This window comes from Gymnoscopelus braueri (genome assembly GCF_963280865.1).
Source record: "Gymnoscopelus braueri genome assembly, chromosome: 14".
In the NCBI taxonomy this organism is placed as follows: domain Eukaryota; kingdom Metazoa; phylum Chordata; class Actinopteri; order Myctophiformes; family Myctophidae; genus Gymnoscopelus; species Gymnoscopelus braueri.
Window position 1 is genome coordinate 9,860,030 of NC_137619.1, and position 72,089 is coordinate 9,932,118.

The window sequence follows — 72,089 nt, forward strand, 5'->3', positions numbered from 1 at the left end:
TAAAATCCAGTGCTAGTGTTGTATGTGTATATCTATAAAGTAACTCAAGTTTTCAAATAATTGTAGTGGAGTAAAAGTGCAATATTTGCCTGTGAGATGTAGTTGAGTAGAAGTAAAAGTACTGATAATTGGAAATACTCCAGTTAAGTAAAAGTACCTCAACTGGTTAATTATTTAAAAAAAAATTGAGCATATTAAGTAATCATCATCATAATAGATTTAATAAAATATTTATTTGAAAATAGCAGATCTACAAGCTCACAATGGATGCTTGTAGATTGTAAGTAAATGTATTGATAAAATCCAGTGCTGGTGTTGTTCTGTGAGAGAAACAAGCTACGAGGTCTATGAAAACAAGGCCAAAAGAAACGACCAGTTGCACCACATGAGGCCAAATACAGCAGCTATTTTCAAAAAGAATCTTGAAAGCAAGGCCAAATAAGCAGTGGTGGAGAAAGTACTCAAATTCTCTACTTAAGTAAAAGTACCAATACTGCAATATGAAAATACTCTGGTACAAGTAAAAGTCCAGAATTAAAAATGTACTTGAGTAAAAGTACAAAAGTATTGGCATCAAAATGTACTTGAAGTACCAAAAGTGAAAGTACTAAATATTTGAAAATAACAGATCTACAAGCTCACAACGCGTCGCATGTGAGCTTAAGTACAGTACTTGAGTAAATGTACTTAGTTACTTTCCAGCACTGCAAATAAACGGCTACATGTCGTCGTGACGTCTTTGTTGAAATGCAACATGGCGTTTGCACTTTGTTCATTTACAGCCTGTACATCTACATAAACGTTCAGATGTAAAATATAAAGTGCTTACCCCATGGCCACGGATGTTACACGTTATTTCGGGTGGGTCTAAGTACCCGTATCTTCCGTATTGTTAAATAAAAAGCATTTTATTCCGATCGGCGGCCATTTTCGCATAGAGTTATAATGTATCAGAGTGCATACACCCCCCAACCGCTACAGGCGCGTAGTTGAGAAAAACGGAGACAATGGCCACCAATCGGAGCAAAATGCTTTTTATTGAACGATACGGAAGATACGGGTACTTATGAGGGCCCGTATATAATTATAACACCCGTAGCCATGAGATAAGCACTTTATATTTGAAATCTGAACGTTTATGAAGATGTACGAGTTGTAAATGGAGAAATGCAAACACCAGGTGTAAGTTCAACCATGACGCTAACAATGCTAAGTTCGTCGACTAGCCTCGTCACGCCACCGTTGTTTTTGTCCACATCTACAGTGAAATTCTTCCATACAAACGAACATCGAGCGGCCTGTTGTTTAGCTGGGGCCGCCCTCACCAATAGCTGCTGTGTTTGCAACATGTGAGCAACATCATTTCTTTGGTTTTAATGTCAATCATTAGCGTCCTGTCTCGCTCGCGCAACATAGCCGTTCATAGTATGGGGAAGTCTCAGGCTCCCAGTGGGGGTCCTCGGACCACCAGTGATTGCTTTGCGGGGGTCCCCAGGCCCCCTTGTATATCCGCTATAGCTTGAAGTGCTAATATGGCCGGTAGTTTCTCTCTCTCTCTCTCTCTCTCTGCGCGCGTGTGTGTGTGTGTGTGGGGGGGGGGGGGGGTTAGCAGCTCTGTAGCCTGAGGCTAAGTAAGATGCACTGGTGTGAGGAGCGTGGATTTCCTTCGGGAGGGGAAGTGCTGGGAGGGGCGAGGGGAGGCGGGTGCTGCAAAGGAGGAGAGGCATTGGCTTAAACGGGAAAGTGTCCCCATTGGCTTAAAGTAGTGAAGGACAGCCAGGACAGCCAATGACAAATAGGTGTCGAATAGGTGTGAAAAGTGGTCCAGCCTGTCTGTAGACCCGCCAGCTTTCAGCAAGCGGGTAAAAACAAATCCAAAAATGTAAGATGTACAAGCTCGCAGCGGCATGAAGTGACACGCTGCGAGCTTGTAAATCTACTATTTTTGAAAAGTCAAGCTAAAATCTAAAATGACAGATGCTTTACTGGGTTTTAATGGGAAGAGCACTTCACCCATTTTCAGGCTGTGGACAGTTCAGAAACCTTAACCAATGACATCATTGATGGGGATTCCAAGCTAATAGAAATGGCCTTTCTCAAATTACTTCATGTAGATGTTATCATGTCAGACCAATCTTATAAAATATAAGATTGATATTGACACACTTTGTTCTTTTTGTGGAAATGTTGACGAAACAATATCTCATTTATTTTGGGATTGTACTTACTGACATGTCTTTTGGATTGATCTTGAAAATGCCATAAATTCCAAAATGTACTCTTTTATTAGATTGAATATTCAGCATGTGTTATTTGGACTTTCAAAAAATATATAAATAAGCGTAGACAAAATGTATATTATCAACCTTCTCTTGATTCTTGCAAAATGTCATATTCATTAATTGTACCAAATGTTCTAACCAACATCCAAATATTGTTGTTTTTAAAGCCTTATTATTATTGTCATACTTAGAAACCTTAAAACATTGTACAACACTAAAGCTATAGAAAACCAGAAGAATCTGTGATGAATATTGCCTAAAGTCTATAACCTCCGGCTTATTTTTTTCCCTTTATTTTTCCAGTATTGTAACTGCATTTTGTCCTATTTGTAATGTTGATATTTTGTCAATAAAAAGAAATAAAGGGAAAGGGGCCTTTCTCTTCCTGTTAGCATGCTGAAAGAGAAGCCATTATTCTTGCATTAAAGATGGGGTGCCATGATATTTTTCAACCTTAAAACCTGATCATAAGGTATTATTATTATGTAAGGATTTTTTTTCAACAAAAAAAAAGTGTACAGAAATGGTTAAAATTATGTTTTTATGTGGACACGCCTCCAGTTCATTAAGTATACCTGGTTCTCACCTTAGCACCTCCTCCACCACCTTAGCACCACCCACCTGTCCTAGTCCCTCCTCCTCCTCATGCCCACACCTGTTGTGTTATGATAATGAGGGGGAGGGTATGGCTTTGTGATGTCACTAAAGCGCTGTTTCTCTATTGGCACGTTTGACCCTCAAGGTTTCAGCCTCCAGGAAGAAACTCCAAATAGTCAGAGAAGACATAAAACACCATAAAAACACCACCGGGGGGCTTTATGAAGTTCTATCAACCTCATAGACACATGAAAAACAGAAAAAATGCAAAAACATGGCACCAGCTCTTTAATAAAAAGAAATTGTTTGAAAGAATCAAACCTGCCTAGCGATGATGTCACTGGTAGGCAGGTTTCTGCACTGTCCACTAACAGCCATCCTCTGAGACACGTGAATAGACAGAAATGGTTCCATCTTATAATGAGCATTAATTAGGACCAATTATATGAACGACATGATTTTGAGAGGGTCCCCAGATGACAGTTAATTTAAAACATTTAAATTTAAGGACTTTTAAGACCAAATTCCTAAAAAAATGAAAGAAAAGAAAAGAAAATACATTTAGAAAACAGATACCATTACTGCATCAAAAGTCATCTACAATAAAAACTGGTCAAACGTTGGCCAAATTGTCAAATAAGAAAGTAAAAAATGCAGATTTTTTTTCCCACAATATTTATCTGTGGAAACCAGTCAAACTACATGTAATGCCTCAACTCCTACATTCCAGTTCAAAATGTTCAAATATGATTCTTTTGGAGTTTCATGGCCTAGAAAGTTTGAGAACCACTGAGCTAGAAAGCTGAGCCTAGTACAAAGCATGTAGAACTTCTACATTGACTAGTAGAAGAGAAAGAAAAGGAGACATAGGTAACCTATAAGACAATAAGAACAAACTCACCTTTCTTTATCCACCAGTTATTACTAGCCTATATGCTTGTAATTGATGCAGTAGTGACAACGTCCTGTACTTTTCACCCGGATGTTTTGACGTGTGCTCAATAACAACTGATCTCCAAACATGTCTGTAAAGTTCAGAAATGCTTTATTCTCTGTTGTCCGTCACTTTCAGCGCAACAAATATTATAAGCAAAAATACAGCCAAGCTTAAACAGATCACGGCACAGCATACAGACCACCAGCCACAGCACCAGCCCACACAGCATACAGTACAGACCACCAGCCACACAGCATACAGACCACCAGCCATACAGCAGACCACCAGCCCACACAGCATACAGACCACCAGCCCACACAGCATACAGACCACCAGCCACAGCACCAGCCCACACAGCATACAGACCACCAGCCACACAGCATACAGACCACCAGCCATACAGCAGACCACCAGCCCACACAGCATACAGACCACCAGCCCACACAGCATACAGACCACCAGCCACAGCACCAGCCCACACAGCATACAGACCACCAGCCACACAGCATACAGACCACCAGCCATACAGCAGACCACCAGCCCACACAGCATACAGACCACCAGCCCACACAGCATACAGACCACCAGCCCACACAGCATACAGACCACCAGCCACACAGCATACACAGACCACCAGCCCACACAGCATACAGACCACCAGCCCACACAGCATACAGACCACCAGCCACCCAGATACAGACCACCAGCCCACACAGCTACAGACCACCAGCCCACACAGCATACAGACCACCAGCCCACACAGCATACAGACCACCAGCCATACAGCAGACCACCAGCCCACACAGCATACAGACCACCAGCCACACAGCATACAGACCACCAGCCATACAGCATACAGACCACCAGCCCACACAGCATACAGACCACCAGCCCACACAGCATACAGACCACCAGCCACACAACATATACAGACCACCAGCCCACACAGCATACAGACCACCAGCCCACACAGCATACAGACCACCAGCCACCCAGATACAGACCACCAGCCCACACAGCATACAGACCACCAGCCACACATTATACTGACCACCAGCCCACACAGCATACAGACCACCAGCCCACACAGCATACAGACCACCAGCCACACAGCATACAGACCACCAGCCCACACAGCATACAGACCACCAGCCACACAGCATACAGACCACCAACCATACAGCAGACCACCAGCCCACACAGCATACAGACCACCAGCCCACACAGCATACAGACCACCAGCCACACAGCATATACAGACCACCAGCCCACACAGCATACAGACCACCAGCCCACACAGCATACAGACCACCAGCCCACACAGCATACAGACCACCAGCCCACACAGCATACAGACCACCAGCTCACACAGCATACAGACCACCAGCCCACACAGCATACAGACCACCAGCCCACACAGCATACAGACCACCAGCCCACACAGCATACAGACCACCAGCTCACACAGCATACAGACCACCAGCCCACACAGCATAGATAGACCACCAGCTCACACAGCATGCAGTCAAAAGTCTGCCAATCAGCAACACCTGCGCTTGATTAGAGACCTTGTTAAATAACCTGGCCAACCTTGGCCTTGACCATGACCTGAAGTGACGTCATTGAAGGAGCAAAACAACAAAATAAACCATAAGTCTCTTTCAGATGCGTTGCTATAGCTTGTAGATCTGTTTTTTGGGGGGGAAATCAATGCTGTCATATTACAGGCTATGGGTCAATTTTCTAAGGCGTCTCTCTCTCTCTCTCTCTCTCTCTCTCTCTCTCTCTCTCTCTCTCTCTCTCTCTCTCTCTCTCTCTCTCTCTCTCTCTCTCTCAAGAATGGTTATAAATAATAAAAATATTGATAATGGTTATTATATATATTGTTTTGTTTTTGTATTATTATTATGTATTTTATGTTTGCTGATTTGCTGAGATTTGGCATTTGGTTTCATCCCAGAAATAATGCAAATAAAAAAATAAAAATAACACTTCATTCATTATGTTTGGTGGTTGTTGCAATAATGATAATAATAAGCATTATGATTGTGAATAAGATTGATTTTATTCATTCAATTCATCATTTGATGTTCTCATTTTGTTTGTAATTTTATTTAACTTTAATTTCATAATTACCAGTACAACACCTATCTGTGGATAAAAGCATGTCTGTTTTTCTATTGTTTCAAACACTATAATGTCATGTATTACTGTAATAGAACTATTATAGTATTACTTCAATACCTATAGGCACTGAGAGGAACATTTATTGAAGTGTTTAATATAACCTACTGGATTTGTCCAAATTATATTAATCATTTATTTCCCTTTGATGGATCCATGCACTAATTGCAGATTTCCAATTTCTAACTAGTGATAGATTAAATTACTTTAATGGATTTTGGTTTAATTATTTTTTAGAAGATGAATGATCTAATTACTTTTTAAAAAGCATTCAAAACGATTAAACTTAAATATGTTCTCATCTATTATTCCTCTCTCTCCCTCCCTCGCACGTGCACACACACGCACGCACGCACGCACGCACGCATGCAGCACTCACACAAGCACACAAGCACACGCACGCACACGCGCACGCACGCACACACACACACACACACACACACACACACACACACACACACACACACACATAAGGAGCGTCATTCCCCAGATTCACTTTTAACTTCATCAATAAGAGTCTCTCAAATCAATTAAAATACAAAAACAAATAGATTGATTATCTTTCATAATAAAATGTTCAGAGACAGACAGTCACAGACAGACAGACAGAGACAGATATTCCTGGATCACGGTCTCCCACAGCGCACGCCCACTGAAAGTGTTTCGTGCATGGCGGGGGGGCTGTGCACACACACACACACACACACACACACACACACACACACACACACACACACACACACACACGCGCGCTAGCACTCGTGCCAATAAGTAAGGCAGTGGTTCTCAAAGTGCGGTCCGGTGACCCCCCCCCCCCCCCCCCCCCCAGACCCAGGGGTTCGGGGTTCTATCGTTAACATATCATCACAATCATTTTAACTTTAGTTTTATCCATTATGTTGGCTGTTCGAAAATAGCAGATCTACAAGCTCAAGTCAATTTCAAGTCACTTCATGAGAAGTGACATGATGAGACCTGACGAATAATGATAGTAATAATAATAATCTTGAAAGTATTGGAACATTTTGAATCATTTTGAATTCTTTTTTACATAGCCTACTGGGGGTCCCTCGCACAACACATTTTCAGATGGGGGTCCGCAGCCAAATACATTCAATCAATTTGGGGTTCCTTGCCATGAAGAAAAAGTTTGAGAACCACTTGTGCTATTTGAAAAGAATCTTGAAAAATAAAGAAGTGAAAAATGTGTAATATTTTTTTAACCAATTGAACACAAATCTTGAATGGGGGTCCCTGGCTGGCACAAAATATTTTCAGATGGGGGTCTGTGGCCAAATACATATTAATTTGGGGGACCTTGACATGAAAAGGTTTGAGAAACACTGAATTACAGGGACTCACCCAAGCTCCGGACCGCCCACTCCGGGCGCGATATAATCAATAAAACGCAACAAGTCATGTGCACGTTTGCAATAACTAACACATTCAAACGGTTCGTTTGAGACGGTGAATAAAACCAAATAGTTTGATCATAAAATAATACAACACATATTTAAATACTAAACAGATCCTTTATGACGATGTTTTAAAAACAATTCGGATCATTATAGCATTAAATGAGAGAGTCCTCATTTGTTTTCACGGTTCAAATTGTATTTTAATAGGCAGCCAGCTGCCTATATATTAGGCTACCAATTGATATTATCGAACTTTATTCACTCGCATCACGCAGCGTGCCGTTTTGTTTGGGGGGAAATACATCTAAAAAATGATATTGGACATATTTTTTAAATAATTAATAGTATTTTTATTTACTTTTTACTTTAAAATGTCTTAATTTTGGTCATCAACAAGATGTAGGCCTATATAGCCCACATTAGTCGATGTGTTAAATCTAATTTAGCCTGCACTACACTATATGCAAAGAATAAACTGATAAATAAAATAACCCACAAAAACAAGGTATTAATGTATGGGGGGGGGGGGGGGGGGAATTAAAAAAAACATGAATAAATAAAACAAAACATAAAGAGTTGAAATACAGAGATAGGCTTCTGTTTCAATGATATCAAACTGGGGGTCCTTGGAATTTAAAACGTATTTTTTCCCATATAAAGGAGGTGTCATTCACTGCCGACTTTCCTTTTTCTCTTTTCCATGTTTGTTGATGACATGTAGCCTACAATTGTGTTATTTTTATGCCATGTTGATTAATTGAATACATATAGGATCACAATTGAAACAAGTCCCTAGGACTTTTTTGTGTTATCCTTTTAGTCTTAACACGTCTTACTGTACCTCGTGCTGTTTACATTCCTGACTAATAAAGTATTCAATCAATCAATCAATCAATCAAAAAAGGTTGAGGATCAACCACATTAGCCTATTTGCTAAATGTAGGCCTATATACTCCGTATTACAAAGCATGTCGGATGCCAAAATATACATGATCTAAAAGTTTTTTTTTTCTCCACACGCTCAGACGAATTAAGGCTAAATTAATCTTCGGAAGCCGCTGGTACAAAGACGGCCAGTGGAAATCAAATCCCAATGGGATTGAATTGAATTGAATTGGGGGGAAATTGGTGGCAATTAATCCCTGGGGGATTATTGAAAAAGGAAAACGCCCCATTTCGGTGACATCTGAACTGATCCCTGATTGGTCGCTGAGGGGTGATCCTGATCCCTGATTGGTCGCTGGGGGGGTGATCCCCGCAAATAAATGCGTGACCCGCCACTTGCCATCTCAGTCTGTTCAGCATCACCATCATCATCACATTTTTCATTTAATTTTCCCAGTATTTTTTCTGAATTTTCTCACTTTGATCTGGACGCAAATATAACTGGAATTGTACTTTTCCCGTGTGTTTTAACAGCGGAAAGCAGTTGTTTCGTGTAGCTTTATTACTGTAAGACAGAAGGATAAATAGAGTTTTTCCTACATCCGAACTGGACGTGAATAATTGGATAGGACTAATTTCCACCGTTTATTTAATCGCGCAGAAACAAAGTGACAGTGCAGTTCTTTTGGTGTCTGTAGGCTATAGTTTATTTGCTTTCAAAGAAAGCAGCATAAATATAAATATATCTGGTTATAATTTGGACCAAAGCATGAGTGTGTCTGGAGGAGAGAGACCAGAGGAAGACAAACCCAAGGTCAAGATGTTATCTCCAGGGTTCAGCATCGATAAGTCCAGGCTCCACCAAGGTTAGTATATTACACTTTTGAATTTGTCATTATAATTTTTTCGGTTTGACTTTTTGTTTCAATTTTAGTTATTGTATTTTTTTTCTTTTCTTTGGGGCGGGTAGGAGTGAGATTCAACAAGTTCAGAAAAAATACCGATCTACAAGCCCACAATGCCTCGCATCAGAACAGTTGTTGTGAGCTTGTAGATCAGCTATTTTCACTGGAAGATCTTTGACAATTTTTGACACCAGGGCTTAGTTTTGCTTAATTTTGCAAGCACACAATCATTTGATTGTGTTTTTTTCTTTTTCAACGGTAATAGTTTTAGCTTTAGTTATTTCGTTAGTTTTAGTCAACTAAAATGTTTAATTCTATAGTTTTAGTTATTTCGTTAGCTTTAGTAGCTAAATTAAACATGTTTTACCTATTCTAAATTGAGTTATTTCATTGGTAATTACATGTTTTTTTTCTATTCTAGTTTTAGTTATTTCGTCAGTTAACTTCAGTGTTAAAAAATAAATAAATATACGTGTATTTACTTGGATAATAACCCTGGTCTCTCCACGCAGGGACCACCGGGGGCTACAGAGCTAAAGGGGGCTTCGCCATCACCGACCTGTTGGGCCTGGAACCCTCCGGCCTGCAGGCCCGTCCGCCCGGCCACGGGGCCTTGGGGCCGGGCGGGGATCTCCATCAGACCGCGGCGGCCCTGGGAGGCTTCCCGTTCCCCGGAGGCTCCTTGCCGCTCGGCCTGGGCTTCCTGTGCAGCCTGGCGGCCCAGCAGCCGCCCGGGGGCCCGTGCTTCCTGCCGGGGGCCCACCATCTCCCCCTGCTCCAGACCCGGACCCCCACCGAGGGCCACAGTCACTACATGCACCCGAACCTGCATGAGCCACACAGGGACCCTTATTCTGGTACGCATCGGCTTGCCCCTTTGTTTACAAGTAAAAGTCCAGAAATTTACTTGAGTAAAGGTACAAAAGTATCAAAATGTACTTAAATTACCAAAAGTATAGGCCTACTCTTTATGCAGAATGTCCCATTTCACAAGTTTTCAAATGTATAAAAATCTTTTGAAAATAGTAGATCTACAAGCTCACAATGCCTTGCATGACATCACGAAGCATTGTGAGCTTGTAGATCGGCTATTTTCAAATGGCCAAAATGTAAATAGGGTTGAAGTGGTTAATGTATGTATTGTAATAATAATCAAAATCTAGCTGACAGTAAATGAAATGAATTATTAATTCATATTCATCGGCTAACTGTCATGTTTTTCTTCTCCAGATGAAGAGTGTCTGTCTGACAGAAACGACTCCAAAAACTCCTCAAACTCCCAGAAGAGAAAAAAAAGGAGACACAGGTAAGAACATAAAAACACTCACCTTTCTTTCTCCACCAATTCATGGACTAGATTTTAGTTCATTCTAAGGTCTCTCTCTCTCTCTCTCTCTCTCTCTCTCTCTCTCTCTCTCTCTCTCTCTCTCTCTGTGATTGTGATTGACAGGACTGTTTATATCTATATGTATATGTTTATTCATATTTAAATAATGTGATAGACAGGTCTGTTTTTACATCTATATGCTTATTAATATTGACTTGATATGATTGACAGGACTGTGTTTACATCTCATCAACTGGAGGAGCTGGAGAAGGCCTTCCATGAAGCCCACTATCCTGATGTTTATGCCAGAGAGATGCTGGCCATGAAGACTGAACTCCCAGAAGACAGAATACAGGTAGGATTAATGATGGGCTTTTAATAATAATAATAATATATATATATATATATATATATATATATATATATATATATATATATATATATATATATATATATATATATATATATATATATATATATATATATAAAATGTAGCGATGCATAATACATATTATATATAATATAATATAATATAATATAATATAATATAATATATATATATATTTATAAGTAATGTAACTTTAAATCAGTGTACGGCTTTAGTTAGCTACCTTGCAGATTTACATTATTAATACAAAACGTACATTCACTGAAATATGGTGATGTATAGTATACCCTAAAGGACCACTTCACCCATTTTCAACCTATCTTCATAATTGTCTATAGGTAACATCTCTCCATGTGTATCATGTTAAGTGTGGCCATGTGTGGTTGTTTCAAAACATTAAAGTAACATCTCTCTGTTGTATATGTTTCGGTGTGGTTTCAGAACAATAAAGTAACATCTCTCTGTGTGTATTATGTCAGGTGTGGTTCCAGAACCGGCGTGCCAAGTGGAGGAAGAGGGAGAAGTGCTGGGGCAGGAGCAGTGTGATGGCGGAGTACGGCCTGTACGGAGCCATGGTCAGACACTCCATCCCTCTGCCAGAGTCCATCATCAACTCCGCCAAGAGCGGCATGATGGGCTCCTGCGCCCCCTGGCTGCTAGGTGAGCCGCCTGCAGGTCGTTCACTTTATTTCATCAATATATTTACATGTAGGCCAGTGATTCAGCCAGTTTGATATGCATTAGGCCACGGAACCCTATTTGATATAGTTTTTTAAAAAAATAATCCCCAATCTACACTGTAAAATCCTCAGTGTGAGAGTGTGAAAATGAAACCACAGGTCTATTTGGTTCCATTTGTACGCTCTCAGAGTTATACAGACCTGTAAGGGTCCATTTGGTTCCATTTGTACGCTCTCAGAGTTACAGACCCTTAAGGGTCCATTTGGTTCCATTTGTACAATCTCAGTTACAGACCCGTAAGGGTCCATGTGGACCCCTGGTGGTCCTCAGACCGGACGTTGAGAAACAGTGACAAGGGCGATTATCAATGAATTCAAACAGTAAATAGTAGCCTACACAGGGAATTTCCCAAATGTATTCACAAGTTTCCTAGGGCGTTGTGGGCATCACTTTCTGTCAATTTTATCCCTGATACCTGTTCAAATCAACAGGAAGTGATGCCCACAACGCCCTAGGAAACTTGTGGATAGAATAAAGTTGATTCTGTTTTATGATCCAGGAATATTTGCTTTAGCTTTTTTATGTGTAGGGCCTAGCTGAGTTGTGTACAGAGTGCCTTGTATATTAGTATATAGGATATATTTAGTTATTATTAGGCTAATCTTTTATGTTTCTCCTTTTTAATAACTTATGCTGCTACAATGTCTGAGGAGCCGAGCCAAAAATCTGTTTTACTCATAATGTTCCTGAACACAAGATTTAACAATAAAGACCACCCTGAACCTTGACGGTTTTCTAATCGTTAACCCCTACCTAGACCTGTCATATTTCCTTTGAACCAGTTCAGGATTTTAAAATTAACAGATTTTCCTGTATGTTTCTTCTTTTCTCAGGAATGCACAAAAAGTCGTTGGAGATGTCTAAGAAATCCCCGGGGACCCCGGACTCCGCTCACTCCGACTCCTACCAGGAAGAGAACAATAATAATACCAACACTAATAACAATATTAAAGGGGAACAGAGAGACGTGAGAGACTGGTGCGGACAGGACACAGAGGACACGGCCATGGACCTGTCCAGCACGTCCAAACAGGACAGCGGCAATAAGAGCACCTCGGTGAAGTCCCTGTCACCGCCCAGGGGACCGGAGAGTGACTCGGACAATGACAGTTAACCCCATTAAGACCCGAGGCCGATTCTACAAATGTCTATTTATATGTATTTGGGGACCCCCAGAAGCAAAGATTTGAGTTAAAACATGTTTGCTTTCTGATTGAAAGATCAAAAACAGCAGATCTATAAGCTCATAGCGCATTACAAAGAGCTTGCATATCTGCTATTTTTGAATAGCCAAAGAATACAATTATGGTTAAAGTGGTTCAAATGATTGTACAAGCTCTACAACTCTACAAGCTCACACGATGCCTCTCACATTTTGAGCCGTAGTGAGCTTGTAGATCAGCTATTATCGGTGAAGAGATTGTGGAGATTTGTAAAACAAGTAGGGGAGCTATGTATGGACCCCTGGGGGCCACCAGTAAATGAACTATAGGGTTTGAGTGGTTAAACCTATCAAGACATTTGTATTTTGAACATTATAAAAATAGCAGGGAGGCTGTGTTTTTGTATCTAATGGATGTACAGTGTATATAGTTGTCGTCTTATTTTTTCTGTTAATTATTGTATTTGAAAGTATCTTTTATATACATTTTGTTTGAAATAAAAGAGATTATTTAATGTGCTACTGCTTTGTCTGATTTAATGCGTTAGTAGGCTATACAGTAGGCAAGTGGTTCTCAACCTTTTCACCCGCAACCTCCCAAAAGAATCATATTTGAACTGGGGACCCCCCACCCTGACAAGCACTTGGAATGTAGGAGTTGCGGCATTACATTTAGTTTGACTCGGTTCCACAGATAAAATATTGTGAAAATAGCAGATCTACAAGCTCACAACGGCTCTTAACGCAAGGCGTTGTCTCTTTCTTATATAATTTCACAATTTGGCCAATGTTTGACCAGTTCTTATAGTCAATTGTTGATTACTTTTGATGCAGTAATGGTCTTTTTCTTTTCTTTCTTTTTTGAGGTATTAAAATTGTCACTTCATTGTTATCTGGGGACCACCCCAAAAATCATGTGGGGACCCTCCTGGGCGTCCCGACCCACAGGTTGAGAACTGCTGCAGTAGGCTACGTATTCAGGGTTTGACTGGGACAGAAAGTCGGCCCTGGACGTTTAGGCCCAGACCGGCCCACCACAACAAACGTGTAGATACTCTACCAAGCCGCCCCATCGAGGCACATACAAACACAATTTCAGCAAACACAGGTTAAAATCCGGGGTAGAAGAAGAAAGTTACATAGTGCTGCTTTAAACTTTAGTATTTATTTATGGGAATTATTAGATTTTATTTATTAAATACTTTTGAAACTTTTGTTTTTTAATTGATGAAAAGTTGGGTTTTATTTGGTTTAAACCTTTTTAAATCTTTTGAAATAATATATATATATATATTTGAAGGAAACGGAAAAAAGGAGATATTTAATCAAGACCCATGCATAAAAATTGGTCCGCGACCCACAGATGGGTCCCGAGCCACTGTTTGGTTAGAACATAAATTAACTGGAAGTAAATTTGGTGTGATCTCTGTTCTCTCACCGTCAAGAGCAGGCTATGGAAGACTTCAGTTGAGGTCTGGTGGTGGTGGTGGGGGGGACTCAGGTATGAGATGTCTGCGAGAACAAACAAACAAAGTCCTCTCCACAGAACTTCTCACAAGCGTTGGTGCCTCAATCGGTAGATCAACCGAACAAGCAAAGATAGGAGACTGAATATGTAGGTTAAAAAACATGCAGATCGACAAGCCCGAAGCGCGTCGCTTTGCGCCACGCTTCGACCTTGTATATCTGCTACTTTCGACACTTTTGTGTGACGCTGTAGTGTGATCAAGTAGAGCGTTATTACAAAAAAAAAAAAAGACAAAAAGTTAGAATATGGAGGTAAGGTTTCTGCCCGACAGATATACATTATATTTTAATTATATACATTATACACATAATCATCCGCTTGTGAAACGTTTTGTTTTTTTGCTTTTGACATTTGAGCTTCATGTCTTTCTTCGGTGTTAAGAGGTCTGATAATGCAGGTGATTGGACTGTTCTGTGGAAATTATTTAACATGGGGGGGGGGTGCAGCGTGTGGTGAGTTTGTATTTATATATTTTCTGAATTGTAATGGAGAATAATGTTGAAATATCAGCTCATGTTAAGTTACTACTAGTTATTGTTCGAGACAGTGTGCGCAATTAAAAACTTTATTTTCAAACAATTCTCAATCTGGAGGAATGTAAATGATACAAATGCCATTCAAATGTGTACATCTGCAAAAATATATTTAATGCAACCCGTTTTGGTGAGCATTTTAATTTTGATTGCAAAACACGCACCACTGGACCAAGCATGAGTCAACATATCTGTCATACTGTCCTGAGGTTCATTGAATGGACTGCCATACACAGGCAAGCAGCAAATACTTTTGGCAACTAATCCCAAACTACCTTTTAACGATTACTTTTATTTGTGTTGTAAAGACGAGCTGAAATGGTATTTTGCGAGTATGTATTTTGTATTTCCTAGTCAAACAGGAGCTGTGCGCATCTTAGCCAATGATAGCGGTGAACCGGATGGAGCTTAATGGCAACATCCAGACACCTTTTACCCAGCTATGTATAAGCACTCCTGGGCATGGCCAGCACTATGACCCGCCTGGATCCACAAAGTAAATGAATGTGAAACAAGTTAGTGACGAATTAAGTTTATGTTACTGCATTGCCTATTTCTTGCCTCAAAATTTTCAGAAACATATTTTACCCTTTAGCTTTAAAAAATAGAATATGTAACAGACATTTTCTTTACATTCAACATACAGCCTGCTGATGTAAGCAACAACAAAAAAACCCCACAAAAGAATATATCCCGTCTTCTTTTTGGGGCATATATTACAATGTCCTATGTCTGCAGATATGCTCTTGAAGGGTGAAAAGTATCTTTCATTTCAGCTCGTCTTTAAATGTCAAACAAGATCATCGATTTCGCACCGGCCAATACCTCATGGATCAAAATGCCATCACTATTTGTAGCTAACATTTTAACATGCTAATAGCAATAAATTATAAAGAATGTTTTTGGGGAGAATTATTCTCTGCTTTTTTTACTCCTCGGCTTTTTATGCCATTTGGGGTCGTGTGCAGGAGGAGACCTGCTGCTGTTAGTGTTTTCCGAGGACACCACGTCTGTCGTCCGTCTCCGGTGACCCAGACTCTGCTCATGGGCCTTCAGGAAAGTCAGCAGGCGGAAGTGTTTCCCACAATCCTTACAGCTGTACGGCATCTCTCCGGTGTGGATGCTCTTGTGTCTCATAAAACTGGTAGACGTGTTGAAGGTCTTCTCACAGGTGGTGCATTTGTATGGCTTCTCACCCGTGTGGGTGTACTTATGGTCTCTTAAAGTCTCTTTCAACCTGTAACTCTTCCCACAGATGTCACAGTGAAATGGCTTCTCTCCCGTGTGCGTCTTCTTGTGCAATTTAAACTGCGAGCCGTTCAGGAACTTCTTCCCACAGGCGTCGCAAGTGAATAACGTATGTTTGGCCGGCAGCTCGTCGGGCGGGAGTTCGTGCGAGTGCTTGCTGATCATGTGGTTCTTCAGGCCCCTGTAGCTTTTACCACAGATGGAGCAGAGCTGCTTTTCGTCCGTGTGGATGGCTTGATGGGCCCTCAGGTTCTCCGCCTGCGTGAACCCTTTCCCGCAGGTCGTGCACTGAAAAGGCCTCACCTCCTTGTGCACCTGTTTGTGTCGCGTCAGGTGGCACGCGTGGTAAAAGCTCTTCCCGCACACGTCGCAGGTGAAGGTCTTGTCGAAGTGGGTGAGCCTGTGCGTCTTGAGGAGACTGACACAGGAGTAGCCCTTGCCGCAGACGTCGCAGTGGCAGGTCTTCTCGCCGGTGTGCCGCGACTTCACGTGCACGTTGAGGTGAGCCCTGTGGCTGAAGCTCTTGTCGCAGTGTTCACAGTTGTACGGCAGAACGCCGTGAACTTTCAACTCGTGCTCCCGGAGGTTAGGGACGCTGGTGAATAGCTCGCCGCAGGTCTGACACACGGGGTGCGCCTTCCCCAGATGCTCGGAGAGACGCTCCTCGCTGGGGAAGATCATGGTGCATTTCGGGCACTGATGCTGGAACTCCATGCCCTCTTTGAGGGACGCGTCCTTCTTTCTCTTGCCTCCGCCGGCCATTTTCTTGACCTTCCTTTTCTTGCGCCGTCCAGCGGCGTCCCCGCCCTCGTCCGTAGAGGACGAGGGCGGGGACGAGGGCCGGGCGTATCCGTGGTCTGTGCACTCGGGCGGGGTTGGAGGGGGCGTGGAGTCCTCCTCATGGTCGGGACAACTTTCTGAGTCTTCGTCATCGTCTACAGAGTCACAGGGTTTGTTTTTCCCTACAAGGACGAGAGGAAAAGCAGCAGTGACTACAACATCTACAATAGGGTAATGGTCAAATAAATAGAGTTCTAAGAATACAAGTAGCTTAAATACTACAACGTTGCTGTCAGGCAGATACCTCTTATCTCCGTATTTTTTCATAAATTGACGCCCTAGTTGATCATACTACAGCGTCACACAAAAGTATCAAAAATAGCGGATCTACAAGCTCGAAATGCGGCACGCTCCGCTATTTTTGATACTTTTTTATTTGAATCCTGAAAAGTGATAGTTTTGGACATATGAGGTTTCCACGCGACAAGATACGATAAGTAATCTAGTATAGCAGGCTGGCAGCAAACCTAGCATCTATGTTGCACTGTTCTCACTGTAAAAAAGTGTTTTGAACATAATAAGAAATCATTTCAAAAAGGAATATTGTCCTAATCTTTAAAAACATCTGTGACAGATTGTCTTAATCGATTTGAGACATGGAGTCTTTGAACAGCACTTTTAAAAAATCTTCTGATGTGAGAGGGTAGTCTTTTAATAGTCTTTTCGAAATCTAGTCAAGGTCTTGCAGTGTATTGGAGGCATAAGGGGTCCATTTGGTTCCATTTCTACAATCTGAGAGTTACAGACCCACAAGCATGGATTAAAGCAAAATATTGTGATTTGTGAAACAGTGTGAAAGGTCTCAAGCTCTCGCATTGAGTGCTTCTTGATTGGCTATTTTCTCTGCGCAACATGCTTCCATAGAAGACATGCTGACTTCTATGGAATCCAAATGATTGAAATCAGTCATGGCGACTGAAAACTTTAAGCCGTGCATAAGTGTCCCCTGGTGGGTCCCGGGCCTCACGTGGACAACCCGTGGGCTACATAATGTTTTCCATGTCAGTATTTCTCTTACCAGTGTCACAATTCTCAGCCAACACCAGTGGATTCTTCTTATCAGAAACTGGATTCTACAAGACACAAACGGGGAAAACAAACTTAATTATCTGTACATACTGTAGGTGTTTATCCCATTAAGACCGGGAAAGCCTATACCGTACATTGTTATACCTTTAAAACCGGGAAAGCATCTGTATCCTTTTAGATGTTGCTATGTATATAGCGACAGGAATTTTCGAACATTTTTGAAATAAAAAAAAATAGAAGATTTTTTTAAGTTAGGATTTAGAAGGTGTTTTAGACCTCACGTCTAAATGGTTTCAGGGAAGAAAAAGTTGTACTGACCCCACAAATCAAGATAAATGTCTGGGCCTCTGGTTGACGTGGTCCACCGTTCTCTTTTCCTGAAACACACAGTGTCACACACACAGAAATTCAGTCATGTTTTCTTTGTACCATGTGTTTTAAGTATACACTGTTACTATGTTAACCCACTGTATGTGAGGTGTGTCGTCTCTTTACCATGTGTGTCAGTTTGTTATGGTTGTTAGTTCATGAACGTTAGTATGATTCACATAAAACATAAGATTCTGACCTTGTGGTGCCTGTATTGCGTCTTCTTCGGTCTGAGAGGACTTGTTTAATTTGATTGAAGGTAGATCTTGTTGTTTTGTTGTCGTCACCAGGTCAACAATCCTCAGTATCTTGTCGATGGCCTCCACACACAACTCATCCACCAGTGCATCCAGCTCTTCCTGAAACAATAAGCAGAAGCGTACATTCCAGGGACGCAAGACAACAAACTGTGTTTGTGGATGGAGAAGTCTCAAAATCAGTGGTGAAAAACTAAGTACATATACTCAAGTAGTGTAATTAAGTATCATTTTGAGCTACTTTTACTTTACATGAGTATTTCCATTTTTCAATACTTTATACTTTGACATCTTTGTGGGAAATATTACATGATTGTTTTTTCACAATAATTTGACAAGTTCAGTTATGTTTCTATATCAGTGGAGCTCTAGCTTTTTCACGTCAATAATTAAATGTATTTGGCCACCGACCCCCATCTGAAAAGGCTTTGTTCCAGGGACCCCCAGAAGCAGCAAACATTTGAAAATGTAATTAAAAATGTTATAAAAATATACATATTCAAATGCTCAAGATCTTTCAAAAATAGCAGATCTACAAGCTCATAGTACGGCACAGAGTGACGTGCTATGAGCTTGTAGATTTGGGGGGTTCTTGAAATTAAACCAAAGTTTGAGAACAACAACTGATTAATTCAACTCCAATAAAAGAATAAAATAAATAATAATATAATTACAAAAAATATTATACATTATAAGGTCTGAGGTAAAGATTAAATTGAATATAATATATATATATATATATATATAAAAAATAGAAAAATAAATAAATATATAAATATAATAATAAAATAAAATAAAAACTTCAGCTAAACCTGTTAGCATAATAACGTTACCTCATTTCCTTGGAAAGAATAGAATAAAATAAAAATATAAAATATAATTTAAATAAATAAATATAACAATAATAATAAATAAAATAATAAATAAAATAAAACAAACTTAAGCTAAACCTTTTAGCCAACAGGAGTTAGCATAACGGAGTAGAAGTGCAAGTACAGACAATTGTAAATACTCCAGTAAAGTAAAGCATACCTGAAAATGTTACTTCAGTAAATATACTTAGTTACTTTCCACCACTGTTCAACTGCAAAAACAATAATAATGTAGTAATTTAAATACCTCAAAATTGAACTTAAGTACAGTACTTGAGTAAATATACTTAAGTTACTTTACACCACTGTTCGACTCCAATAAAGAGAAACTTCAGCTAAAGCTGTTAGCATTAGCATAATAATAACATTACCTCATTTCCCTGCGCCTGCTTGTTTAAAGTGCACTTCTCGGCCGCGGTGATGATCTCTGTCACCACAGACTTGGCCAGGTTGTTCACCACAGATGTCAGTTCATTCTTCAATGAAACAACGTCCAGCATGTTGAAGCTTTTATGAGATATTTAGGTTTCATAAGAAGAAGCCCTGGGATGGAGCTAAAACGCTGGCTAGGCTAGCTGTTAGCAGCAGCTGCGTCATCCACAACCAGTGTTGCCAGATATTGCGAGAGAAATCCTATGGTTGTTTGTATAACTGTTTCTGACAGGAAATGCACAATCTTTATAAAGTTTAAACTTTTAAGATAGTCTTTCCTAACACAGCTCTGTTTACACTTTTATTTTATTTCTATTTCTATTCGTTTTATTTCGTTTTTGTTTTGACTGTTTTGTTCCACTCTTGCTTTGGCAATGTAAACGTATGTTTTCTCAAGTTCCTTTGAATTGAATTGAAATAAGCAAACAGGTCTAGAAGCGACTATAACAGGCCACATGAGCGTCGGGTATTTTAAAATAGCCGATCTGCTATTTAAAAAAAAAAACTTGAAAGAAAGTGAAACATTGAAACATTTTTTAACACTAATCTGGTACAGGGTTCACAAAATACTGGGGGGGGGGGCAGATACAAGCCCAAAAGAACTACAAGCAACTTTACAGAAAAACAAGCCCAAAGTCGCTTATAATAAAAGGACATGGCAACACTGGTCATTCAAATAATACGCTTACAGTTCCTTCTTTCCGCCGGAAATCAATGGATTGATTCTGTTCCACCTTCAAAATAAATGTTGATGGGGGGGGTGGTGGGGTGGTGGGGGGGGGTTCTGAGCAGCTGGTGGACAAAGTAGAAAGTACTCCAGTACTGAGTCCCGTTTCAAATATTACTCTACTACAACACTTGTGAAAGTTACTCTGTCAAACACAGAACTTTTTTGGCCTGGAGATCGAGGCTAACACAGTACAGACTACATATACTCTTTTCTTGCCTCTTTCTTATATCATTTGACAATTTGGCCAATGTTTACACGTGGCGTGAGATCTGAGCGCGCCGTACGTCAAAGTCAAAGTCACGATAGTGTTTACAAATAAATCGTCTAGGACTTTATTTTGAAGAAAGTCACCGGAAGTCAAGCTTTTCCTCATGCTAGTAGACATGACACCGGTTCTAAGTTGTTGTTGTTGCTGCTAGCTTAGCCTAGCCTAGCTACAGTGTCGATCACCATAAAGTTGTCAATATGCGTATTTCTTTAAATAATGAAGTCACATCTATTGTGAGCAACCTGGCGAAGTCCATTGCCACAGAAATAATGACAAAGCAGTGCACTTTAAAACAAGGACATGAGGTAATGTTATTATGGACAACTTGAGCTGTATTTTGAAGTGACTTGTAATTTATTTACCATTCATTTAAAACTAACCTACGAATATATATACCAGTCTCTACGTGTCTGTAGCAGACAGTCAGACACGTTGGCATTACAGTTCAATTCAAAGGGGCTTTACTGCCAAAGCAAGTGGGAAATAAAAACAATCTAAACCATGGGTCTTCAACGTTTTTCAGTCCAAGGACCCCTTAGCTGAGAGAGAGAGATGAAGCAGGGACCCCCACCATATTGTATACAATTGTGTTGCAATTGTGTAGATTTATTGTCATACTCATAGACTTGTTTGTCAGCACCATCAATGATAGCGTTGTGTTGGATTCATATTTTCAGGCAGATAACTACTTAAACCTTCAAAACGTGTACTTGGTCTGCTCTTTTTTCCCCTATACACCAAACCTCTTTGCCGAAAATAGCAGATCTACTAGCTCACAGCTTGTAGATCTGCCATTTTAGGCGAATGTTCCCCTTCAGAATAGGGATGCTAGGGTTCAAGTGGTTAATGTAAAAAATAAATTAAAAAAACACACACACACACACACACACACACACACACACACACACACACACACACACACACACACACACACACAATGATTTGGCGGCCCCCCTGTAACTCCGAGGCCCAGACCCCCTGGTGAAGACCCCTGCTCTAAATTATAATTGTGCATTTTGCTGGGAACCCCATTAAGGACCCCTGGGGGTCCCTGGATTCCTCTTTGAGAACCACTGATCTACTATAGATTCCTGTTTCTGATCCATTGCTAATTTGTAATCATGCACCGTATGTGCTGCATATTGGACTTGGTATAATTATGTGCTTGTCTGTGCCTTCCTGTTAATTGACTTGTTCTATTTTCTGCGTTCCTTATTTCTTCCCTATTCTAAATGCAAAGTTAGAATAGGGAATTTCACCCACTTTTTTACACCTGTAATCATGTGATGTGACAGTTGAAACAGTTTGACTAGCTAATTGGTGAAAGAGGCTAGTGATTCTTACGTCCTTAGACTGTACTATTATTCTTTGTTTACTTTGTTGTTTATATATTTTATTATTTGAATGTCTTTATCCCAAATACAATAAAGGCCGTTTACCTATAAAATCCACCTTAGTGCCTGGACCTGAATATTTTGTATGCCTTTTTTTACATAATTTGTCCTCTCTCCTGTACTTTTGTTTATTGTTTCAGGAAGAACTGGATGCACTGGTGGATGGTTTGTGTGTGGAGGCCATCGACAATATACTGAGGATTGTTGAGCTGGTGACCACAATAAAACAACATGATCTACCTTCAATCCAATTAAACAAGTGCTCTCAGACGGAAGAAGACTTGAACAGAGGTCAAGGTCAGGATCAGTGTTTGTTTTATTCTCCCAAGTAATAATAAACTTTATTTGTATGCACCTTTCATACAGGGTTGCAGTTCAAAGTGCTTCACAGGCATGACAGAATTAAAATACTTCACAATTCGGAGAGATAAGTCAGATATAAAAGGTTAACAAAGCACAATTTTTTGCCTCTTTCTTATATTATTTGACAATTTGGCCAATGTTTGACCAGTTTTTATAGTATAGTTTGTTGATTACTTTTGATGCGGTAATGGTCTTTTTCTTATCTTTTCTTTCTTAAATGTTTCATGAATTAAAAACAAATTCATTTATTCTTCAAAGGAATTTCATGAATAAATAAAAAAAGAAATCCAGAAATTAGAACGTTAAGTTAAGTAGTGAAAATAGCCAATCTACAAGCTCACAACGCATCGCGACGCGTTTAGAGCTTGTAGATCTGCTATTTTCACTAGCTTGGGTCCTGGGGAGATATCGAAAACTTTGGGAACCTGGCCTTAAATTATGGCTTGTCTACAAAGATAGTTTTATGAGATTGTAGTGAAGACATATTGTTTGTTTGATACGTGTGTGTGTGTGTGTGTGTGTGTGTGCGTGTGCGTGCGTGGGTGCACACGTGTGATTGTTTTAAGGAGAAGAAACCAGTGCGTCAGAGAAAAGTGTTCCACACCAACCAGCGGCCAAGACAATTATCGTGATTTATGGGGTGATTGCTGCTAATATCTTTTCTGAAAGCATGGATAAGCATTTGAAATCATGCAGAAATGAAGTTATTGTTTTCCCTGTTTCACCCTGTAGAGTGCACTGCCTAATGCCAAGAAGCCACTGGTGTCAACAGAGAACCTTGACTCTGGGAAGAACAACTGCTCACTGGACGCTGACAGCATTCAGGAGGTTAAAGGAGGTTAAATGACATATTTTCTATCAATTATTATATATTATATATATTATTCATGGAGATTTGTTTTTGTCTTATTCCTAAGCCAATAATTTCATCTCCCACTGAGTCTAAATATCTAACTATCTCATAGGGAAAACTGAACAACTCTTTGTGAGGCTAACCTTCCACGCTCTCCTTGCAGGAATAAACAAACCCAATGTCTCTGTAGACGAGGACCCAGAAAACGGTCCTGATGTTGAGGACTCCATGTCCCCTTCCACCCCGACCGACTGCCAAGACCACGAGTACGCCCAGCCCTCATCCCCGGTATCTACTGACGAGAACACCGGCAGTGCTACGCAGAACAGGAAAAGGAAAGGAAAGAAAATGCCCAGCAAACGCAGGAGAAAGAAGACCCGTAAGGCTCCAGAGCCCAGGAATCATCCGTGCACGCAGTGCACCGGGGTTTTCCCCAGCGCGGAGAGACTCTCTGAGCATCAGAGGAAGGCACATCGAGAGTGTAAAACCTGCGGGGAGTTCTTCCCCGGCGTCATAAAGCTCCGGGAGCACGAGATCAAAGTCCACGGGGTTCTGCCGTACAAGTGTGAATACTGCGACAAGAGCTTCATCCACAGAGGCCACTGCGACACGCACATGAAGTCGCGGCACACCGGAGAGAAGACCTGCCACTGCGACGTCTGTGGCAAGGGCTACTGCTCCGTCACTGCCCTCAAAACGCACAAGCTCACCCACTCCACCAAGACCTTCACCTGCGACGTGTGCGGGAAGAGCTTTTACCAAGCCGGCCACCTCGTGCGACACAAGCTCGTGCACGAAGAGGTGAGGCCGTATCAGTGCGAGTTCTGCGGGAGAGGCTTCACGCAGGCAGAGAACATGATGAAGCATCGGGTCGTCCACACCGATGATGCAAAGCAGCTCTGCTCCCTCTGTGGCAAAAGCTACACGACGCGAGACGGCCTCAGAAACCACATGATCAGCAAACACTCGCACGAACTGCCACCCGAAGAGCTGCCGGTCGAAAAGAGTATAATTACTTGCGAAGTCTGCGGGAAGAAATTCCTGCACCCTTCACAGCTCAAATTACACATAAAGACACACACGGGAGACAAGCCGTTTCACTGTGACGTCTGTGGGAAGTGCTACAGGCTGAAACAGATGCTCATAGACCACAAGTACACCCACACGGGCGAAAGACCGTACAAGTGCGCCGTCTGCGACAAGACCTTCCACTCTTGCCTTGGTTTCACGAGACACAAAAACACCCACAGTGGAGAGCTGCCGTACAGCTGCACTCTCTGTGGGAAGAGCTTCAACAGGATCACCAGTTTCTCGAGACACAAGAGCATCCATTCTGGAGAGATGCCGTACAGCTGCAAGGAGTGCGGCAAACACTTCCGCCTGCTGACTTTCCTGAAGGCCCACGAGCAGACTCTGGGTCACCGGCAACGCGTGACGTCAGGCTTAAAAGAGGACAACGACGGTTCAACTCAAGAAACAGACTCGTAAAAATAGGCTCCAGAGTGCAAAGTAGGGACGGAAGGGTTCTCGGATTAACCCACTAAAACCTGTGGCCGATTCTACATTGTTTTTGCTTTATCAGTGGTGCTCAAACCTTTTCATGTCAAGGACCCCCAAAATGATATGTATTTGGCCGTGAACACCCATCTCTAAATGTTTTGAAAATAAATGTTCGCCTTAAAAATATATATATATATTTAAAGATTTGCACACATTTTCAAGATAATTTTTTTTTGTAGATCTACAAGCTCAAAGCGTGGCACAATGTATAGACCAACACAGGAACTACAAATTTCATGCCCACTTTTGAGACAGCGCCGCTACTCGAGGTCCGTGAGAACTATGAACTGCAGCTGCCAATGCATTCCCTATGAGAGGATATGAGAGTTAGCCTACTTTTAAAATATTCCTACATTAACTGGAGACAATATTGATTTAAATAAAAATATGTTTCCAAATGTATGGAGTGTCTTTGTCAACATATCTTCTTTTTCTCTTAATAGTTGATGTGTTTCAAATTTAATTTGCCACTTTTATGGGTTACCCATAATGTTAACACAGCAGAGGGTAGATGGCAGACAGACAAGTTGTCGCATTTCAGCGATATTACTTTACGAGCGCCGACCAGTGGCGTACCCACTGTAGAGGCAGGACAGGCGGTCGCATGCCCAACTATGATCTCGCCTCCCCATGAAACCCCAAACAACCCGAAAATGTCATTGCGTGCTTAATGTCCTCAAAGTCACGCATCCAACAAGCTTTGAACTGAGCAGATTGGACCTTCTGTTCCAGAGATAATGATCAAAACATATTGAAAACGGCCACTTTCGCCGGTTTTCTGGGTATTGAAAACCTCAAAGGATGCATCCGTGACGTATATACCATGCGACCACTTAAACGTAAGATTTCAGAAGCTAGAACTTTTGACACACTGATGGAGCAGGTGATATTATAGTATATTGTGGGTAGTATATCAAGATGACAGATATGACTTACTTGACTTAAGCCCTTTGCTCCTCCAGGGTGCATAGGCCGTTGACAAATGTCTTGCAATGACTTGTTCTTTTCCACAGGTCCACATTGCTTACTTTATCCCTCCACCAGATGTGTAGGATTCTCCTGAGACAGGTGTTAATGAATGTTTGTAGCCTGTGTGTTGTGTTTTTTGTTGTTCTCCAAGTCTCAGATCCATACAGCATCACCTGTTTCACACTGGAGTTAAAGATGCGCATTTTGGTGTTGATGGAGATGTTCTTTGAGCTCCAGATCTTCCTGAGCATGTTAAACACCACTCTAGCCTTCTTTATTCTGCTTCTTATGTCAGCATCTGTCCCTCCGGTGGTGTCCACAACACTGCCGAGGTAGGTGAAAGCTTCTACCTCTAGGGCAGTGCCGTTCATAAGGATAGGGTTGATGGTTTTGGCGTGGATCTTGATCACCTGTGTCTTTGCTATATTGGGAGTGAGACCGAGTTTTATTGCAGTTTGTGAGAGTCTGTCTGTTTTCTCTTGCATTTGTGCTTGTGTATGTGAAAGGAGAACTATGTCATCCGCAAAATCAATATCATCCAGCTGCTCCCACATTGTCCACTGAATTCCATTTCTCCGCCCCTCAGTTGTTTCCCTCATGATCCAGTCAATTGCCAGGAGGAACAGGAATGGTGAAAGTAGGCATCCCTGCTTGACGCCCGTCTTGACATCGAAGCTCTGGGAAAGCTGGCCTGCATGCATGACTTTGCATGAGGTTCCGAGATGACAGATATGGGACATTAAAAAGGATAAATTAAACAAATGGGACAGTTTATTAGAACACAAAAAAAATCGCTACAGCCTCAGTAGTTAACCAGTGAAATTACGGTATTTTACAATGCCTCTCATAGAGATTGCATTGAGAGCTGCAGTTCATCGTTCTATCGGACCTCGAGTAGCGGCGCTGTGTCAAAAGTGGGCGTGAATTTGTAGGCGACCCTCTTCCGGCCGTGTGTGTCTATATCTGCTATTTTTGAATAGCCAAAGTATAAAATAGTGGTTAAAGTGGTGAAAATATCACAGATGCACGAGTATTGAATATTTCGTTTTTTAAAGCGAACATTTGTAACTCAATTTTTTTGCTTCATGGGGGTCCCTGGAACAAAACATTTTGAGATGGGGGTCCGCGGCCAAATACATATCTAAAAATGTTTTCTAAATCCTAACAGTATGTTGCTATATCAGTGGTGTCAAGGACCCTCAAAATTATATGTATTTGGCCGCGGACCCCCATCTCAAAATATGTTGTTCCAGGGACCGAGAGATTAAAACAATGTTGATGCGTTATTGATGTGAAGGGATGTTTTTCTTTGCAAAGTAAAGGGATGTTTTTCTTTGCAAAGTAAGTGACATAAGGTTATTTTTTTTAATGTTTTCATTATGATGAAAAGAAGATAATAATGCTGTCACATACTGGAATGTGACCCAATGGAAAAGCTTTATTTAATAAAAAGAAATTGGTAAAGCAATTTCTTCTTGTGAATATTTTCACAAGGCTTAGATGAATCCCCTAAAACCTTGTGGACACCTCAACGTTAAATAGGCACTTTTTTCCTAAATGTAAAAAAAAATTAAATTAAGAATGGTAAATGAACTGCATTTATATAGCGCTTTTCTACAAAGTGCTTTATAATGTGGATTACATTCACCCATTCACACATACATTCACATACATTCACACACCGACGGCGGAGGAAACCTGCTCATCGGGAGCAATTAGGGGTTCAGTGTCTTGCTCAAGGACACTTCGACACCAACTCCCGGGCGGCATCGAACTATGAACCTTCCGTTTCCCAAGCTGCCGCTCTACCTCCTGAACCACTGCCGCCCCAGAACAAATGTATGCTTTGGAAAATGCTCTGAAAAAAATGCTCCTTTGTGCGAGTGATGATTTGTGATGTTAAAATGTTTCACATTTAAACAAATTATAAAATGAAAAAAGCTGATCTACAAGCTCACAACTCGTTGCGATGCGACACGGTGCGAGCTTGCTATTTTCAAATGGCCAATGTAGTAGGGTTCAAAATGGTTAAACTGATTTTGATGCAATATTAACTCATCTTCCAGGGGACCCCCTGGAACCAGGTACGAGGACGGGGTGCGACTGTGCGAGGTTAACTTGCACCCGTCTAGCAAAAAGGCAAGAAAGAGGGGAGTGTTAACAGTTAACATGGAATCGAGTGGTGGAAAAAGTACTTGCATGTTTTACTTATAACTCAACTCAACTCAAATTGTATTTATACAGCACATTACAAATACAATGACCAAGGCCAACCAAAGTGCTATACAACACATAAAAAAACAGTAAAAGTATCAATACTGCAATATAGAAATACTCTGTTACAAGTAAAAGTCCGGAATTACAAATGTACTCACAAGACAATTGATTGCATCAAAATGTACTTAAAGGGTTAGTTCGGATTTTTGGACTTAAAGCTGTTGGAAATACTTGCCATGAATGTAGTGGTTGCAAAGCTATTAATTGATTGCCCGAGTCCCGTGGTCAGAGTTCTGGTCCGGTTCTGGTCCGGTTCTGATGAATATTAAGTAGTTTCATGAATTGGTGGGGGCCGCTCATTAAAAATAAATGTATAAAAAAAACTAGCGTAATTTGTATTGTTGACCTATTTCTACCATATAGAGCAGGTTTCGTTCAACTTCGACCCCTCTGTCACATGGTACTATTTTTTGTGTCATATATTTTGTGGGCGTGTAGGCTGCCACGGCGTAGTGATTCTGGACACAAAAAAATAGAAAGTAATCATTATGCAGAATGTCCCATTTTCACAAGTTTTTAAATGTATACAAATCCTTTGAAAATAGCTGATCTACAAGCACACAATGCGTCGCATTGTGAGCTTAAAGGGATACTTCACTTTCGGGCCGGGGACACATTTAAAAAAAATATTAAAAATAAATGAAAAAAGTTATGGAAAATTCATGGCCCCCTCACGACACGCAGTGTCCTACTAATGTGTGAGGGGGCCATGAATTTTCCATAACTTTTTTCATTTATTTTTAATATTTTTTTTAAATGTGTCCCCGGCCCGAAAGTGAAGTATCCCTTTAATGCATGTTCTTTTGTAATAATAACCAAAATCTACAAAGTAACTATATGTTATATATAACTATATACGTTTTCAAAAAAAAAAAGTGGAGTAAAAAGCTGGTACTGGGCACAATGGGTATGCATAACCGGAGGGGCATGCTTTCCCAACTTACATCCTTCCTGAGTGGGCACGGGCCAAGTACATCAAAATGTCCAATTCTGAATCAAGAGATTAATGAATTACCCTAGGGGTCCCCCTAGGGTAATTAATCCATCTCTTGATTCAGAATTGGACATTTTATTGTACTAGGCCCGTGCCTTGTACATTAGGCCCGTGCCCACTCAGGACCCTAGGGGTCCTTGACCTTAAATTAATGATAGTTAGAGGAACCGAATGGACCCTTACTGTATGGATCTGTAACTTTTTTCAGTTTTTTCATAAGATCAAAGTTTTATAATGGGTAAAACGTGCAATAGAACACATGACGCTGTTTCACAAATCATCGGTGGAGGAAGAAGTACTCAATGTTTTTACTTGGGTAAAAGTATCAATACCACCATGTAGAAATACTCCGTTACAAGTAAAAGTCTGGAATTCAAAATTTACTTGAGTAAAAGTACAAAAGTGTTGGTATCAAAATGTACTTAAAGTATCAAAAGTAGAAAGTACTCATTATGCAGATTGTCCCATTTCACAAGTCTTCAAATGTATAAAATGCATAAAAATCCTTGGCCGAAATGTATAGGGCTGAAGTGGTTAATGTATGTTTTGTAATAATATCTAATATCTACAAAGTAACTAGTAACTAAAGTTCTCAAATAATTGTAGTGGAGGAAAAGTACAATATTTGCCTCCGAGATGAGTAGAAGTATTGAAAATTTAAAATACTCCAGTAAAGTAAAAGAAATACCTCAAAATTGTACTTAAGTACAGTACTTGAGTAAATGTACTCAGTTACTTCACACCACTGCACGGTGGCGCATGCTTCACAGCTGCACCAAACGTGGGAGAGTTTTGGGGAATATAAAGACGGGTGTCAGCGCTGCACTGGCACATTAGTACACTTTCAGCTGTAGGGAGATATGTGCCGAAACTAACTGAAGTACACGTATGTTCAACGCCAAAATGCTCGGTGCAGGCGTCACGGCGGCGGTGACACTCCTCGGCTATTATTACATGACGAAAAGAGACAGAGAGAGACGAAGGCTCCGGGAGGACGCCCTCCTGAAGGCCATGGAGGAGATGAACCAGGCCTTCACCAAGGAGAGGAACGCATGGCAGGAGACCAAGGACAAATTGATCGAGAAGCTCCTGTCGCAGGAAAAGACGATTCAAGACCTGGAGGAGGAGCGGAAGAGCGCGGAGACGAAACTTCTGAAGATGGAGAAGTTGCTGTTGGAGGAGGTGGAAGCGGAGGAGAGGTGGAAGCGGGTGACCGCGGCCCTCGAGGAGTCCATGCGGGCGGAGAGGATTGAATGGGACGAGGAGAGACTCCGGCTGATCGTAGAAAAGGAGGCTTTGTCAAAAAAGTTGACCTCTGCCGAGCGGAAGAACGAAGAACTGACAAACAAGATGAAGACGAGAGACAGCAAGGTCTCGAAGATGGAGAAGCAGATTAAAGAGCTGGAACAGGAGAGGAGAGAGGAGAGCAACCAGTGGGAGGAGCGGCTGATCATCATTAGAGAGAAAAACTCTTTGTCGCAAACGTTTGTCTCTGCCGAGCAGAAGAGCGAAGGCACGAAGAGCGAGATACGCAGAGACACGACGGAGAACAAGGTCCGGACAATGGAGGAAAAGACGCAATATGTTCTACTGGAGAGTACGTGGACCAATCGATGCTCTCAGTCCGACGTACGCCAACTCACGCTGGACCCGAACACGGCGCACAGCTACTTCGTGCTGTCCGAGAACAACAAAAAGGTGACACGGGTGACGGAGAACCAGTCGTATCCCGATAACCCGGACCGATTTGACTTCTGTTCACAGGTTCTGTGTAGAGAGAGTCTGACTGGAAGGTGTTACTGGGAGGTAGAGTGGAGAGGAGGGGTTTCTATAGCGGTGGCATACAGAGGAATCAACAGGAGAGGATTTGGTAACGAATGTCTGTTCGGATTGAATGACAAGTCCGTGAGTCTGGCGTGTTATGACGGTCCCCTCGGGAACTGGTACACCGTCCTTCACAATGCTACAAAAACAGCGCTCCCTGTCCGTCCCTCTGGCTCCAACAGAGTTGGAGCGTATGTGGACTGGCCTGCTGGCACTCTGTCCTTCTACAGAGTGTCCTCTGACACAAAGAAGACACACCTGTACACCTTCCAGTCCACATTCACTGAGCCCCTCTACCCTGGGTTCTTCATAGGGGAGGGCTCCTCAGCGTGTCTGCGTCAGGTACAGGAGGTAAGGTAGCATCCTAGTGTGTCACGGAGGAACGCTGCTGCGGATATGATACACACACACAAACAAACAAACGGTACTGACGTCATAGACTGGCCTGGGCTCCATATTTGTGCATGTCTGACACGGACGTCCATATATTGACATAAAGGGAACACAGGCACATAGACACATGTGCCTGTGTGTCACACACGCACGCACGCACGCACGCACGCACGCACGCACGCACGCACGCACGCACGCACGCACGCACGCACGCACACACACACACACACACACACACTTTAAACTATACTTTCTTTGTACTTGTAAATATACTTTTAGATGGGGGAAAGAACTACTCGGGTTTTACCTGCAATTCTATTGTTAGTTTTGCATTGTTCATTTTTTTAGTTTTAATTTTAAATTAGTTTCAGATAATAATGTTTCCCTTTAAGCGCACACACATTTTAACCATTTATTTGTCCACATAATGGAGAAACATACAGGAACACAAATATTATAGGTGCAGTAAGGTTACATTCACAAAATCATGGCATATGTCTTCATGATACAATAAGCATGTCACTCAGTACTCGATGGGTATAAGTACAGTAGCAGCGTCTCCTTCATACATTATGTGGCCAATTATAGCAGACAGGGTAATACTTTGCCAGCCTTTTTGCCTCCTTTTTGGGCATCCCAAGTTGTTGAAACCTTCTAACAAACCAGTCTGTGGGTATGTCCTAGGCTGCCAAATATAAAATACAAATAGTCTGCACCTATAACCTAGCTCTGAGATGGTATGTAGGAGTGGTTGGTATTTAATGACCGTGGTCATGAAGTCTCCCTCTAGGCTAAGGTGCATGCCATCTCTAATACAGACACTTCCTTGGACTCTTCATCAACCACAACATCTGGTGTATTGAGATACAGATGTCTGGGTTATCACAGAGATGGAACATGGATGAAATAACACGGTAATGCTTGTACATTCTCACTGTGATGCATGATATTTTGATATGTCCTTCGCTATGAGTGCCACTATTCAATCGTGACATGCTATGTACTGTATGCATGGCAGCCATTCAAGATGTGCAACAGTGTTTCAGTGAGCTGTCCTGTTCTGTGGTAGGGTGCAAGCAATGAGGAACCTGAGTGGTGGGGACCCAGGTAGAAAGATCTGGTGGGAAGGACTTGTAGTCTGGCTTTAACTGTGGATGTGATGATGCCCTCATTGAGTGCAGTGTTCTGAGTGCGAGACAGAGTGATCAGCAGAGGGAAGACATGCGAGTTTCCCCTGGGGTTTTAGTCCAGTCCAGTGTTGTTGTTGATGTTGGTGTGTAGATCCATGAGGACTCGTCTGGCACCTGTAGCTGTTGGCAGGTGACTGTGACCAGCATAGGTGACTGTTGCCCTGACCCGGATGAGGGGGTCAGTTATAATGTCCTCCGAGACCCTCACAGTCCCAGAGTCAGACCGCACCCACTCCAGGGACACTCCAGTGTGGATACCGAGGTCGTTCAGATCGGGCCAATCTGACCAGACCCCAAAACCAGGGTGTCAAGTTTCCCCACTGGGGTTCCTCCTGAATCCAAGAAAGTGGGGCTCTGACTCCTTGGCCTGTGGGACCTTACGCTTCCTTAGGTTCAGTAACAGGCCAGGGAGGATCGAGACAGCTCGCCGTCGTTGAGCATTTTCAGGAGGTGGGAAATCCTCTTGCTGATGTATATCCATTCCACTTTTGGCAGCCCTCCCTCCCACTGTTGATGAAGGATGACACTCACTCACACAGACACACACATGCACGCACGCACGCACGCACGCACGCACGCACGCACGCACGCACGCACGCACGCACACACACTGCTCACAATGCGACGCGTTGTGAGCTTGTAGATCGGCTATTTTCAAATAGCCGAAGTTTAAATAGGGCTGAAGAGATGCTTTGTGAGCTTGTAGATCTACTATTTTCAAAAGATTATTTATACATTTTAGACATACGATACTACTAGTACTTTTAGCCAATTTTTGGTACTTTATTAAGTATATTTTGATGCCAATACATTTGTACTTTGATTACCGGACTTTTACTTGTAACAGAGTGTGTTTCTACATTGCAGTATTGATACTTTTACTTAAGTAAAGAAATGTAGTACTTTTTCCACCCCTGGACAAATGTTTGAGTCATCATCAGGGCACTGATGATGGTCATATGATTGAAACGTTGTTATTGCGAGTGGGACCCCAAATAATTGACAAAACACTACAATTTTAGTGATTGTATAATATATATTTTTATTTTATATATGTAAATTTACATTTTATATACATACAAAAAAAAGTATTTTTCTTTCAAATCTAGAAAAATTTGTTTTCATCGTTAAAGTATAGTATGTTAGTTCCGTTGATCCAATCCAGAACACAATCATCTGATCATTACAATGAAGTCTGTTAAGTGGTCAGATGGGTGGGCAATGGGCATAACCCTAAATATAAACGCTTTTGAAATTTTCATGTGGGCCAGAAAAGGTTGAGAACCACTTACACTAGAGCACTTTTTTTTAACATGTAAAAAAAAGAAGACAAAAAAAAGAAACCTTTGTCTACGTCTCGTCTACATCTACGCCGAATATCTAATGGGACAAAATTGGACCCTTACTTGTCCATTTGGTTCCATTTGTACACTCAAAGTTATGGGGGTCTGTGGCCCTAATGCTGTGTGCAGAACTGGGGGGTCTTTCAAATTAAAATACACAATGTAACTTTACACTACCATTTATGTCAATGTGGCTGCCATGAAAAAGGCCAGTGGTGGAAAGTAACAGTTACATTGACTCAACTACTGTACTTAAGTACAATTTTGAGGTCCTTTTACTTTACTTGAGTATTTCCAATTTTCAATAATTTAACTTCAACACCACTACATCTCAGAGGCAAATATTGTACTTTATACTCCACTGCAATTATTTGAACACTTTAGTTGCTAGTTACTTTGTAAAACATGCATTAACCACTTCAGCCCTATACCGGTATACTGTATATACCGTGGCTATTTGAAAATAGTCGATCTACAGGCTCACAACGCACTGCTTTGTGACACGTTTTGAGCTTGTAGATAAGGCTATTTAGCAAATTTAGTACAATGAATTAATACATTTTGCAAGAATTAAGAGAAGGTTGATAACATACATTTTGTCTACGCTCATTTTATCCTTTTTTGAAAGTCCAAATAATACATGCTGAATATTCAATCCAATAGAAGATTCAATTTTGGAACAAATAGGTACGAGAGGTTATATATAAAGGTACTTCAATAGGTGCTTCATAGATGTTATCCTGTCATCTTATAAAATATAAGGTTGATATTGACACACTTTGTTCTTTTTGTGGAAATGTTGACAAATATCTAATTTATTTTGGGATTGTACTGGGATTGATTTTAATCATTTCATAAAACCCTTGTCTGTCTTGGGCCATCCTTTCCAGCTTCAATTCAATTTCAATTCAATTCAATTCGACAGTCACACCCATGAGCAAGCAATCCAGCTGTTCCCACGTCAGTCCCTTCTATGGATGGATTGATGAAGGAATCTCCATACTTGGGCATAAAAGAAAATAGCCTGCAGTTTTTTTTAAGATTAGAGCATTTTAATTGGTCAGACTAGTTTAGAAGAATCTTCCATACGATCTTGGATATTTCATTAAAGCAAAGGTTAAAGCCTCAGTCTGTGATTTCTTCACCTGATTGGCAGTATGTAGAACATAGGGACAATATTACTAAAACATCATCATTTTACATATTGTGTTAATTGTTAAGGAAACAGCGCTAGTGCACATTAGGACTTGGCCATACAAAGTTTTTCACTTTTTTTTTTAATTTTGCTTTAATCCATGGCATACAGACCATTCAGCAACACTTTTCCAGTGTAAACTTTTAACAGTAGATCCCATTTAGGCCCGAGGGCTGAGGCCGACTCTAAAAGCGCCTTCTAAAACCTAACCTAAGTTCTGTGAAAAATTTCAATAAATAAAGAATTTTGTTGCTATATGTATAGCAACAACTAATAAGACACAGAGGTGGCTCCCGGATTGAAAGGTATAACAACGTATAGGTTACAACAGGTCTAAATGGGATATACAGTACAAATCTGTTCTTATTCTAAATCCCAATAAACGCTGCAAAGAGCTTATTTGAGTCTATTAATAAATATGTATTATACAAATCATTGCTGTCGGGCAGAAACCTCTTACCTCCACATTCTAACGTAGTGTTTTTTTCCCGTAAATTAACGCCCTACCTGATCATACTACAGCCTCACACGAAAGCATCAAAAGTAGCAGATCTGCAAGCTTGAAACGTGGCACGAAGCATCGCGTTTTGAGCTTGTAGAACTGCTGCTTTTGCCGTTTTTTTAATTTGAATCCTGAAAAGGAACTGTTTTGGACATAATGAGGTTTCCACCCGACAGAGACGACATGCATATTTAGGACAAGGCCTGTTTAGGAACCCTAGTATTCTCCATAGTTTTGTGGAAAGCATACCCATACTGCATTAACCACTTTCAACCTGCCATCCCTATTTTGGACATGCCATTATGTGTAGACAAACACTTTCTACAAGTCAAGTGTTGGGAGCTTGTAGATCTGCTATTTTCACTATTCGTTTAGCAGTCTCGCGAGCCAGACTGTTGCCTCCCACAATTTCCAAATGTCTCCGTCATACGGTCTGGAACAACGGAAGCTCTGAAAATCATCAGAGGATAAAGCGGATACGACGCCTCCTCCTTCCGTATTATCTTTACAGTCGCGCAAATTTGTCTTAATATAAATCAAAATAATCGAAGCACATATAGCTCGCTGCTTAGCAGAAATGGGAATTCTAAAATAAAATGTAAAGACGTTTTAAAATATATTTTCGTTAACGGAAATGACAAACAGATGACCGCTTCTGTTCTGGGCTTTCAGAAGGTGTAGTTCCAGATTCTATATCGTATTCATTCGGAGATTGTGGAATAGTTGTCTGGCTACGCGAGACTAATTTGTTGGTATATTGGGTTAAAGTGGTTAGCGCCTTTAGTTTTCTGGTCGTTACACTAGTGGGAGATAAACTCTGAAAATATAAGGAAGGATACAAACAAATAACATTAAAATGTGCACATCTGCAAAAAATATATTTAATCTGACAGTGTTGGTGAGCATTTCAATGTGATTGCAAAAACAACGCTAAGTGAAATGAACACAGACGCAGAACATAACTGACTCAATCTTACATATTTGCATTATAATTGTTACTTAATCTTTTAAACCCTGAAGCTGAGACCTTTGCCCACATAAAGGTGAAGGGATTTGACCACATGATTACTCATTTCAGATTTTTTTAAATTTCTCTTGGAGCTCAACTGATGATTACCGATTATACCAATATTTTGACCGATAGTTTGTATAAGAAATACATTAAAAAAAAGAGAAAGGAACAAAAACAATGCATAATCAATTGTAATCAATTTGAAAAAGATAGATCTGATCGAAAATTCATATGGCCGATCTACAAGCTCAAAACAGTGTAGCTTGTAGATCTGCTATTTCTGAAAACTTATGAACTTTTCTTTTTTTTAGCAGCAGTAGGAGGCCTGCTGCTATTAGTGTTTTCTGAGGACGCCATGTCTGATGATGTCCGTTTGCGGTGAGCCAAAGTCTGCTCATGGGCCTTTAGGAAAGTCGGGAGGCGGAAGTGTTTCCCACACTCCTTACAGCTGTACGGCATCTCTCCAGAATGGATGCTCTTGTGTCTCATAAAACTGGTAGACGTGTTGAAGGTCTTCTCACAGACAATGCATTTGTATGGTGTTTCACCCGTGTGGGTGTGCATATGGGTATTTAGCATTTGTTTGTGCTTGTAAGTCTTCTCACAGATGTGACAGTGAAATGGCCTCTCTCTTGAGTGTGTGACCTTGTGTAATTTGTACTGCGAAGGGTGCTGGAACTTCTTCCCGCAGACGTCGCAAATAATCACACGCTCATTGGCGAGTTCAGAGTGCTGGCTGACCATGTGGTACCTCATGCTCTCTTGTGTGTAGCTTTTGCCGCAGATGGAGCAGAGCTGCTTTTCCGTCACGTCGTGGATGGCGGCCTGATGCCTCATCATGTTCTCCGCCTGCGTGAACCCTTTCCCGCAGGCCGGGCACTGATACGGCTTCACTTCTTCGTGCACGTATTTGTGTCGCGCGAGGTGCACGGCGTGATGAAAGCTCTTGCCGCACACGTTGCACTTGAAGGACTTGTCGAAGTGAACGACTTTGTGCAGTTTGAGGGCAGCGTCGCAGATGTACGCCTTCCCACAGATGTCGCACATGAAGGCCTTGTCTCCGGTGTGTTTTCTCTTCACATGTTCATCACGGTGACCCTTGTGGCTGAAGCCCTTGTCACAGTAGTCGCATTTGTACGGCAGAACCCCGTGAGCTTTGATCTCGTGCTCTCGGAGCTTCTTAATGCCGGGGAAGAGCTCCCCGCAGGTTTGACACTCTGGGTGTACCTTAATGTAATGCTCGTTCAGTCGGAACACGCTGGGGAAAATGTTGGTGCACCGCTCGCACGGATGATTCATGGGCTCTGGACCTAGTTTGCGTTTGTTGGGCATTTTCTTTCCTTTCCTTTTCTTGTGCTGTGTGGCGCCGCTGGTGTTCTCGTCTGCAGATACCGGGGATAAGGACCGGGCGTACTCGTGGTCTTGGTGCCTGGGAGGGGTGGGAGGGGAGTGGGACATGCCCCCATCATCCCCGCCATCAGGACCGTCTCCTGGGTCCTCTTCCTCAGGGCCACAGGGTTCGTTTATTCCTGCAAGGAGAGCATAAAAAAAGTTAGCCACGCAAAGACAACCTGAACCTCACATGTTCAGTTTTCACTGTGAGATATTTGGTCTGGAAAACATCCATGGGAATCGAATGAGCCCAGTAGCTGGAAGCTGGACCAATCCGTGAAATATGGGGAGTGGGGGACTGTTTTCTGACACACTGGTTTCTTCTCCAGTAAAACTTGGCTTGTAGATCAGTGGTTGTCAAACGTTTTAATTTCAAGGACCCCCATAACTCTCAGAGTTATAGATCTGTAAGGGTCCATAATTTGGAACCCCCTCAAGGAAAGAAGCCTGGAGGGTTCCTGGACCCTACTTTGAGAACCACACTTATAGGGAGCGTGTGGTCATTGTGCCATCTCTCTCACACATACATGCGCACGCACGCACGTGTGCGCGCACACACCACACCCACCCACCCACCCACCCACCCACACCCACACCCACACACACACACACACACACACACAGTATGTGAGGTGTGTTGTCTCTGTACCATTTGTGTCAATGTGTAAGTCTTCTGTCTCTTCGATTTTGATTGAAGGTATTGATTGTGTAGATTGTTGTTTTGTTGTCGTCAGCTCAACAATGCTCAGTATCTTGTCGATGGCCTCCAAACACAAACCTTCCACCAATGCATCCAGCTCTTCCTGAAACAATAAACATAGAAGATTAGAGCAGTAGTCGGTTGTTCCTGCAGTAGAGGACTGCAGTCCTAGGACCCCATACCACCCCCGCTTCTAGGACCCTGGTTTTTAGCGAAAGTGCCACCTAGAGAATATCAACTCAATGTGGAATTGTGAGGTTACGTTTAGGAATAAGGTTAAGTTTAGGCATAGTTTTACTGACGTTACGTTTAGGAATACCTGGATACCAGATTCCCAGATTACCCAGATTTGACCCGGGGCGAGCGGGTTTTGGGGCGAGCGTTCTTGTATTACATTTTGTATACTATGTTGATGAATTGAATATGTAGGTCCACAAGAGCTTTTTGGTGTTATCCTTTTAGCCTTAACTCTTTCAGTGCCACAATACGTCAAATACGTCATGAGGCCTAACGCCCCGTGTGCCACAATATTTTTTTTTTTAATTGAAGATTTGCTGCTCCATTCACTTCTTGTTTAACTTTTTACTGAAAAAGGCTGTATCTCGGCTCCTAAGCACTTTTTTTTTTACAATTAATTTTGGTTGTGGCACTCACAACCCAAAATTCCATAAATAAGCATGGCACTGAAAGAGTTAATGTCTGACTGTACCACATACTGTTTACATGTCTTACTAATAAAGTATTCAATCAATCAATCAATCAATCAATCAATCAATCAATCAGTATGCAACTTGGACCAAGTTACAACTTGTCCATTATTGTCAACTTTGACTGAATACATGTTTTCCGCCAGAACATTCAAATGGATATGCTATGATTGATACTAGATGAAAAGAGCTGGGCCCCAAATCACAGCAATGTAGGGTGAGTAGCCTACACCAGTGGCTCTCAAACTGTCAGGGACCCCCAAATTAATTGATATGTATTGGTCGCAGAGCCCAATATGAAAATATGTTGTGGCGGGGTGGGACCCATACAAGATGTGTGTTGTTGAAACGTGAGCTTGTTAGGTCAGCTAAAAGCTGATACATTTAGGGTTGAAGTGTTATTAACTGATTTAGATGCTGTATTAACTAATTTTGCTGGGGACCCCCTGGAACTCCCAAGGACCCCTGGCCTACATAAATAGCCCCACCAAGCTAGAATGCCCCCACGAAAATGCAGCGTTCAGTCAGTCTGTCAGCCATTCTAGGGCTAATATCTACCTAGCCCTGATACAGTCATGAATGATCATCAACATAGTGTTTGCACTTTCTCCCTTTTTGACCCGTACATCTACACAAACGTTCAGATTTCAAATATAAAAAACTTACCCCATGGCCACGGATGTTACAATTATGCACGGACCCTCAGAAGTACCTGTATCTTTCATATTGTTTAATAAAAAGCATTTTACTCGGATTGGTGGCCATTTCTCCGTATTCTTTCATGCTTTCAACCACGCAACCCTATCGGTTGGGAGGTGTATTTCACTCTGATATATTACAACTCTGTGATAAAATGGCCACCAATCGGATTAAAATGCTTTTTAACTGAACAATACGGTATATACGGGTACTTCTGGGGGCCGTACATAATTTCAACATCCGTCACCATAGGGTAAGCACTTTATATTTGAAATCCGAACGTTTATGTAGATGTTCGGGGCAAAAAGGGAGAAAGTGCAAACACCAGGTTGAAGTTCATCCATGCCTATCATGACAGATGAGCGTCTTGGATCCATGGCTAATGTCTACCCCACTAAATGAATTTATACTTTATCTTACGAGGGTTTCGCATCATGCCATAAAAGAACAGATGACAGCTAAACAACGCTAGTTTGCAGATCTTCTTCTTCTTTCTTTTTTTTTTACAGAAATGTAGTTTATTTACCAGGTCTTCTTCCACGTTGTTTTGGACCTTTATCTGTGCTATGACCGCCTTGGTGAAATCATTCATTATTACAAGGAGTTGAGTGTTAAAAGACTCTAAACTCAACATGGTGTCGTTTTTAAAACACACTGCTTTTAGCGTCTTATCTTTAGTTTTAGAAACACTGTAACTGTACTTTATCTTCTATTATCATTATCAACCAAACAGCTAATATTTTAGAACTGGGAAGAGGGAACACTAAACCCCGCCCTTTCCGGACCGGGCAGTAACAACCAACGTTGCCAGATTTTGTGAGAGAAATAAGCAACTAGGTCTATGAAAACATGCCCAAAAGAAGTGACGTGCTTCGGCTATTTGAAAATAGCAGATCTACAAGCTCACAAGTCACAACGCGTCGTGATGCGACACGTTGACATATAAAAAAAATCAAAAAAAATCTAATACAAGCAGGGGTCCCTGACACAAAATATTTTCAGATGGGGGTCCTTCCTTCAAGTTCCTTGGATATTTACAAACTAATTTGGGGGTCCTTGACATGAAAATGTTTGAGAACCACTGGTTTAAAAAATAAATTAAATTAGGAAACAAGCCCAAAATAAGCAACTACACTTGAGTTTAGAAACAAGCCCCAAAAAACCACAACCCGCAAACTACCAATATTTACAAGCAACTTCAAAGAAAAACAAGCCCAAAGTAGCTTATAATAAGCTGACATGGCAACACTTGTAACGACGACACATCCGGAAGTGCCTCGATAGGCCTTCAAAACAAAACAAAACAAAACAAAACGCCAAGTTTTTATTTTCTTGATAGCAGTGGCTGGAAAAAAGTACTACATTTTTTTTCACACAAAATCCTGTTTGGCCAATTTGGCCAATGTTTGTCCAGTTTGTATTATATAGTTTGTTGATTACTTTTGGTCTTTTTTAATTTAATTTCTTTCTTTCTTTTTTTAGGTATTAAAATGGTCTTAAAAGTCCTGAAATTGTCACTTCACCATCATCTGGGGCCAAGGACCCCTTAGCTGAGAGAGAGATGAAGCAGGGACCCCCACTATATTGAATACAATCGTGTTGCAGATTAAACCTTTTCATAGATTTCATAGCTTCATAGACTTGTTTGACAGCACTATCATCAGTGTAAATTAATGTTTTTTCTTTGTTTTGTTTACACATTTTCTATTCCGAGGGGTACCCGGCAAAAGCAGTTAATATAGCATCACAATCATTTTAACCACTTTATCCATTATATGTTGGCTATTCAAAAAGAGCAAATGTACATTGTACAATGTACATCATGATTTGTGTGCATGGGGTTCTCATCTTAAACAAGCTTAGTGCTTAATGAGAGTTCCAGTTTAGTAGACCTTGTATTGTGAATGTACTTCCATGTACTGTTATGTACTGTCATGTACTATTCTCATGTCTTACTAAATAAACTACATCAATCAAACATGATCACAGCGCGTCACGTGCTGCGAGCTTGTACATCTGCTATTTTAGATTTTATTTTGTTGAAAAATCTCAGAAATGTTAAGAAAATTATGAATATTTTTTTCTCTTCTGAGGGTCCCTGTCACAAAACCTTTTCAGATGTGGGTCCGCGGCTAAATATACATCAATGTGGGGGTCCTTCGCACTGACAAGCTTGAGAACTATTTTTAGACCATGTCCCCATTCGATGCAGTTTCTTTCTTTCTTTTTCCTCCAGAATCCCCAATCCACACTGTTAAATCCTCAGTGTTCATGTAAGTCTGGGAGTCACAGGTCCATTTGGTTCCATGTGTACACTCTCACATTTACAGACCCATAAGGGTCCATTTGGACCCCCTGGTGGTCCCTGTACCCAACGTTGAGAAACTGTGCTTTCCCAAACACTGGGTCGGGCCCCTTTTGTGGGTTGCGGACCAATGTTTATGGGTTGCGACTAAATGTCCCTTTATTATTTTGTTTTCTACATTTTGTTTTAATTATTATTATTGCAAAAAAAAAAAATTTAATGCAAAAAAATTCATGAATTAAAAACAAATTCAAACATTTTCCAAAAATAATTGCATAAATAAATACAACCATCAAAGACATTTCATGAATTAAAAGAAAAACAAATACTTTTAATCTTCTTTTTAAATAGTGTAAATAGCAGACGATCTACTTTGGACTTTGAAACAGCACCTTGTAGATCTATCTACAAGCTCACTGATCATGTCACCATGTTCACAGTTTAACTGTATGTTTTCATTCAAGATGTATTTGTATTGTTGTTTATTGTACACTGATGAATTTAAAAAAGGGAAAGAAACTGGAAAACTAATTTCTGTTTTGAATTTGGTTACACTGTTGTGAATTGTAGATCTGCTATTTCTGCTATTTTTGGAATGTTTGAAAATGTAGAGCATGACATTTTTCAACATGGAAACGATTACAGCAACCTTTTTGAGACAGTGTGCCATGTTATTACACCACATCAAAATATAAAAATTAAATATTTCCAGCAGATTTAAATTGTCCATAAATCAAACTTTTCCCCCCTTCTTTTGAAATGTTTTCTTTCATATCAAGACATTGTAATGAATAATGATCATTAGACTTTGTAACCCATCTACTTTATCTCCCCGACTCCCTCCCCGGTCAGAGTTCAGAGTTTGAACGCATGTAGAATTATGTTCAGGATATAATTTGCATACAGATGTGAGGGGACTTAACCTATTCAATCCGGGAACGTGTCTACAAATGTCTTCTAAATCCTAACAGTTTTCTGAAAAAACGTATGTTGCTATAATATCAGGGGTTCTCAAACTTTTTCATGTGCAGGACCACCCAAAAGGATATGTATTTGGTCGCGGACCCCCATCTCAAAATATTTTGTTCCAGGGACCCCCGCCCCCCACCAAGAAGCAAAGATTTGAGTTGCAAATGTTCACTTTAAAAATATATATATTCAAAGATTTGCAAAAATGTTCATGATTTTTCAAAAATAGCAGATCTACAAACTTATATGAATTCACATGAGCTTGTATATTTTCAATTAACAATTAAATAGCCAAAGTATGAAATAATGGCTATAGCTAAATTCGAAAATGAGACAGATACATTCCCGGATTGAATGTGTTAATTCAATTGACAACATTAAAACATATATTGTATTCTAAACCAAAAATCCTCTCTCTCATATTTATGCCAGTGTGCCAGTGATCACCCTCCCCTGTGCCTAAGGTTGCGTACCCCTGGATTATAGTAATAATTGTGACAGGCCTGCTGAGGTCTATGTACAGTACAAAGCTGCTCTTATTCTTATCATAATAAACACTGCAATGAGATTATTTAATGCCATTTATCCTGTAAATATGTATTATACATATTTTAGAGAATTTAGACATTTACTGTTTAGGAATCCTGTCCTCCACTGGTGGTTGTATTTTGTCTCCCTGCTCTGCTATTGAGACATTTAGATCGTGTCAAAGGTCATGAGTCACCTAGACACAGGATCTGACACGAATTTTGACCTGATGGTCAAGATTACATTTATCCCCTGAGCAAGCAGGCAGGCTCTATTAGCTCAATGGTAAAAATGTCAGCACTTGCGCAGGAAACCGGGTTCAAAACCGGGGTAGAAGAGGGAAGTTACATAGTGCTGCTTTAACCACTTTCAACCAGGCATCCCTGTTTCGGTCATCAAATCATTGCGAAAATATGTGTTGCAAGCTTGTAGATCAGCTATTCTCACCATTCATCGTTAGTATATTGGGTCAAAGTTGTTAAAACCTTTTGTTTTCTGGTAATTATGCCCACAGGAAGTTAAATTAAAAAAATATAAGGATAAAAAAAAACAAATGAGCACATCTGCAAACAATATATACATATGTATTTAATGTGACAGTGTTGGTGAGCATTTCAATGTGATAGCAAAAACATACCACTAAGTGAAATGAACAGTGTATGAACATGCTCATCTGACACAGAACATAACGGACTCATTTTTACATATTTGCATATTATTGTTATTTTTCACCCTGAAGCGGAGACCTTTGCCCACAGAAAGGCAAAAAATAGAATAAGCAGGTAGGGGGGGGGGGGGGGGTTCAGTGTCTTCTTGCTCAGAGACACTTTGGCTGGTACTGGGATTTGAACCTATGACCAGAATATCATTTCAGATTTTTTCATTTCTATTTACCGATGATGATAGATTCTTGGGGTCCGATGCCAATCCTGATTTTGGAGACTCCTCGACCACCGAGCCGATCTTATAAGCTCACAATGCGTAGCTTGTAGATAAGCTATTTTTTTTATTTTTTATTTAGATTTTTTTTTGCAGCAGTAGGAGACCTGCTGCTGTTAATGTTTTCCGAGGACGTCATGTCTGATGACGTCCGTCTCTTGTGACCCAGAGTCTGCTTATGGGCCTGCAGGAAAGTCAGCAGGCGGAAGTGTTTCCCACACTCCTTGCAGCTGTACGGCGTCTCTCTTGTGTGCATGCTCTTGTGTCTTATCAAATAGGTGGCATACGGGAAGGTCTTGTCACAGACGGAGCATTTGTGTGGTTTCTCACCTGTATGGGTGTACTTGTGTTGTTTTAGCTTTTCTTTGCTCTTGTATGTCTGCCCACAGATGTCACAGCCAGATGTCACAGCCGGGTTCTCCCCCTGGTGGATGTACTTATGGGTTATTAGCATATGTTTTGTCCTGAAGCGCTTCCAACAGACCTCACAGTGAAAGGGCCTCTCCCCTGTGTGCATCATCTTGTGCATTTTGTACGTCGAACGGTTCGGGAACGTCTTCCCACAGACCTCGCAAGTAATTAAACTCTCTGGCAGCTTGTCGGGTGGAAGCTCATGCGAGTGTTTAATAACCATGTGGGTCTTCAGGCTATCTCGTGTCGTGTAGCTTTTGCCGCAGAGGGTGCAGAGCTGCTTCTCATTGGTGTGGATGGTATGATGGGCCTTCAGGTGCGTCACCTGTGTGAAGCCTTTCCCGCAGGTCGCACACTGATACGCCTTCACCTCTTCGTGCACCTGTTTGTGTTGCCTAAGGTGGGCAGCTTGATGAAAGCTCTTCCCGCACACGTCGCAGGTGAAGGTCCTGTCGAAGTGTGTGACTCTGTGCTCTTTGAAGGAAGAGACGGAGGAGAAGCCCTTGCCACAGACGTCGCAGAAGCAGGTCCTCTCTCTGGTGTGCCGGTACGACCTCAGGTGCGCACGGTACGAAGTCCATGTCTTGTAGCTTTTGTCACAGCATTCGCATTTGAACGCCAGAATCCCGTGAACCGTCAACTCAAGGGACTTCTTTCTCTTGCGTCCGCTGGGCGTTTTCTTTCCTTTCTTTTCCGTGTGCCGTGCAGCACTGTCGGTGCTCTTGTCCGTAGACACCGGGGATGAGGGGGGAGACGAGGACCGGGCGTACTCGTGGTCTTGGTGCTCGGATACGGTGGGAGGGGACACGCAGTCCTTGTCATCAGGACCGTTTCCTGGGTCTTCGTCTACGGGGACGCAGTGCCTGTTTATTCCTACAAGGAGAGTGTGAAAAGTTAGCCTCACGATTTTAGGCGACCTAAATTCTCTCGTGTTCAGTTTTCACTAGTGAAATATTCAGTCTGGAACACATCCAATGACAATGAATTGAGCCCAGTAGCTGGAAGCTGGACCAATCCGTGAAATATGGGGAGTGGGTGGAGCCTGACACACTGGTTTCTTCTCCAGAAACAAACAACCAAACAAACATGCCACACTCATAATACATGCATACATGCATACATGCATACATGCATACATGCATACATACATGTACTGTGTTGCTATGTTTGTTCACTACAGTATATTGTCTCTGTCAGGGTGGAAACCTCATACTTTATGTCCAAAACTGTTACTTTTCAAATATAGCAAAATTAGCAGATCCACAAGCTCGAAACTTGTGCTTGTGGATCTGCTACTTTTGATGCTTTTGTGTGACGCTGTAATATGGTCAAGTAGGGCATTAGTTTACGGGAAAACACAAAACGTTCGAGGATGGAGATAAGAGGTTTCTGTCCGACAGCGACGATATGAAGTGTGTTGTCTCTGTACCCTGTGTGTCAGTGTGTACTGTGTTACTGTTGTCCATCATAATGTGCCAGCGCCGTGCCTGGTTTGAATTGGACGTCAGAATCCGGATCTTCCGAAGTTTCGTTGGAAGTTTCGTCATGCACTCCAATTAAATTCTTTCTTTTTTTGTTGTTGCTGCTTTTTACCTCTTTTTCTCCTCAATATAGTCATTATGCCAATGTATTCCTGTGTTGTCGCTGCTGTTGTATCCTACTGACTCACCTGCCAGTGAGGAGCCCCCACCAGGAGGACATAGAGCCTTCGTCCTACTCCTCCCGCCCGACACTCCCTTCCCCTTCTTTTTTTGTGTGCCGTGCAGTGCTGCCGGTGCTCTTGTCCGTAGACACCGGGGATGAGGGGGGAGACGGGGGCCGGGCGTACTCGTGGTCTTGGTGCTCGGTTACGGTGGGAGGGGACACGCAGTCCTCGTCATCAGGACCGTTTTCTGGGTCCTCGTCTACGAGGACGCAGTGCTCGTTTAATCCTACAAGGAGAGGGTGAAAAGATAGTCATGCACTACAATTAAATCAAATTCTTTGGCATAATGACTAAATTGAGGAGAAAAAGAGGTAAAAAGCAACAACAACAACAAAAAGAAAGAATTTGATTAATTGGAGTACAACAGCAGTGACTGATCACAGGTGCCGCCCCAGCCCGTAGGAGTACATGCAGTGAATAATATCACCCTCCCGCCCCGCTTACCTCCCCCAAAACACGGGTCCATTTGGTTCCATTTGTACCCTCTCAGAGTTATGGTGGTCCTTGAAAATTAAAAAAGTGTGAGAACCACCGATATTGTAATTGTACAGCAGACGTGAAGTCCACATAACCAGCTCTGACAGTGTGATAAAACCGGTTCCGGAAACGGTTCCAAATGTGATGGAACCGATTCCGGGTTCCTCAATGTTGGATCCGTTTCCGATCGGTTCCTCCGGTTTCCAGATCCAACCCTACCTCTAAGTGTCACCTCCTCCTCCTGTGTTTTCAAGCCTTCTGACACTCCTCTTTTGACTGACGGTGGATGGTGTTGTGTTGTCGTGGTCCCCAGCTCAACCATCCTCAGTATCTTGTCGATGGCCTCCACACACAGTTAATCCACCAGCGCATCCAGCTCTTCCTGAAACAGTAAAACAAAACTCTGTTCAAAAGGAGTGACACGTTCCTATATAGCAGATCTACAAGCTCGCATCGCAACGAGCTGTGAGCTTGTAGATCTCAGCTATTTTCAAAAGATTTGCATATATTTATATATTTTGAAAACTTGAAATGGGACATTCTGCATAATGAGTACTTTTACTCTTGGTGCTTTAAGTATATTTTGATGCCAATACGTTTGTACTTTTACTAAAGTAAATTATGAATACCAGAGTTTTACTTGTAACAAGAGTATTTCTACATTGTGGTGTTGATACTTTTATTCAAGTACAAAATGTGAGAACTTCTTCCATCTCTGGCCAAAAATAACAGATCAGCAAGCTAAACAACAGCCAGCTTGTAGTTTGGATGCAGTGCAGTCTATAGTTTATGAATGTACCAGTTCTTCTTCCAGATTGCTTTGGACCTTTATCTGTGTTATGACAGATAATCATTCATTATTACAATGAGTTGTGTGTTTAAAGACTCTAAACTCAACATGGTGCGTTTTATCTGCTGTTCTATAATCTATAATAACACTGAGACTTACTGTAGTGTTTTATCTGCTGTTCTATAATCTATAATAACACTGAAGACTTACTGTAGTGTTTTATCTGCTGTTCTATAATATATAATAACACTGAAGACTTACTGTAGTGTTTTATCTGCTGTTCTATAATATATAATAACACTGAAGACTTACTGTAGTGTTTTATCTGCTGTTCTATAATATATAATAACACTGAAGACTTACTGTAGTGTTTTATCTGCTGTTGGGGGGGGGGGGGGCGATTCCAGATTTACAAGCTCACGATGCGTTGTGAACATTTTCAAACTTTTTTTTTACAAAAATAGCAGAATTAGCAGATCTACAAGTTTACATGTGGATGTGTGTAGATACATGTAGCTTGTAAATTATTTGCAAGTATAACATTATTAAATATGTTTCTTTGTATTACTATTTGTCATGTCTGCTGCCCTGTGCCAATTTTGATTACGAAGCCTAAAAGGCAAACATAATGTTCCAATGTTCAATGCCAAAAAACACAATTAAATCGTTGATCGCAATAATCTTAAGACAATTAATTCATCATCAATTTTGTAATCGTGACAGATTTTATTTTTTGTTAGTTCCCTGTATGTGTGTTGTCTGTATCATATTCCTGGGGGTCCCACATTTTTTTAGGGGGTCCCCAGATGATTAGCTTAATGTGCAACATTGTTTTATCACTCAACGGTAAATAAACCAACATACAGTATAAGTGTATAAAGGATATCTGCACATTTCCAAAGTTACAATGACTTTTAAGACATTTTTAACACCAAATTGGCCAAATTGTCAAATATAGCCTACACAAAAAGAGGCCAACATTGTGAAAATAAATGATCTACAGGCATGTTGATGACCCCTGCTTGATGGTCCTGAAGAACGGTTCCCTTTAACGATCGCTATAGGGGGTTCCAAATGGACCCTTAGAAGTCTGTAACTCTGAGAGTTTACAAATATACCAAATGGACCCAGAGTTATGGTGGTCCTCTGATTCATAGCCTTGAAGGAGTTCCCCTTAAGGCTATGGGACTTTCGAGCCAATTGCGTACAGGCTGCATAGCCTCTCGTCTGTAGTAAAATGTCAAAAAACTAAATCTGTAGGAGTACTGTCAAAAAATGTGTTTAGCAAAAATGTGAGTAATATTAAAAAAGTAATAATAATCGGCCTCCGGCGCTATAATAGGGCAATGTTGAAAGGGTGGCATTTGTTCCTCAACATAGTGTGAATGTGCGTGCAAAGTTTCACCGCAATCGGACGCTGCTTGTTCAAAACGGGCCACTCCTGCAAACTTTAGATGTCAATCTTAGCCAATGAGGATGGAATACGAAAAATCTAACAAATCCATCTTGATCACATGACTATAGAGATCATGTGTACCGATTTGCGTGAAATTTGAACAACATCTGAAGGAGTAATATCCAAAAATGTGTTTTATATAAGTTGGCCTCCTGGTGGCGCTATAAAAGGCAGATGTGAAAAATGCAGGGCAAAGGTTTTTCCTTGGCCTCTAGGGAGTGCGCATACAAAGTTGTGCACAGATCGGTGCAGTTATAGGTAAAAACACGAATCGGCCTGTTATAGCGCCACCATGAGGCTGATTTGAAAATGTTCTAGTGGCATTTCTTCCTCTGCCTAGTGAGAATGTGCGTGCAAAATGTCACGGAAATTGCAAGCTGTGTTCATAATTTGTGGCATTTTGTTCAAAACGGAGCACTCCTGCAAACTTTGGAAGACATTTTTAGCCAATAATTGGCATCCAGGGAGTGTGTGTGCACAGTTTCGCTGCGATCAAGCCAACGGAGCCAGAGATTGAAAATAAGCAAATACACTTCAGAAACAAGCCCAAATAAACAACTACACTTTAGAAACACCTCATAATACAATGGCACGAAACATTTTCAGATGGGGGTTGCACCAAAAGGACCTGTGTTGATGAACAGGCTATGTAGAAAACTGCATTCAGGAACCACGGCATGGTGTCCCCACTGAAGGGACACAAGCATTCCTGTGTCTGGAGAGACTGTCTGTATTCAAAATGCAAACCCAAAACAGAGAGACAATGAGTTGTGACAGCTAAGGTAAAACTCTTCTTCTTTTACACACACACACACACACACGCACGCACACGCACGCGCACGCACACGCACACACACACACACACACACACACACACACACACACACACACACACACACACGTACACGCACACGCACACGCACACGCACACACACACACACACACACACACACACACACACACACACAATGTCCATCGCAAGCCGGCATGTTGATGACCCCTGCTTGATGGTCCTGAAGAAAAAATTTATTCAAATTACAATACAGAACTGTCCCCTGGTGGGGTGAGGTACAGCTAAGCATGTTTTAAAAAGAGAGAGATAAAACAGTAAGATCTTTAATGAGCACTGTTGACTGAGCAATGTGGTGTGGTGGTGAATAGCTTGACGACCCTGAGTGACTTGAATAATTTACACCAAACTTAATAATAAAATAAATAAATTAAAAATGTGTGTATCCCCCTGCCTCCAAAATGTGTGATGAATAATCTGCTTGAATCTTCTGATCTTGAATCTTCAAAGTTGCTGTTCAAAAAGTTTGTTTTCGGTCTGGTGGTGTTTGCAGTTGTCATCATGGAAGCTGGTGTTTTGATACCATCAAAGCAAACAGATGAGTACGCAGGTGTAAAAATTAAAGGGGTGTCGAGGGAAAGATCACATATTAATGTCCATGACAGCAGAATCTCTTAATTGTAGGACAGGACACGACTGGAAGATAATCATCATTTGTGTCCAAAACCTTCCTAAGTCCATGGCTGGTGACCAGTGACAAGTAGTTCTGGCACAGATGCATGGAGCATTGGTGAATTAACCTGAAATACTATATTCATCATTCTCTCCTTGTGTGGGATTGCGGTTCATATGGGGGAAATTGCATACTGTGTGTGTGTGTGTGTGTGTGTGTGGGGGGGGAGCTGATAGATAGAGATATTCGGGTGTCTGTGTGTGTGTCTGTGTTCTATTTATAACTGCAGGGTTGTGGGTTTTCTGCATGCATGTTTGAGTGGTTGAGGATGGGTGAGAGGTCTGCTATTTTCACTATTTGTCATACAACTAAGTATACAGGTACAGCCTACCGTAGGGCGGCTTAAGTGGTTAATATGGACTCACGATCCAGATAAAACACATACACAACTATATAAAAAGTATTATCCAAATGATTCTCGCTGACTTGAATTATATCTTTTTTTTTTTCGTTTGAAAGTGGGCAAGCATTTCAGATTTGATCTGCTATAAGACTTACAAACTTGTTTGCAAACTTCTTTCACAATGGAATGGTGGTCAGCTCCACTGTGAGAACTCCCTACCAGTAAACCAGTCTACAGCTCGATTATCCCAAATTAAGACACAAAACGTTGGTCTGTACAATATTTAATAATGACAATACATCAGACTTATATAGCGCTCATTAAAGTACTCAAAGACTACTAGAGAAAAAACGTTATTAAACTAGAAAAAGTGCTCCTCGGAGCACAGGTCTCCGCCAGGTCAGGTAGGTTATTGAGCCAGCAATGTTCGGAATTCTCTATTGACTATAGAGATACTGTGTATCGATTTGCGTGATGTTTGGACAAAATCTGTACACTGTCAAAAAAAATCTTTGCAAAAAATGGCCTCCTGGTGGCGCTATAATGGCCCATTGGAAGATATTGGGGCAGAGGTTCTGCTTTGGCATCCAGGGAGTGTGTGTGCATAGTTTCGCTACGATCAAGTCAACGGTGCCGGAGATTAGCTGATCACAGACGAGACATTGATTGATTGATTGATTGATTGATTGATTGATTGATTGATGTACTTTATTTAGTAAGACATGAGAACAACAGTACATGGAAGTACAAATTCACAATACAAGGTCTACATGGATGGACGGACGGACGGACGGACATGGTACAAAACATAGTCTCGGCCATGCCTTTCGGCCTGGCGGAGAAAATAGAGCCAAAAAAACAACTAAACTAGGTCCAACACCTTGCTTTTGTGTGTGTAAAGTGAGGGGACTGTATTGAATGTTGAGCTACTGTGTGTTTCTTCCTTCTGGTGTCTATAAAGCAAACAGTCACTTTGTTGTTCACAAGTCTGTCTCATGGAGAATTTGCAAAAGCACACAGATATAATTATGAACAGGTGTTTTATTTGAAATCAACAGCAAAGTGGTTCTGTGCAGAAATAACATTGATTTCACTGATATTACTTTTCGAACATGTTCAACAATCATCAATACATAACTAAATAAATAAATGGACATCCAGCTACAAAAATAAATAGATAAAACAATAAATACATTCCCTGAACTTCCATGAAATCCAATTAGAATATATATAAATAAAATATATACTTATGGGTTTATACAAAAATACATACTCTATTTATATCCAGCACAGTCATACATTTATGTGTCATCTTCATTTTATAAAGTAAAAACATGGAAACAGGGTCTCCATTAGGGATCACAGGTGCATGGACAGAACTTCTCATCTCCCCCTTCCTTAAACTGTCGTGCTCTGCAGGGAAAAACAGTGATCAAATCAGTAACAATAACCACTGTCTGGGAACAACACTGAGCACAAAACATTTATGAAAACTATAAGCTATTTGACTCGAAAATGTGTCATAAATGGCAATACAAAGTACCACATGTTTGTTGTCTTGTATGTGTAAGTGGTGAGAATGGGAGCAGCATGTTGACGCCAGGGCTACTTACGCATTCGTCCTCATTCATTTTCTGAAGGAAGATTTTGTAAGCATCCACCATGGTGCTCAATTTGCACTTCTTAACGATACTTGTGCACGCGTTTTCCCCCTTTGAAAAAAAAAAGACGGAGAGAATGACTTGTACTTAGAGTTGAGTTTACTGGCAACAGTTTGAACATCAGCCACAAAAGTGTGGCTGGTTGACAGAAAGGCTGGTGATGTGCGAATCAATCAGTCATGAGTTTCAAGGGGTTAGGTGTCAGAACAGCGTTCTAAATTCAGAAGGAGAAAATGTATCACTAACCAGTTGATGATGTTTAGAGAGAGTTTTGGCATTATGCCTCAGGCTCGTGAGAAGATCACTGTCCAGCCTCGTCTTTACAGACAGTTCTTTGACAAAATTCTTCAGGTGAAAGGCAAAGGCACCGCTGCAGTTACACTATGGGACAAATGACAGGACCTGGTCAGGGTACTGCAGTTTTGTCAAGTAGGACAAATAAAATGTGTCTTAGTTGAACAAAAAGAACATAAAAGGCCTGCATGGACCATTCTGAATGCTCCATAATCAACAAATAGATTACTTACGGCTTCTTCTCTCATTTTGTCAGTTGGCATGTGAAAGGTGATTTCCTGTAGAAATAAGAGATTGTAACAGTTGTGTTATTATTCTAATCCACTGGATGGTTATGCCAAGATATTTACACAAGGAAGAGATGCATGCTGGTGATATTGAAACCTATAACAAATACATATTTAGCATTGTAATAATTTCCAGTGAATTGAATAGTGAAATTAGACTACTACTCAATTGATTGGGGACCCCGTAGCAACATTAATGAAACGTTACTAACATAAACACTTATGGGGGCTGTACTAGAGAGAGAAACCGGAGAACAATGCCAAGCCATGACCATTCGAAACCACTATGCAAATCTCGGCCATGTGTCTCTCCACCCCCCAAAGTAACACAGAGACTCGCTCAAAAGCAGCCTAGTAGAGCCTACTTTGCCCTACAAATGTAACCATTTAATGATTCTCCCACGACTATATTTTGCAATAGAAACCTTCAACATTCGAACTGTGTTAATATGAAAAAAACCCCGAAAAACACAGTTAAATTCCCATTTTCCTCTGTTTCCACAAACGCGACTTGGGGAAGCTTTTACCAGTAGGGATCACATATAACAAAATGACTTAAAGGAGGAGTTCACCCAAAAAATGACCTATTTTCTATCAATTGCACACCCCATGAAGCCTTGAATTCAGGGATATTTATTTGTTTTTGTGGCATTCCTAAGCCAATAATGTGATGACCGGGTGTATTTCCGGTAGGAGACACAAATAATCTACTTTGTGTCTCCTACCGGATACATTAGCCGGTAGGAGACGGGAATCAAATTATTAGCTTAGGAATGCGACAAAAACTAAAATAAATCCATGGATTCAAGGCTTCATGGGGTGTGCAATTGATAGAAAATAAGTATTTTTTGGGGTGAACTACTCCTTTAAGGACTCAAAATACAGTAACTTAAAGGGCAAGAACACTTTGGTAGAGGTTTGGCTTGTGTTACCTTGCTATGATGTAACTCCAAAGGTGGACAAGAAATACAAAATAATTGCTTGATTGATTAGAAATTGATAATTCAAAATATGCTCCTCATTGACTTGAATTGTACGGTAAAACAGCTCTCAAAGTCACTCTTTTAGCACGTAAACAAACACAAACAAAGTTGATTCAGACGATATAGAACATCACCAAACCCAGTACTGTTTTTTTTTAAATAAAAATGTTTAAAAAAGTGCTGGGTTTGGTGATGTTCTATATTGTCTGTATCAGCGTTGTTTGTGTTCGTTTACGTGCTAAATGAGTGACTTAGAGAGCTGTTTCACTGTACAATGTACTGTAAGTCAATGAGGAGCATATTTTGAATGATCAATTTCTAATCAATCGAGCAATTATTTTAGATTTCTTGTCCACCTTTGGAGTTACATCATGGCAAGGTAACTACGCAACCCAAACCTCTACCAAAGTGGTCTTGCCCTTTAAATACTAATACAAAGAACACCAAGTGTGTGTGGGTGGACAGCACCAGTGCCATCTATTAGAGAGTTACGCCAACTCCGTTCACTTCTTCGGGCCAGGTCTTCTACATACACATACATTGGAAAATAGTGACAAATCCTGAAGTTCATGGAATGCATTGAAGTCGACGGCTCCTTGTCACTATTTCCAGCTACATGAACCACGTGACCGACGCTGTTTCTGACCCCTCATTGGCGCAACTCTCTAATAGAAGGCTCTGGACAGCACTACTGAAAGTGCTGCCAAAGACCACAGGTGTTCACAGATCTTAAATAGTCTTCTCCAGTCTTCTCCACCCCATCACCAGGAGCTAGGGTGATTGGCAGCCAGCAATCAGGTGATGGTCAGCACCTGGAAGTGAACACTCAAAACTCACACACAATCCCACACATGCCCTGACACAAAACCCACACACACACTGCCACACAGTCACACAATACTCACACTCGTAACAACCGCTGTACTAACAGTAACAAAGGGCAACTGGGAATTGACAGAAAGACGAAAAGGGGGAAGGTTAAATCTTTATCATCTAGCCTACTTTGTCAGACTGTGCGAGTCGAGTCGAATTGAGTCTACGTGTCATATTGCGTGACAATAATCTACAACCTTCGTCAGCCAACGAATGCCGTGGGCAATGTTTTACCTCAGCACAAACAAAAAGGGGGACAGGAGGAAAATGTGGACCCCGGTCTTGAGTGAGCCATTTTTCATGAAACCGTCTGCACACACAGACCAGCAGATAGGGATCGATTCACATTTCACTGTGATTTAACGCATGAAACCTGTCAAATCGCCACAGTAATTTCCCCCGGTGAAAGTAGCGGTTTCTGTTAACCCATTTTGGGCGGGAACCCCTATTTGTAACTATACCTTTCAAGACGGGAACCCCTTTTGGGGTTCTTGTTGCTATGTACAGTATATAGCAAAAGTATAGCATAGTTTTTTAATACATATTTGAATTTTTTTCAGAAAACTTAGGTCAGGATTTAAAAGGCGCTTTTAGAATCGGCCTCAGGTCTAAATGGGTTAAAACACACACACAAAAAAAAATGACCTTCCATTTATTTGTATGTGTTGGTAGCGGTTATATAAACGGTCTCAGTTTGACTATCCTACAATAGCATGGATGGGCTGGTAGACAGCCATTCTTATCCCTGTCACACTGAACCACCAGAGATGCTTAAGATGAACGATTTTGTCACATTTACTGTACAGTATATGTCACGGTGTTGAAATGTAGTCTGGGATGATGCAACTTGTATTAAAAGGGAATGGACGGATGTGACGTCATCCCAAAAAAACGCGCATCCGCCCCAATGATGGGATCTTGAGAAAAAGGTCCATATCTCCGAGCGCTTTGGATAAAAGCGCTATATAAATGCACCATTTACCATGTCTTTTTACTGTGGTCAAAACAAGCCATTTTCGACGGGCGATCTCTCTGCAATGGCGGATGGCGGTAGAAATGTTATTGTTCCAGTCGTTAGACGGGACCCTTGGCCATCGCCCAGACACCTTTAATTTACATCCAGGTCCTCGATGTGGCTTCTTCACCTATAAAAAGATCGCCGGTAAAAAACGCTGGCACTGGCTGTACCCTGTTTTTAAAAACCTCTGGCACTCAATGTGTTAAAGGGTTGTAGGATCATTCCTAAGTTGCGTAAGAGCGCCCCTTGTGGATTTTTTTTTTTTTTAATGTGATATTACGTTTATGGCACTCCACGGGTGGTACTTGAGTACATGTAGGCGTACTTAGTTACTTTACACCACTGCTTTTCCACAACTACACCTGACCTTAACGACCAAAGTTTCATGATCATTATATGATCATGACATTTCCATGGTAACTTTAATCCACTGCTGTCGCTGAAGTTATGATATAATAAAGGACCCCCATAATTATATGTATTTGGACGTGGACCCCCCATCTGAAAATGTTTTGTGCCAGGGACCACCAGAAGAGAAGATTTGTGTTAAAGAATATATATCAAAATTTCAAAAATGTTCAATAATAGCAGATATACAAGCTCACAGCGTGGCACGAAGTGACGCGCTGTGAGCTTGTATATCTGCTATTTTGTAATAGCCAACGATAAAATCGTTAAAATGACACAGATGCTTATCCGGTTTTAACGAGTTGAAGGATGTTTTCCTTTTCACCAAGCTCTTATTCAAAATATGAATTCACATAATGCATAATCGTGCATAGCTTTATTACTGACAGACTGTTTACACAGAATACTAGACAGACGGTCATGCATTTTTATGTTTATTCAGAACAATAATAATAATAATAATAATGTAGTCCACACACCTTTGTGGTATTTGTCACTGGATATTTTGGAAAACACCAGCATCTGCATTTAACCCATCCTTAGTGACAGGAGCAGTGGGCACTAGGGGGCAGTGTCTCGGGGAGCAGTTGGGGGTAAAGTATCTTGGTCAGGGACACTTTGACACATTGCTGTAGGGCCTGGAATTGAACCTGAGACCTCTGGGTTCCAAGGCGGGCTCTATAATCATTCAACTATGGCCGCACCTTGAGCAGTGCATGCTTTGAATAATGTGGTTGGTTGGTTGGTTGGTTGGTTGGTTGGTGTGTGTGTGTGTGTGTGTGTGTGTGTGTGTGTGTGTGTGTGTGTGTGTGTGTGTGTGTGTGTGTGTGTGTGTGTGTGTGTGTGTGTGTGTGTGTGTACTATGTAACTAAAATGTATAGGCAGGTCAGACTGGTCTGGTGACAGAGTACCTCTATCTATCATACGATCTCTTTGGTGTCAATACGTCACCATTCTTAACTATAAGAGAAGGGTCTCACACACAGACTGCATTGAACCTTCTACTGGAGCTGAACATACACTCAACACACTCAGACGTCCTTTGATCTGAACAACAAGCTACAACTCAAAGACTTCAAGATGATACTTGTTGCTGCAGTTCTGTTTCTGGCTGTAACAGTCCACTCTGCTCCTCGTTGTGGAATCAACCAGGATCTGGACTGTGAGGAAAACTACAACAATGGTGATCATGAAATTCGGGAAAATTCCGGAACGGCCGCGCCATTTATGTACAAATGTGTAAATCCCAGAGCTAAATTTTGGTCCCAGTACGACACTGATCTGGACTGTGACAATGATGATCACGACCTGGATGATCACGACCTGGTTCTGGACTGTGACGAAGTCTCCACAGCGAGTGGTGTGTACACCATCAACCCCACTACTCCACCTGCCAAGGTCTACTGTGACATGGACACAGATGGAGGGAAGTGGACGGTCATCCAGAGAAGAGTGGACGGCACTCTGAACTTCTTCAGACCCTGGGCTCAGTACCGAGCTGGGTTTGGAGACGCATCAGGCGAGTACTGGCTGGGACTGGAGAACATGCATGTCCTTACCAAGGACAAAAAGTATGAGCTGAGGGTGGACATGGAAGACTTTGAGGGAAACACAGTGTTTGCCTCTTACTCCTCTTTCTCTGTGGGTTCTGAGGCTGATGGCTACAAGCTGCAGGTTGCTGGCTTCAAGGATGGAGGAGCAGGAAACGCACTGACCTATAACAATGGAATGAAATTCACAACCTTTGACAAAGATCAGGACACGTGGAGCGGCATCAACTGTGCAATTGATTGTTACAGTGCATTTTGGTACAGGGGCTGTACCTATGCTAATCCCAATGGTGTTTACCTTTGGGGAAAGACGCCTCACGCCCCAGGTGATGTAACAGGTGTATTCTGGGTCTACTGGAAGGGTTATTCTTACTCCCTGAAGGCTGTAGCGATGAAGATCAGACGTGTTCCTTAAACATGTTTAGGTTCGCATGCATGTATTTTAGAAAAGCACAGCCGTGGTATAAAAGGCATGATGCAATATTAACTCTTTTTCATGGTTTTAATTTGGGTTTTTTTCTCTCTTTGGGACTCTGTTTAGTCCTAAACTCATACAGTAGATATCTCTATTATTATCACATATTGTTACAGTGGTGACCTGTCAGGGCTTTTAAATGAATACATAATCCAAGATGTTGTGAACATCGTCATGAATAAAGAGATGCATGCAAAGACAAAGCAAGGTGTATTGTGTAATGCTTTACTTAAAGGTCGGGTCTATCTTTATAATCACATTTACAATGCATTATAAGGCTTCATAACACTAATGTTTATAATGATACATAACAACTTATAACAAGGTTTATGAAGTATTTTCCGTGTTGGTCAAATTACATTATTATGCTTAGAAGAACAGCATATTATAACTACCATACTTTTGTATTGTAGCTTGTTTTATAAGTATATAGAGGGTCTAAGTGTTTAGAGTGTATGTTATGCAGAGAGACTCCTTTACAGAATAAGCTTGCTGTTACAAATATGCACAGGGCAGTGGTGGAAAAAGTACTCACAATTTACTTGAGTAAAAGTACAAAAATATTGGTGTCAAAATGTACTTAAAGTACCAAAAGTAAAAGTACTAAAATATTTGAAAATAGCCTATGTATAAAATAGGGCTAAAGTGGTTAATGTATGTTTTATAATGTAATCATTTATATCTGCAAAGTAACTGGTAACTAAAGTTTTCAAATAATTGTAGTGGAGTAAAAGTACAATATTTGCCTCTGAGAAGTAAAAGTACTGAAAATGGTAAATACTCCAGTAAACATTTAAGTAAACATTCCTCAAAAGTGTACTTGAGTACATGTACTTAGTTACTTTACACCACAGGCACAGGGTCAATAGTATACAGCTACTTCATTCCTATTGTGGGAATGATTTTTAGTTTATTGTAATAATGTTTTACTTAATGTCATATAATGAATATACATATTTGCCATGTTTAATATCTCGAACCACATCAGAACAGCAATACTATCAGTGAGTGACAATATAAAGAGTGTCGTCATTCCCTGTTGTAGCAGAGACATCTGAGGGAGAATCTGAGTACATCCACACATCAACCCTAGCTCACTTAAAGATCCCAGTTGTGGGTTAGAATCCACCGCCGTACATCCAGCTTTGTCCAGAGTCTCTCTATACGAACATAATTGGTGTGTTCAGTAAAAAAGAAAAAAAAATGATGGTACAACTGGGTGAAATTACTTGTTGCACAAACCCCATCATTGCAGTTTTAAGAAAGCTGTAAAGAGATATGGAAAGGAAGAAACAGAAAAACATACATAATAAATATACATACGGTGCATTACATATATAAGGTGTGTGTGGTGGATAAATTGCAGTGGTATCAAGCAGTTAGACGTAATGACAGATAATGTACATAAGGTGCATGGATTAAGGGGGATTTTTTTTTAAATGAGGCATTTAAAAGTAGCAGATTATAAAAACATGTCATAGTATTTAGTCATAATAGTCATATATCGTTTCTGTCAGGTGGAAACCTCATATGTCCAAAACTGATACTTTTCAGGATTTAAATTAAAAAATAACAAAAATAGTAGATCTGCTACTTTTGATGCTTATGTGTGACGCTGTAGTATGATCAAGTATGACGTCAATTTATGAAAAAAACACAAAAAGTTCATGGCTGTGGGTCAAACAGGGCATGAGTTGTACGGTGTACCTGTTCAAAGTTGGCATTTCAATTGAGTGCTACAGCGCCACCCTTTGGCCGATGGTTGTGAGTTTCGGGCCTTGGCCCTTTGGCATAGCCCTCTACCATATTGCGTTTCGTAAAAAGTGACCACACGGTTAGGCCAGAACTGCAAAAACGGCGGAAGAAACAGGGCAGTTTCAAAGAGGCTTCGAGCCTGATAGGCCTCGAAACCTCAAATAGTACCTATGTGTACCCCTAGGGGTAGTCATACCCCTATTTAAAAAACACTGCTCCACAGTAAGAGCCTACAGTTGTCATATAATTGTAAATGAATGCAAGATTTTCTGTCATGTTTCTCAGCTTATAGCAAATGGAATGATGATTGTGTTACATTTATATAACTGTTTTGTTTAAACCAGTGTTTTTTTTCTTAAAGGAGTAGTTCACCCAAAAAAATATTTATTTTCTATCAATTGCACACCCCATGAAGCCTTGAATCCATGGATTTATTTGTGTGTTTGTCGCATTCCTAAGCCAATAATTTGATTCCTGTCTCCTACCGGCTAATGTATCCGGTAGGAGACACAAAGTAGACTCTTTGTATCTCCTACCGGAAATACACCCGGGCATTGGCTTAGGAATGCGACAAAAAACAAAATAAATCCATGTATTCAAGGCTTCATGGGGTGTGCAATTGATAGAAAATAAATCATTTTTTGGGTGAACTCCTCCTTTAAAGCCCCCCTTCTTACATCTGACTGAATTAAGCTGAGACCCCCCACATGTTGTGTGTGCGCAGTGTGGGAACACTGTTTAAAAGTATTTTGTTCCAGCTTAGCAAATGAAAAAGCATGTTTCTTTTTAAATAAATCATTTACAGATGGATGAAACAATCTGCTGTCAGTATCATTGTTTTATTGGTTATTCAGGTCAAATGCATATATATGTAATGTATTTCGGTTACAGTGTCTGATCAAATTAATAAGAAAAATCTAAATATTGAACCTAGTGTTGTTTTAAAGTGAAATCCTCCTTTAACATTCTGACATCAATCCTGACCTTCACATTTCTGCACACATTTCTGTGTGTGTGTGTGTGTGTGTGTGTGTGTGTGTGTGTGTGTGTGTGTGTGTGTGTGTGTGTGTGTGTGTGTGTGTGTGTGTGTGTGTGTGTGTGTGTGTGTGTGTGTGTTTGTGTGTTTGTGTGTGTGTGTGTGTTGCAAGGTGGCCACAACAGACATAGCCGGTTCTGGCACTGTGCTTTGATTTTCCAATTTTCAAAGTAAATATCTATACGTTCTTAACAATTTAACCCTCTATACTTGGTTGACCGGAGTTCTCAGGGGTCTGTACTTTGTATCTTCGCCGAAACATTGACGATCTGCAAACTCACGAGTCACAATGCAACATGATGAGCTGTCAATCCTGTTTCCTGTCAGTCTACAGGAATCCTCTGTCAGTTCACATTCCAAACACAGCAGCTAGTTTCCAGTAAGGACGTTCATTAAATATAGTAAACATGTTGTGTTGCCAGGAACTATTAACCCTATAGTTCTCAAACATGTTCGCGTGCCAAGGACCCCCATAATTATATGTATTTGGATGTGGACCCCCCATCTGAAAATGTTTTGTGCCAGGGACCACCAGAAGAGAAGATTTGTGTTAAAGAATATATATCAAAATTTCAAATATGTTAATAATAGCAGATATACAAGCTCACAGCGTGGCACGAAGTGACGCGCTGTGAGCTTGTATATCTGCTATTTTGTAATAGCCAACGATAAAATCGTTAAAATGACACAGATGCTTATCTATATGCCGGTTTTAACGAGTTGAAGGATGTTTTCCTTTTCACCAAGCTCTTATTCAAAATATGAATTCACATAATGCATAATCGTGCATAGCTTTATTACTGACAGACTGTTTACACAGAATCCTAGACAGACGGTCATGCATTTTTATGTTTATTCAGAACAATAATAATAATAATAATAATGTAGTCTACACACCTTTGTGGTATTTGTCACTGGATATTTTGGAAAACACCAGCATCTGCATTTAACCCATCCTTAGTGACAGGAGCAGTGGGCACTAGGGGGCAGTGTCTCGGGGAGCAGTTGGGGGTAAAGTATCTTGGTCGGGGACACTTTGACAAATTGCTGCAGGGCCTGGAATTGAACCTGAGACCTCTGGGTTCCAAGGCGGGCTCTATAATCATTCAACTATGGCCGCACCTTGAGCAGTGCATGCTTTGAATAATGTGGTTGGTTTGTGTGTGTGTGTGTGTGTGTGTGTGTGTGTGTGTGTGTGTGTGTGTGTGTGTGTGTGTGTGTGTGTGTGTGTGTGTGTGTGTGTGTGTGTGTGTGTGTGTGTGTGTGTGTGTGTGTGTGTGTACTATGTAACTAAAATGTATAGGCAGGTCAGACTGGTCTGGTGACAGAGTACCTCTATCTATCATACGATCTCTTTGGTGTCAATACGTCACCATTCTTAACTATAAGAGAAGGGTCTCACACACAGACTGCATTGAACCTTCTACTGGAGCTGAACATACACTCAACACACTCAGACGTCCTTTGATCTGAACAACAAGCTACAACTCAAAGACTTCAAGATGATACTTGTTGCTGCAGTTCTGTTTCTGGCTGTAACAGTCCACTCTGCTCCTCGTTGTGGAATCAACCAGGATCTGGACTGTGAGGAAAACTACAACAATGGTGATCATGAAATTCGGGAAAATTCCGGAACGGCCGCGCCATTTATGTACAAATGTGCAAATCCCAGAGCTAAATTTTGGTCCCTGCAGTACGCCCCTGATGACTGTGAGGAAGACTACAACAATGATGATCATGGTTATCACAAGCTGGTTCTGGACTGTGACGAAATCTACAAAAAAATCTCCACAGCGAGTGGTGTGTACACCATCAACCCCACTACTCCACCTGCCAAGGTCTACTGTGACATGGACACAGATGGAGGGAGGTGGACGGTCATCCAGAGAAGAGTGGACGGCACTCTGAACTTCTTCAGACCCTGGGCTCAGTACCGAGCTGGGTTTGGAGACACATCAGGCGAGTACTGGCTGGGACTGGAGAACATGCATGTCCTTACCAAGGACAAAAAGTATGAGCTGAGGGTGGACATGGAAGACTTTGAGGGAAACACAGTGTTTGCCTCTTACTCCTCTTTCTCTGTGGGTTCTGAGGCTGATGGCTACAAGCTGCAGGTTGCTGGCTTCCAGGATGGAGGAGCAGGAAACTCACTGACCTATCGTAGCAATGGAATGAAATTCTCAACCTTTGACAAAGATCAGGACACGTCGAGCACGAACTGTGCGATTAGTCATTACGGTGCATTTTGGTACGGGGGCTGTACCCATGCTAATCCCAATGGTGTTTACCATTGGGGAAAGACGACTCGCCACTCCTCAGGTGTAGTCTGGTCCAGCTGGAAGGGTTATTATTACTCCCTGAAGGCTGTAGCGATGAAGATCAGACGTGTTCCTTAAACATGTTTAGGTTCGCATGCATGTATTTTAGAAAAGCACAGCCGTGGTATAAAAGGCATGATGCAATATTTACTCTTTTTCATGGTTTTAATTTGGGTTTTTTTCTCTCTTTGGGACTCTGTTTAATCCTAAACTCATACAGTAGATATCTGTATTATTATCACATATTGTTACAGTGGTGACCTGTCAGGGCTTTTAAATGAATACATAATCCAAGATGTTGTGAACATCGTCATGAATAAAGAGATGCATGCAAAGACAAAGCAAGGTGTATTGTGTAATGCTTTACTTAAAGGTCGGGTCTATCTTTATAATCACATTTACAATGCATTATAAGGCTTCATAACACTAATGTTTATAATGATACATAACAACTTATAACAAGGTTTATGAAGTATTTTCCGTGTTGGTCAAATTACATTATTATGCTTAGAAGAACAGCATATTATAACTACCATACTTTTGTATTGTAGCTTGTTTTATAAGTATATAGAGGGTCTAAGTGTTTAGAGTGTATGTTATGCAGAGAGACTCCTTTACAGAATAAGCTTGCTGTTACAAATATGCACAGGGCAGTGGTGGAAAAAGTACTCACAATTTACTTGAGTAAAAGTACAAAAATATTGGTGTCAAAATGTACTTAAAGTACCAAAAGTAAAAGTACTAAAATATTTGAAAATAGCCTATGTATAAAATAGGGCTAAAGTGGTTAATGTATGTTTTATAATGTAATCATTTATATCTGCAAAGTAACTGGTAACTAAAGTTTTCAAATAATTGTAGTGGAGTAAAAGTACAATATTTGCCTCTGAGAAGTAAAAGTACTGAAAATGGTAAATACTCCAGTAAACATTTAAGTAAACATTCCTCAAAAGTGTACTTGAGTACATGTACTTAGTTACTTTACACCACAGGCACAGGGTCAATAGTATACAGCTACTTCATTCCTATTGTGGGAATGATTTTTAGTTTATTGTAATAATGTTTTACTTAATGTCATATAATGAATATACATATTTGCCATGTTTAATATCTCGAACCACATCAGAACAGCAATACTATCAGTGAGTGACAATATAAAGAGTGTCGTCATTCCCTGTTGTAGCAGAGACATCTGAGGGAGAATCTGAGTACATCCACACATCAACCCTAGCTCACTTAAAGATCCCAGTTGTGGGTTAGAATCCACCGCCGTACATCCAGCTTTGTCCAGAGTCTCTCTATACGAACATAATTGGTGTGTTCAGTAAAAAAGAAAAAAAAATGATGGTACAACTGGGTGAAATTACTTGTTGCACAAACCCCATCATTGCAGTTTTAAGAAAGCTGTAAAGAGATATGGAAAGGAAGAAACAGAAAAACATACATAATAAATATACATACGGTGCATTACATATATAAGGTGTGTGTGGTGGATAAATTGCAGTGGTATCAAGCAGTTAGACGTAATGACAGATAATGTACATAAGGTGCATGGATTAAGGGGGATTTTTTTTTAAATGAGGCATTTAAAAGTAGCAGATTATAAAAACATGTCATAGTATTTAGTCATAATAGTCATATATCGTTTCTGTCAGGTGGAAACCTCATATGTCCAAAACTGATACTTTTCAGGATTTAAATTAAAAAATAACAAAAATAGTAGATCTGCTACTTTTGATGCTTATGTGTGACGCTGTAGTATGATCAAGTATGACGTCAATTTATGAAAAAATGCTGTGGGTCAAACAGGGCATGAGTTGTACGGTGTACCTGTTCAAAGTTGGCATTTCAATTGAGTGCTACAGCAACACCCTTTGGCCGATGGTTGTGAGTTTCGGGCCTTGGCCCTTTGAAATAGCCCTCTACCATATTGCGTTTCGTAAAAAGTGACCACACGGTTAGGCCAGAACTGCAAAAACGGCGGAAGAAACAGGGCAGTTTCAAAGAGGCTTCGAGCCTGATAGGCCTCGAAACCTCAAATAGTACCTATGTGTACCCCTAGGGGTAGTCATACCCCTATTTAAAAAACACTGCTCCACAGTAAGAGCCTACAGTTGCCATATAATTGTAAATGAATGCAAGATGTTCTGTCTTGTTTCTCAGCTTATAGCAAATGGAATGATGATTGTGTTACATTTATATAATTGTTTTGTTTAAACCAGTGTTTGAGTAGTTCACCCAAAAAATGATTTATTTTGAATCCATGGATTTATTTGTGTGTTTGTCGCATTCCTAAGCCAATAATTTGATTCCTGTCTCCTACCGGCTAATGTATCCGGTAGGAGACACAAAGTAGACTCTTTGTGTCTCCTACCGGAAATACACCCGGGCATCAAATCATTGGCTTAGGAATGCGACAAAAAACAAAATACTATGTGATTTATACTTTATATTACTCTGCCACTAGAGGGCGGTATGGCCACAGGTTCATCGTGCCAATCAAGCTCTGCTCACAGCAGGTGTTGCTGCTGACAGAGGAGATCAGTTTTTGAATGTGCTTCCTGTTGGGCTCTATTTGTTTCAATTTTTTGTACTGAAATCATATCATATTAGTGAGTGACGGACAATACGAGTGACGGACAATGCATACAGGTACTGGACTGGACATCGTTTTCTTTTTTAAACTGCTTTGTTTTGAATCAACAGGACCTTGTTGTTTCAATGGGAATCAGTGGAGCAGTGGTGGAAAGTAACTCATTACATTTACTCAAGTACATTTTGAGGTATTACTTGTTGTAATTGTGTGTGTGTGTGTGTGTGTGTGTGTGTGTGTGTGTGTGTGTGTGTGTGTGTGTGTGCGTGTGCGTGCGTGCGTGCGTGCGTGCGTGTGTTTGGATATTGTGGCCTCATTGGCCTAACCTAATAGTGACACAGCTAAACCAGTAGGGATAGACACATGTTTTATGTCAGTATATATACTTCAACATAAATAATGTGTTTCTTTTTCTTTAGATCCGGAGGGAGAGAAACTAGAGGTTACGAATGTAACCCCGGTTTTAGTAGGTTCGGAGTTTACTACTCACTATGGGATATCAGCGCCCTCAGGCGATGAGACAGAGCAACACACACGCTCCCGGCGCCAATACTGATTGGCTAAGGGTATGTCACGAGTCCGGAAGGACCCGGGAGTATAAAGCTCCCCCGTGACGTAGGCTCTTCCTCTTAACATTCTCCTCTCTGCATGCCAAATGCGCACAGAAAGGGGTGTCTGGTGAGTAGTAAACTCCGAACCTACTAAAACCGGGGTTACATTCGTAACCTCTAGTTTTACCACGGTTCTCCGTTTACTACTCACTATGGGATTCATAAACCCCCCTTGAGGTAATGAGCCACACAACCCCGACAACCCCGCACGCCCCTCAGCCCCAGGTCACGTCCCCCAGGACGTGACCTAAGAACCCCAGGCCATAGGTCCACGACCTCATGACCCCTGGGCGCCCCCCCAGCCCACCGGGCTGGGGTGCGGGATAGATAATAAGAGTAGGCCCTGACAGACTCTAGAGTCTGCCTTATTCTCTAACAGGCAGACACAGTCCGCCTCATAAACTGAGGAGCAGGGCCCTCATTCCCCAAGACACAGCCCTGCTGGTCCCAAGGAAACCTAAAGAGGAAGTTGAAGATAAGGAGAAAGCCCCAAGCCTACTCCCTATCCTCCACTGACCTGGAGGCAGCAGCCACACCCAGGACAGCGTGCGCCACTGATGACGCCGCCACGTCCAGACTGTAAAAGGCCGCAAAAGTCGATGGTGACGACCAATTTGCAGCCGCACAAATCTCCTGGATCGAAGCTCCCTTGTAGAGAGCCCAGGACGTAGCCATGCCTCTAGTAGAGTGGGCCCTCAGACCCCCCGGGACTGGGACACCACTGCTCACATAAGCCAGCTTAATGGCATCTCGGATCCATCTAGAAAGCGTCGCTTTGGTGACCGCCTTCCTCTGAACCCCCACGCCAAAAGAGACAAAGAGTTGTGTCGATGAGCGATTGGCCGCCGTCCTCTGGCAATAGAGCTTCAAAGCTCTCACCGGGCAGAGGCAATGTAACCGCCTGTCCTCCGCCGAAGCGAAGGGAGGTGGATGAAAAGCGACCAATTCAACCGGATCCGGGGCCACCACCCCGGTCTTTGTAACGAACGCCAGGTTTGGTTTAAGCAAAACCCTCCTGTCGTTGTTCAGAAAACTCATGCACTCCGGGCTCACCGAGAGCGCATGCAAGTCACTGACCCGTTTAGCCGTAGACAGGGCCACCAAAAGGACCGTTTTGAGACTAATGACCTTCAGATCCATAGACTCAAAAGGCTCGAACGGGTGACGGCACAGTGCATCCAGCACCACCGTCAAATCCCAGACTGGGAACAGTGGCCTGTTGACTGGTCTAGCTCTTCTGGCGCCGTTCATAAACCGGCGCACGAAGTTATGCTGACCCACCGTCTTGCCATCGTCGAAACCTAGGTGGCAAGCCGAAATGGCAGCCAAATACACTTTCACTGTCGAGAAGGATAAACCTTGACTTAGCCTTCCCTGTAGAAAGGTAAGAATGCTGCCCACCGGGGCCTGGACAGCCACCACCACTGGTGACTGCTCCAGACACCAAGATGCGAACATATTCCATCTGACCTCGTAAGCTTCCCTTGTGGACATAGCCCTCGCACCCTGGATGGTAGCCACCACGTCAGGGGGGAGGCCACATGAAGTCAAATTCGCCCTCTCACGGGCCAAACCCATAGGTCTAGGTCCTGAGGGCGCTCGTGGAACAGCTCGTTCCCTCCCTGCCTCACCAGGTCTGCCCTGGGAGGGAGGGCCAGAGGCGCATCGTAAAGGAGCGGAGCTATCTCCGACCTCCACGTGCCCCATGCTGGAGCCACCAGCAACACCGACAACCCCTGGAGCCTGACCCTCTCCAAGGTGGGGAGGATCAACTCCATTGGCGGGAAGGCATAAAGCAGTTCGCTCGGCCAACTGTGTGCCAAGGCGTCCACGCCCATGGAACGGTCCCCCTTCTTCACTGAGAAGAACCGAAAACACTTCGCGTTCTCTTCGGAGGCAAACAAATCGACCTGGGGGCGACCGAATCTGTGCCAGATATCCTTCGCCACTATCGGGTGGAGTGACCATTCCCCGTACCGGAGACCGCCCCTGGACAGCAAGTCCGCTCCGTGGTTCAGGAGGCCCGGTACATGAGACGCCCGTATGGACGCGAGCCGTGACTCGCACCAAAGCGTCATCTCGCGTGCTAGACCATCCAACACCAGGGAGGTCAAGCCTCCCTGCTTGTTGATAAAACACATGGTTGTCGTATTGTCCGTTCTGACCGCGACATGACAACCCAAGATCTGTGCCTCGAAATGTTTCAGAGCGAGGAAAACCGCCAGCAGTTCCAGGTAGTTGATGTGAGCCGACTGCAGTGTCGGATCCCACATTCCCCTGGTCCACCTGCCCTCGTGGACGGCACCCCACCCAGCCAAACTGGCGTCCGTGGTGATGACCTTCCACGAAATCACAGCTCCTATACTGACCCCCTGGGACAGAAAGGCTGCTTGTGACCATGGTCTGAGTGCCTCCACACACCATGGAGACACCATCACAAGCCGACGACCTGAGGTGGGTGGGATCCGAAGGGCCCTCAGCCACCTCTGAGCGGGTCTCATGTAGAGCCTGCCCAAGCGGATTAAGTGAATGGCTGAGGCCATGAGACCTACTGCTTGCATGCATTGTTTGTAAGTAACTTCCCGCCCCGGGCGGAAAGATCTCACACAAGCTAAAACGCTGTCTATCCTCTCCTTGGATAGACGTGCCCTGAGCGTGTTCGAGTCCAGCGAGATCCCCAAGAAGGTGGCCCGCTGGGACGGAACCAAAACGCTCTTCTTGACGTTGATTGTGAAACCCAGTGACGTCAGATGGGAGATGGCCATGGCCGTGTGCCGCGCCACCTCCTCCTCCGAGCCTGCGGCTATCAACCAGTCGTCGATGTAGGTCGACAGACGGATTCCCCGGCTCCGTAGTGGAGCAATGGCCGCGTTGGTACACTTCACAAACACCCGTGGGCTCAACGACATACCAAAAGGGAGAACCATGTACTCGTACACTTCCCCTTCGAAGCCGAAGCGCAGGAACTTCCTGTGCGGGGGGTAAATTGGAATGTGGAAGTAAGCATCTTTCAAATCGATGCTCGTCCACCAGTCGCCCTGACGCACCGTGCGTAATAACTTCACGGTCGTTAGCATTTGAAAATGAAAAACCCGCAGGAACCTGTTGAGTCCCTTCAGATTCAATATGGGTCTTACGCCCCCCCCTTTCTTTTTCACCAGAAAATATTCCGAATAGAACCCCAGACGGTTCTGATCCGGAGATAATTTCTCTATCGCGCCCTTGTCCAGAAGGGAGGCTACTTCCTCTCTCAAGGTCTTGGCCGCTTGGCCCGACGCTCGGGTGTACAATACCTTGTCTGTCATGGGCGGCTTCCTGGCAAACTGCAGTCTGTAACCCTTGCGAACGGTGCGCAGCACCCAAGGGCACGGCTTGCAAAGTTTCCATTGATCCAAGCATTGAGCGAGAGGATTGTCGCTGGATGCTGCCGTCGCTAGTTCCACTGGTCGTGAAACCGTTACCATGGGAACCGGAGACGCTAAAACTCTGTTCAGCGGAGCTACAGCTGTGGAGCTCGCTAGAGACAAAGGAGGTCGCGTCGATCCTGACGTTCTGCGTGTAGAGATCACGTGACCTAGTGCGGAAGTGTTCCGCACTATTCTCACGTTGTCTACAAGGTCCGCCGCCATCTTGTCTAGGGCCCTTGGCCTGACTAAAGGAAGCGACGGAGCCACCTCTACTGAAAGAGGCACTCTGTCGCCCTCCAGAGGTTGGCGTGACTCGGTGCACGGCAGACTGTAAATATTGGGGTGACCCTCGACCCGCGCCGCCATTTTGCAAACCTTCCTTCCCACAGTGGGCCTCTGGCGCCCTCTGCTGGATGGATGGTAGAAATGGAAATTTTGGCGTGACCCTTGTACATTGGCGTTTGGAATTAGCAATGGGTTTAATACCTTTGTCTTGTTCATAGCATGCACAAAATTCATCCCAGCAGCGCTTGGACAGTCTCCAAAGGGACTGTCCAAGCGCTGTGGGCTTATGGGTGGAGGGCATTGATATGGAGGGGCCCCCCCAAGGGGGGTCCCTCCGCATCGCCGCTCTGAGACGGGTGAAATGATGAGAGGTTTTGTAAATTTCAGAACATTTATTGGAACCACATTTTGCACACAAACACCCTGGCAAACAACATTCTGACAACACAATACGGCAGAGGCCTGGCTCTGTAACATTGTCACTTTTTGTCTTTTGTTTTTCAAGTCCGTCGGGGCCATGAAAAGGCAACGTCTCTTTCCCGAGGTGACCAGGGGGGCTACTCCCCCCCCACTCCGTCCGTGTGGATGTGGGGGGGGCAGCCGAACAACCGGTAACACCGGGGGGCAAATGTCAAACATGCTGCCCGCGACCACGTCCTCTCCCGCCGCGTCGTGTGGGTCGGGGGGAAGAAGGAGGGGGGGAACGGGGGTCTTTGCGACGGACGTCGCCGGCTCCCAGCGACATGGGCCCTTCCATTCTGGATGGACGGGCCGAGGAGTTGCGGGAGCT

The 72,089-nt window shown here is 42.0% G+C and overlaps 7 protein-coding genes across 7 annotated transcripts; 4 read left to right on the plus strand and 3 right to left on the minus strand.

Annotated features, from left to right (window-relative positions):
* Positions 1–9,072: 9,072 nt before the first annotated feature.
* On the plus strand, positions 9,073–12,778 carry vsx1 (visual system homeobox 1 homolog, chx10-like; the record flags this gene model as incomplete). Its single annotated transcript, XM_080448880.1, has 6 exons — positions 9,073–9,169; positions 9,721–10,065; positions 10,439–10,514; positions 10,767–10,890; positions 11,403–11,598; positions 12,498–12,778. The coding sequence occupies 6 exons, from the start codon at positions 9,073–9,075 to the stop codon at positions 12,776–12,778; spliced, it is 1,119 nt and encodes a 372-aa protein (XP_080305006.1).
* A 2,127-nt stretch (positions 12,779–14,905) lies between these two features.
* Positions 14,906–20,089, minus strand: LOC308100227 (uncharacterized protein). Its single transcript, XM_080449195.1, has 5 exons — positions 19,874–20,089; positions 18,573–18,732; positions 18,323–18,381; positions 17,994–18,048; positions 14,906–17,097 (listed from the first exon to the last, which is right to left on the minus strand). The coding sequence occupies exons 1-5, from the start codon at positions 20,000–20,002 to the stop codon at positions 15,800–15,802; spliced, it is 1,701 nt and encodes a 566-aa protein (XP_080305321.1). The 5' UTR covers positions 20,003–20,089; the 3' UTR covers positions 14,906–15,799.
* A 983-nt stretch (positions 20,090–21,072) lies between these two features.
* Positions 21,073–25,960, plus strand: LOC308099924 (uncharacterized protein). Its single transcript, XM_080448788.1, has 5 exons — positions 21,073–21,237; positions 22,467–22,623; positions 23,256–23,329; positions 23,422–23,527; positions 23,706–25,960. Exons 1-5 carry the CDS (start codon positions 21,130–21,132, stop codon positions 25,028–25,030), a joined length of 1,770 nt encoding a protein of 589 aa, XP_080304914.1. The 5' UTR covers positions 21,073–21,129; the 3' UTR covers positions 25,031–25,960.
* Positions 25,961–36,666: 10,706 nt separating this feature from the next.
* On the minus strand, positions 36,667–41,029 carry LOC308100737 (uncharacterized protein). Its single transcript, XM_080449811.1, has 3 exons — positions 40,826–41,029; positions 38,843–38,996; positions 36,667–38,330 (listed from the first exon to the last, which is right to left on the minus strand). The coding sequence occupies exons 1-3, from the start codon at positions 40,931–40,933 to the stop codon at positions 37,090–37,092; spliced, it is 1,503 nt and encodes a 500-aa protein (XP_080305937.1). The 5' UTR covers positions 40,934–41,029; the 3' UTR covers positions 36,667–37,089.
* A 3,785-nt stretch (positions 41,030–44,814) lies between these two features.
* LOC308099979 (uncharacterized protein) lies at positions 44,815–47,955 on the minus strand (the record flags this gene model as incomplete). The annotated part of the gene is made up of 3 exons (XM_080448881.1): positions 44,815–46,324; positions 47,121–47,293; positions 47,915–47,955. 3 exons carry the CDS (start codon positions 47,953–47,955, stop codon positions 45,108–45,110), a joined length of 1,431 nt encoding a protein of 476 aa, XP_080305007.1. The 3' UTR covers positions 44,815–45,107.
* A 5,730-nt stretch (positions 47,956–53,685) lies between these two features.
* LOC308099980 (microfibril-associated glycoprotein 4-like) lies at positions 53,686–63,673 on the plus strand (the record flags this gene model as incomplete). Its single annotated transcript, XM_080448882.1, has 3 exons — positions 53,686–53,757; positions 58,539–59,145; positions 63,660–63,673. The coding sequence occupies 3 exons, from the start codon at positions 53,686–53,688 to the stop codon at positions 63,671–63,673; spliced, it is 693 nt and encodes a 230-aa protein (XP_080305008.1).
* A 61-nt stretch (positions 63,674–63,734) lies between these two features.
* Positions 63,735–64,674, plus strand: LOC308099981 (microfibril-associated glycoprotein 4-like; the record flags this gene model as incomplete). Its single annotated transcript, XM_080448883.1, has 1 exon — positions 63,735–64,674. The coding sequence occupies one exon, from the start codon at positions 63,735–63,737 to the stop codon at positions 64,479–64,481; it is 747 nt and encodes a 248-aa protein (XP_080305009.1). The 3' UTR covers positions 64,482–64,674.
* Between the last annotated feature and the right edge of the window lie 7,415 nt (positions 64,675–72,089).

Coding starts and splice junctions, on each gene's coding strand:
- LOC308100227 (XM_080449195.1), bottom strand. CDS start 20,002: ATGCTGGACGTTGTTTCATTGAAGAATGAACTGACATCTGTGGTGAAC. Junction 18,733..19,873: donor AGCAGGCGCAGGGAAATGAG/GTAATGTTATTA, acceptor TTATTGTTTCAG/GAAGAGCTGGATGCACTGGT. Junction 18,382..18,572: donor CGCAATACAGGCACCACAAG/GTCAGAATCTTA, acceptor TGTGTGTTTCAG/GAAAAGAGAACGGTGGACCA.
- LOC308099924 (XM_080448788.1), top strand. CDS start 21,130: ATGCGTATTTCTTTAAATAATGAAGTCACATCTATTGTGAGCAACCTG. Junction 21,238..22,466: donor CTTTAAAACAAGGACATGAG/GTAATGTTATTA, acceptor TTATTGTTTCAG/GAAGAACTGGATGCACTGGT. Junction 23,330..23,421: donor CAATTATCGTGATTTATGGG/GTGATTGCTGCT, acceptor TTCACCCTGTAG/AGTGCACTGCCTAATGCCAA.
- LOC308100737 (XM_080449811.1), bottom strand. CDS start 40,933: ATGTTGAGTTTAGAGTCTTTTAACACTCAACTCCTTGTAATAATGAAT. Junction 38,997..40,825: donor ACAACGTGGAAGAAGACCTG/GTAAATAAACTA, acceptor TTATTGTTTCAG/GAAGAGCTGGATGCATTGGT. Junction 38,331..38,842: donor CTTACACATTGACACAAATG/GTACAGAGACAA, acceptor CTCTCCTTGCAG/GAATAAACGAACCCTGTGGC.